General features: G+C 38.4%; 2 protein-coding genes across 3 annotated transcripts in view; both read left to right on the forward strand.

The window, feature by feature from the left end:
- vimr2 (vimentin-related 2) overlaps positions 1 to 11 on the forward strand; it is a 90,941-nt gene extending 90,930 nt beyond the window's left edge. The window contains exon 10 of the mRNA XM_052150116.1: positions 1 to 11. This exon is cut by the window's left edge and continues 240 nt beyond it. The gene's annotated coding sequence lies outside the window, so the exon portion shown is untranslated.
- A 13,296-nt stretch (positions 12 to 13,307) lies between these two features.
- xpnpep2 (X-prolyl aminopeptidase (aminopeptidase P) 2, membrane-bound) lies at positions 13,308 to 59,204 on the forward strand. Of its 2 annotated transcripts, XM_052150034.1 has the most exons (24): positions 42,094 to 42,132; positions 43,150 to 43,192; positions 43,295 to 43,372; positions 43,451 to 43,608; positions 44,793 to 44,860; positions 45,697 to 45,807; positions 45,894 to 45,957; positions 46,089 to 46,193; positions 46,709 to 46,795; positions 47,615 to 47,758; positions 48,013 to 48,114; positions 48,221 to 48,302; positions 49,448 to 49,649; positions 52,649 to 52,738; positions 54,073 to 54,182; positions 54,459 to 54,536; positions 54,837 to 54,908; positions 55,020 to 55,080; positions 55,192 to 55,261; positions 55,418 to 55,522; positions 56,443 to 56,502; positions 56,591 to 56,667; positions 56,922 to 57,011; positions 57,342 to 59,204. In XM_052150034.1, exons 6-24 carry the CDS (start codon positions 45,754 to 45,756, stop codon positions 57,540 to 57,542), a joined length of 1,854 nt encoding a protein of 617 aa, XP_052005994.1. In that variant the 5' UTR covers positions 42,094 to 42,132; positions 43,150 to 43,192; positions 43,295 to 43,372; positions 43,451 to 43,608; positions 44,793 to 44,860; positions 45,697 to 45,753; the 3' UTR covers positions 57,543 to 59,204. The 2 variants fall into 2 exon arrangements, with proteins under 2 accessions (XP_052005993.1, XP_052005994.1); XM_052150033.1 differs by lacking the exons at positions 43,150 to 43,192; positions 43,295 to 43,372; positions 43,451 to 43,608 and adding an exon at positions 13,308 to 13,448 and having other exon boundaries at positions 42,096 to 42,132.
- Positions 59,205 to 61,670: the final 2,466 nt, after the last annotated feature.

Raw genomic sequence — 61,670 nt, forward strand, 5'->3', positions numbered from 1 at the left:
TATTTCTTAAAGATGCCAAAATTTGAATTGTATTGGTAACACTTTACAATAAAGTTCCATTTGATAACATTAGTTAATGCATTGGGAAACATACAATGAACAATATATATTTTTACAGCATTGATTAATCTTTGTTAAAGTTAGTAAAAATAAAATTGTTCATTGCTTGTTCATGTTATTTCATAGTGCATTAACTAATGTCAACTTATACAACTTTTGTTTTTAAAATGTATTACTTTATGTTGAAATTAACATCAACCAAGATTATTAAATGCTGTAAAAGTATTGTTCGTTGTTCGTTCATTTTAACTAATGTTGTTAATTAATGTTTAGAAATGGAACCTTATTGTACATTGTTACCAGTTTATTCTCTAAAATATGTAAGTCCCACCCCAGCTTCCTTTATCAATAGAAAATAAGTCAACACACGATACATAGCTGTCCTTGTCAAGAGATTTCCAACCTGGTCTCATAAAATCATGTTACCTGTATTTTTGCTAATAAAATATTTTTGCTTTGTTCATACCAAGGCAGTTTCCAGGTGAAATGCACAATAGGGGCACTAAAACCACAATTACTTTTATTTGCCTTCTCACAATAGAGTACAATTATTCGTTTTTTTTTTCTCACAGTTTTGTTGTGTATGTCAGATGCAAAAACAATATTTCAGATTATTTTTGACTGTTCAGCCCTCAATTTAGCCATGTACAACTGATTCATTTTAGAATGCCACTTAAGTTGCTGTTTCAATCCTATTGTTGCTACTTCAACTAAAACAGCAAGACCTACTGTATTTAATTAAGCATGTCATATATTGTGCTGTTCAGGTTAGATGCTGTTGGTCTATTTTAACAACTTTTAACCTCTTTTAACTCTTAACTTTTAACACCTCCACAGGTTCCATTTTTCCCCATTAGGCTATCTAAGCTGAGACATGAGAACACTATTTAACTTTTTAAGACTACAGATCAGAAAATGTGTTAGAGAGAATGTTTTTTCATCACTCTCTTACAACACAAGAGCATGACTGACTTAATCCTACCAGACTCAAACCTTGTTTTTAGTGCAATCTTTCACTGTCAGTAGTGAAAACATGTAGTAGGCAGGTACAAATGGCTGCCTCTGTGAACCCATAACACACCTCTGTCTGGCTGGATGGATTTTGAGTAAGATGTTGCAGTGACTAGCAGTGACATGTTAGCCAAGAGATGGCCAACAATTCATTACCTGCTGTTGGAGAATGTGAGAGTGCTGCAAAAAGTAATCAGGACTTCCTCTTCAAAGAACTCATCAGTCTGAACCTAACCATCAGCCCAGTCCTGCCATACATCTGGTGCAGCTGCAGTCACTGGTCCAGATGTAGCATTCTCTCTCTGGATTAGGAGACCTGGATGTCTGCCAAGCAGGGAATGTGCTTCCTGGTGTCTGTGGCTAGTAGACAGAATAAACACACAGGTACTAGAACTTGAGCCAGAAACTATCAGCACCATCAGAGGCAAGGCCACTCTGATGTGGGTGATCACTTCAAACAGAATCTAAAGTGTAAAACACATGGCAGACAATCACAGACATCTGGGGCCAGGTGCAGAGAGGTGAGCAATATTCCAGCCCAGTGCCAAAACACTGAGTAAACCTATAAAAAATGTCAAAGACCTCAAGCATAATGTATAAGACAGATTTGCAAATCAAAGTCAAGCGCGGTCAAGCTCAAGTTGCCTTTGAATCCACCCCACCCCCCCCCCTTAGAAGAAAATAGCCACATTCCAATGCAATGGTGTATTTACATCACTCAGGTGTAGCTTAAAGTTGCATATGATGAAATTAATAAACAATGTTATGAATAAAAGTGTAACTTATAATAATGGTCTGGATACGACTGTAACCTTTGTTTCCTTGAAAGGAGGGAATGAGATGCTGATGGCATGAGAAACTCATCCGAAGATTGACGATCTCTAAAGTCTTTAAAATCACACTTGATGTTCTGTCCCCGATGCACACATAATCGTGAGCATATAAACTGGTGCACATCAGGATTTTTCATCATGATTTTTCGACTGAAGGGAAGAGAGCACAGTCTCTTAACACCAGTAGAAATCAGTAGTGCAGCAAGCCTTTCTCTTTTCAGGAAACCAAGATTACATTCGTAACCTGTGTCAGTGTAACTGACATTATAGGAATTGTATACCATCACGCCATGCTACTGATTCACATGCACAAATCAATGCCTACTAACCAGTAGGGTAGTTAAAAAGCATTTACAAAGTCACCCTTTCATACTGACAAATAGGAAGGAAAAAAGAGAGAAAACTCAAACCATTCAAGGTAGGTAATTTTACAGTTACACTAGCCATACCGGGTAGTGAAACATTATACAATCATAGCCATCCACATTATGGTGAGGAAAAAGCTCAGAACGGTCAAAGACCAACAAATAAACATAGTTCCACTATCCAACAGGGTAGTAGAACATTAAAACATTGCTCTTTACACTGGAAATACCCAAAAACATGGTCATAAGACCTATACATTGACGCTAGCTAGAAAGGTAGTGATCATTGAGAAATCAACCTTCCTTCGCAGCAAGGATCTGGGAAGAGAGGGAAGAAACATCCAAGTAATAAAACCAAAGGTTTTAGGGGAAGCCCAGCTTGCAGCCAGAGAAATGTCCTCAAAGGAGTCACACTTAGCCCAAGCCCAGGAGGAGACTATGCTCCAGGTAGAGTGAGCCATAACACCCATGAGACACTGCACCCCATGCGAATTGTAAGCAAGCGCAATGGCGTCGACAATCTAGTAAGAAAGTCTATTCTTGGAGAGGGCCAAACCTTTTGAATAATTTCCAAAGCAGACGAAGAGCTACTCAGTCTGCCTAAATTGACTCCTGCGGTCAACGTACATGCATATCACCCTCACAGGTTAGAGCATGTTCAGTCTCTGTGCCTCATATGAATCAAAAGGAGGAGAAGAAAATGAGAAGATAGGAGAGAGGCTTCATGCCTCTGAGCATAAAAGTCCTGTACCGTAGTCAGCATGGGCTAAGCCCAGGCAATAACAGCACTCATACTGAACGGCTGAAGCCACATAATATAGAGTAGAGGAGGCACGCATGGCTAAGCCGACAGCAAATCCTGTCCGGGCGCGTTTCCCACTTCGGAAGCCGCTGAAGGAGTATAGCGGGCGGAGAGAGGAACAGGCTCGGCTTTTAGAATGAAAGCGAGCCGAGAGCAAAGTGTCTTGAGTTTCATGAGTTCGCAGTGAACGCAATCAGTCTCAACAAGCCCTGCTTTTATAAAACAGCACTTGTTACTTGGATATATCGCTGCTTTTATAAAACAGCACTTGTTACTTGGATATATCGCTTGGTTTTTTTTTGTGCTTGTGGAAACATTTGGAAAACGTCATCTTTAAAGACGTTGTTGAGCAAAAGGCTCTTTTACCTTCTTTTCAGTAAAAGAAACACACAACACAATGCACAATATCACGGAAGTGTTAAAAGGATATCCTGTTCATCGGAGCACAAAGCAGGGAGGTAGAAATAATCCACTCACTGTTAAGTTGTGCCGTTTCAATGACAAAGCAAAGATTTGGGCGTCCAGAACACGAGAGATGAAATCGAGACTTTCTGCTTAAATGGGGCTTTGCTCTGATTTATATGCTGTCTATAAAGCACTCATCAAGGGTGGAGCATCAAGTGCTATCTGCCAATAGATTGCTATGAGAGGAGTTTCCTGTAGCATCAGCTACTGATGCAACGTCAAAGTGACCGCCTTGAAAGGGAACTCTTGTTAAGGCTGAGAATGTTTCAGCTGTTTTATATGTGCCAGAGGATAGAGGACAATTATACAACTTAATTAACTTTTCCAGTGCCTAAAAAAATAAGGTTTCAAGTGGTATTTTGCACTGGTATTTTTGAAAGAAAATGTACGCAGACCAATTAAACTGTATAATTAAGTTATTACAATGTAACCAGATTGTAATAACGTTCAAAAAAGCCTGAAGAAATGTGACCAGTAACATTTTGTCCTTACCCTGGCAGACATCACAAAGGAGACAGATGTGATAGCTGTTTCGAAAGATCAATACTGTCTGAAGCCCAAACCTCTGCTTCAGAGCTCCCAAGCTCAACGGGGTGTTCCTCATATGTCTACATGAAAAACCAAGGTTCGCTGGTGAGCGCTGCTCTTTGTGATTCAGTCTTTTAGATTTTCAGATGCCCCATGCCTGGAAATGATCAAATTATTTCCTTACAACCAGATAAGACATGGTAGCAGGGGGTATGGAGCATTCTCACAAGCTAATATTAAAATCATCTCTGGCAAGCTTCTTTGAACAGGAGAACACTGACTTCTAAAAGATTAGCCACTCTCGAATAATCTCAAAAGAACTGATGACATTTCCTGGAAGGTTTTCTTCCTTTTAGGAAAACAAAGATTTGTAAGCTATTTTTGCTCTCTTCTTGGAGACAGAACTTGATAGAACAGATCTTGTTGAGAACAGATCTTTCAGATGTTTCATGATGATTCAATAACTCCTTAGAATTGTATTGGTTTGACAAAGGATTTCTGCTTAAATCTGTTTGAGCATGTGTCCTATTTAATATAACTCAGCAGAGCAAATGGGGTCCCTCTTAGACAACCTGACCTTTGATCCCTCTTAAATGGCTAATTGTCTAAATCTGATTGGTGTGAACATGCTGTGTGTCATTCATCTGAAATCCCCTCATCCTGGCCTGAGAGGATCGGGTGAGGCCTGGTTCAGCCAAGTCTCTTTCACGATATATTTAACGCAAACATTGTTTACATAACCAGATGACAAGCAAAGCCTTGGTTACACATCAAAACAGATGTTGGATAACGAGGCTCAGCTGTCCTGTCAGTTTCTCTAACATACCCCTCATAATCGCATGATGACTCTGAGGCTAATGGAGGTATTTCACTGGAGATACAGGCAGACAGATAGCAGGCACCATTGCAGGCTATCACTAGTCAGCAAAGTTAGTGCTCAGTGTGGGTTACTCTGCATTTGCCTGCCATCTGTCTCTCAGGCAGTCGTCCAGCAGTACGACAAGGTGCCCACCTGGGAAGGTAGTTGCTTGCACCATTGTTCTATATCAGTCTGTAAACTATACACTGCCCCCTAGTTAGACCTTAATGCATTTGGACCATGTATTCTACTAAAATAAGAACTATTCTTGTTTCTCCATATCAAAAAGATTAAAAAATATATATTTTTTAAAGATATAAAAGTGCAGTGTGTAATTTCTGTGCAACTTGCAGCACCAAACAGAAGTGCAACAATAATAATAATGGATTATTAAACAGAAACATGAAAAATAATACAATTTTATTCATGATATAATTATTTTTAATATTATTTACATAACTATTATTTAAATCAAATATAACATTAATTGGTAATACTTTACAATTAGGTGGTATTCGATACCTTTAGATATCGAACTAACAATGAACACTGCAATTGGCTATTTAGGCCTCTGCTGCATTCGGACTGCAATTATATATAATATTGGCATATGCCATAAATGCTTTCTCATGCCTTGCCTCTCTTAGCCAAACATCAGAGGAATGTAATAAGAGCAATGAGGTCCCTTAACTCAGTCTCTTAATACAAGCTCACTAAAGTTCCTCTTGCATTTGTCACCTCGAGGAGTAATAAGGGCATCATAAATCACTTTGTCAGGCATCAGGTTTTTTAGCCTGAGGTCTCCCCACAGCCACCATCATTTTGTACATTGCTACTTGCCTCCTAGAGGCTGCCAGTGTGTTCCTGAATGTGTAGCATGCTCCCTACAGATGATCTTGCATGGGAAGCTGAGTCAAGGCCCGGGCACAAAGCACACTATCAGAAGCCCTCCGTGAACTGGATGGAAATGTCTTCATGCCTGAGCATGAGTCAGGATTTTAGATCTGCTTAAAAGGTTTAGATGCATTATTTACACATTTTAATGTTATTATAGATTTAATGTTAATATAAACCACACTGCAAAAAAGGCATTTTCAATCATGCTTTATGCTGGTTTGACACACTCACACGCCAGTTTCTTTTACTGTGGTTTAGGTTCCATTACATTTCAGCCTAAATAATGTTTGGAAGTGGTATACTGTGAGCACGAATAACTATGCTCATAAGGTTTAAGTCAACATCACTCTGTAGTGCCGTCTCTTGGGGCGGGATGTAAGTCTTTGGTTTGGATCGGATCCCTGTTGGCAAGAGCTCCATTATTGTTGCAAAGAGGCAAATTTACAATACAGTTGCGGCACTTTTGCACATGATATTTCAGTCCAAAAAACTCTAACCACTTACAATGCAGTTCAACCACTGGCTAAATTTACTGAAATAGCACTGCACTTTATTTTAATTAAGTAATTGTCATTCTTTTTTCAGCTATTTTAATTAGGCTTTTTATAGAATGCACTTTGTTTACAAAACTCAGCGCTATTTTCCTGGAGCAGTTAACATTGCACATTTATTGGCCATAAAAAATGAGTCTGTAGACTTGTTTTTTCACAGTGGGTTTTTGGCTGTGTTTGCACTACATCCTGATTTACAAAATTCTTTAATAAATCGGGTGCTAATATAATACAGACAGGGTGTGCAAATAAACCATGCAATCAGTTGGCACAATTTATTCTGAGTGAAGTTACTCCTCAATATTTCTTAGAGTATGTTTGATGGTAAGAAATTCCAGCTGGCCACGACTCTGGGGCTCCTGGCTCATTTTCTCCCTGTAAATTTTTTCATTCAGTTGGTGTTGATTGACAGGTAAAACTCTCTGCCTCTTTTCAGACAGGGTTCAGTGTGATGTCTGGTTAATGAGGTTCACTTCAAGGATTATAATCGGCGTGGGGATATTACTGACCATTTGTGTCAGCGCAGATGAGCGAACCTCCCAGGCTTGTGGTGTCAAAAGGATATTTTGTGCTTTCTCACTGTTTTTATTTACCATAGAACCAAGCAGATCCATGTCACAGCCTCCCAGGGGTGACTTAAAACAGCCTATTACATATAAATTATGCTAAACAGATTATTCATGTTTGCAAAACCTTAGAGGCACAGCATGGCCTCCCAGAGAACCAGGTCATCATATCACAGCTTTCAGCATCAATTGAAAAGCCTAAAAATTTATTTTCATAGGTTTGTAAATGGCTTAACTCAACTAATCATGCCAGTGGAGAGAGAGACACCTTAGATCCACAATGCACAGCCTGTGCTAAAGTTCATAATTTGCACAAAAATTAAACTCTGTCATCATTTACTCACCCTCGCATTGTTCCAAACCTCAATTATTGAACACAGAAGGTGAAGTTTAGCATACAATGAAAGTGAATGGTGACATACTCCAAAAATGGCAAAAAGAAACACTAAAGAAGTCCATTTGATACATGCTCTATATTTCAAGTCTTCTGAAGCCATACAGTTTCTTTGTGAGGGGAAAAAAGCAACCTATTCTCTTAGAATGAACATATCTATAACATTTCTATAACTAAACACAGAGTTTTACGTTTTGATGCAATTCCCTGGTGAAATCAACATTAGAGGCACAACATCTGTGTGTTGTCACTTTCACTGAAATCACGGGTAGTGTGGCTGTTTATGACCTTATAAACACTAGTTTTCCACTCTATTATTCACACACTGCTATGTTTTGATATCTAAACACTTATAATGCTTCATTTGAAAAAACTATACATTTTAACGCTTGTATTACAGACCCACCTACATTTACACACTTATTAACTTTCACGGTAGCTCACTTAATAGATTGTTGGATTTTGGACTTGGAGACCAAGCTTCGAGCCCAGCCAAGGATGCTCGGAATGAAAAGCAGAAGTGCCATAGAAGCGACACAAAAGTCATGGTTGCTTCAGTAAATATGCTTTTAATGTCTAATTTGCTTTTAAAACACTATTTGTTAGGTTTAGGTGTTGTTTTAGAGTTATGATTTCTGTTTTAATCACCTCTCATTTATCTTTTAAGACACTATTCGTTAGGTTTAGGTTAAAGTTTTAGGTTAGTGAGGTACATTTTTCTCATTTAAACATCCATCTGATTTTCTCCCCAAAAACTTTTCTGATTACTACATCTTTTCACTCGTGTTTGCCGCCCACTGCTGGACCTTTGGGAAACTGCACCCAAAAGTGTACATTTGTTGAATGATAATGAGCAGCAAGAACATCCTACTATGCATCTCCTTTTGTGGTCTATAGAACAAAAACTAATTTGCAGGATTGGAACAAAATCAGGGTAAGGTAAATATCCCTTTAAAGGAACTGGCATTCTTTGACTCTGATTCTTTGAATACATCTGTCACTGGGTATACTCATCTATTCTTCATTGAACAAAAGGTTTGATGAGAAAAACAGAGATAAAGATAAGATACAAAAACAGAAACAAGAAAAGGAAAAAATAGAAAAGCCCCCTCTTAAGCGTACTGTGACATATGGAAGCTATCACAGGGCAATGCTCCCATATGTGTGCACAGCTGTGGCTCGTTGGCACCCAAAAGCCACTGCGCAGGATGGGAATAATCTATAGAAGAGGATCCATGGGATTGTGATGGGACTCCAAATTCCTTGGGGACAGGGATTTAACCAGGAAGGGGGGAATGAGTAGATGGATTGTAATGATGTAGAGTGAAGTGCAGGTGTTACATAAAACAGGTGCCCAGGCATTGAGAAAAGTTCAACAAGGTGGCCAATTCTTTAGTTTCATCTATCATGAATCCTCCTCAGCAGGAATTCTGTACTACTTCCTCATCGCTTATGATATTAGTGCCAAGTCTTACATTTGGACATGTTTCAGAAAAAATTATATTGGCACTGTATGATTGTACTTGTGATCTGAACTGTGTAATTGTATTGACTTTGTGACAAAAAAACAAAAGTGAGATTTGTTCTTATTCAATTTATCAACTATGCATCCATGTTAAATAGACCAGTAAATGTTGAAATTAATTGTGAGCCACCACCAATGATAAATTGGTTTTAAATTGAATAATCCCATGACTAAAACCAGAAGCTTAATAATAGTTTGAAATCATAATTCCCTTCTCAGAAATATTTTGTTCCTTTGTTGTTAACAAATGAAAAAGAACCAGAATTTCCTGTTTAATTTATGTACAATTAATTTTTGTGCACTGTATCTAAATGCTACTGAAGGCATCAGTTAAAGGCATAGTTTACCCAAAAATGAAAATTCTGTTAGTAATTACTCACCATGTTGTTCTGTCTTCTATAATACATAAAAAAGGAGATGTTAGGTAGAATTACAGCCTCAGTCACCATTCACTTTCATTGAATGGAATAAAAGATGCAATGAAAGTGAATGGCGACTGAGACTAACATGGTACCTAACATCTTTTTTTGTGTTACATTTTTGAAAGGTGGACTAACATGAAATTTTCATTTTGGAGTAAACTATCCCTTTAAGTATAGTAGTTTATTATAAAGTTCATGTGCGGTTTAACTCTAGTCATCTGGTGCTTTGTATGTCATCAGGATTTCAAATGGCCCCCTGTTTCAACCTCTTTTCCTGTAATGCTTCTCACTTACTGGACCACTTCAAGTTTTCTCGAAGTAAAACATTTATTGCAGGTTGGTAAATTTTTTATGGCTCCATTTCAGTGGACCTCTGATGGCGTGCTGTGTTCTGTATTAATCCAGTCCACGACCAGCCCTTAGCATTCTCACAACCAGACCAATGAGGTTTTCTGACACACACGCATGCCTCCTGAAACGCAACACAGAGTGTGCTCTGTCCTGTCTGATTAATCCCCATGGACTAAACCTCTCTGATTTACTGCATTTGAAGAGTTGGAACCAATGGCCCTACCAGACTAGTGGAAGTTTCTCATTCCATACACACCGCACGCAACAAATGAACTGTAAAAGCAGATTTGTTCTGTATAACAATTCCATCTTAATTATGCAATGAAAATTCAAACATTATCTAAGTCATGGTTACATAACAAGTGAAATGTCTCAGTCTTTGGGCTAAAATTTTAGGTGACCTTCTGTCAGAACCTCTATTTGCTGTTATTCATGATGTGGCAGGGTAAGTGATTTTACCATCCTATTGGCCTGGTTGGAGTATGGTTTTGGCAGCCCAATGAGGTGGGAGCTACCATACTATTTAAGGGCCATTATTTTGACGGGTGTATACATATCCTGGTGAGTCTGGGTTCCTCACTTCCTGGCATTTCCGTTTAGATTCCATTCAGGTATGTTGAGGTGTTGCTCACTGTTTAATGATGTGAACATCTCGAGAGTGTACCATTTTGATTAGAGCGGAGCTGGTGAAATTCACGTTGTGGCGAGTTTGCGGCGGAGGACGCTTTCATTTATGTCTGGTATTTCTTAAATCTCTAGATCACATATTGTGGTGGTATTTATTGTATTATGTTCACAGTAACAGCAGCCTTAGCAGGTGGGTGAATGACTGTCTGTACACTGAGCCGCAGGTCTTGTTGTGAACAATCATACAACTTTGCGTCTGGTGGTTGCTCAACCAAATTGTAAGTACGCCTCTCCCTTTTTCACATCGGGGCTCGGTAGATGTAATTTAACTCTGTCTTTTTGTTAAGATTAGCATGGAGAGTTCTCCTCCCTAGCCTTCAGACCCCCCGTCCAGACCCACTATGAGTCACAGGTGCTCTGTACTGCAGTCGGGCTCCACAGCCTTAGTTCCCTTCTCAGGCAAACTCCCCATGATGTATTTCCCACGGTACGGTCCCCCTGTCAGCGGACCAGCTTTTCACTTGGGCACTTGGGTAACCATGACGATCTGCCAACAACCAAGAAAAACTGTGTCTAGGAGAATCAGTGCTGATTTGAAGGCAAAGGTGGTAACAGCATATATTAATTGATATTTTTTAAGTTTACTGGATTTTGTATGATGTTAATTGATAATTTATTTTTTTATTTTTTTATTTACCTTTATTTTACCAGGAAATAGTCCCATTGAGATTCAGAATCTCTTTTTCAAAGGAGTCCTGGCCAAGACAGCAGAATAATAGTTCCATATTAAAAAGTACATATACAAACAAAACAAACAAAAAAAAAGAATACATTTTGGCAATTTAACATACTCTGAACACAATCACCAGCCGCTCTCAGTAACAGCACATGTGCATCTAGTACTCAAACAGTCCTTTATCCTCAGTTTAAATTGTGTCATTGTCGGTAAACAGTCAAATTTTAGCTGATTTTGCAATTTATACCAGGAAAAGGGTGCAAAAACTTTAAAGGCACTTTCACCGAAGACAGTTTGCGTTCGTGGGATTTCATACATGATTTGCCCATATGATCTAAGATTACATTTCCTGGTAGTGACTTTAATAGTCAAAAGAGAGCATAAGTAAGAAGGCAGTTTACAAAGGATGGCCTTAAAAAGAAAAATATACCAGTGCTCCAGCCTGCGATTGTGCAGAGATGGCCAACCAACACTCTCATACAAGCTACAATGATGAGTACGGAAACTGGAATTAGTTACAAATCTTAGTGCTGCGTGATATACTGAATCCAGCATTTTCAAAGAAGATTTATTTGCATGCATGTATAAAATATCACCATAATCCAGCATTGACATAAATGTTGTTTGTATAAGTGTTTTTCTCGTACTAAAAGAGAAACAACCTTTGTTTCTATAATAGAAACCCAACTTTACTCTTAGTTTTTTGTTAGACCCTCTATATGCTGTTTGAAGGACAAATTTTCTTCTAAAAGGAAACCAAGATATTTATAGGCTGATGCTCTTTCAATTACTTTCTCATCTAGTGTAGCAATTGGACAAGCATCTTCTGTTTTCCTTGATTTAGAAAAGCACATCATTTTAGTTTTATCTGAGTTTAGTACAAGTCTCAATTTCTGCAGATTCATCTGAATAATTTTAAAAGCAGATTGCAGGTCCTCAATAGCAATTGTCAATGCTGGTGCAGAACAATACAAAACAGTATCGTCCGCATAAAAATGACACTTTGCAAGTGACAAAATGAAAACAGTTTGTCATTATTTTTGAAGATCTTTAGTAACATTTTTCACAAGTGCCTAAAATGTATGCACATTACTTTATATACAGTATACACCGATGAGCATTATGACCACCTGCCTAAAATGCTGTTGGTCCTTTACGTGAGATCTGGGGCATTTGGAGGCCAGGGCAACACCATGAACTCTTCATCATGTTCCTCAAACCATTTATTATCCGCATTATCCTGCTGAAAGAGGCCACTTGCATCAGGGAATACCATTGCCGTGAAGGGGTGTACCTGGTCTGTAACTATGTTTAGGTAGATAGCACATATCAAATTGATGTCCACATGAATGGCCGGACCCAGGGTTCCCCAGCAAAGCATTGTTCAGAGCATCACACTCCCTCCACTGGCTTGTCATCTTACCACAGTGCATCCTGGTGCCATCACTTCCCCACGTAAACGGCCCTCACATACACGCTATCGACATGATGTTACAGAAAACAGGACTCATCAGACCAGGCGACCTTCTTCCACTGCTCCAAGGTCCAGTTCTGATGCTCGAATGCCCATTGTAGGTGCTTTCGATGGTGGACAGGGATAATCATGGGCACTCTGTCCAGTCTGCGGCTACACAGACCCATTTTCAGCAGGGTGCAATGCATTGTGTGTTCTGACATATTCCTTCCGTAACCAGCATTACAATTTTCTGTGACTTGTTGCCTCTTGCATTGATGAGCCTTGTGTGACCAGCACCCTGTTGCCGGTTTGTGGTTTGCCACTGTTGGTAGGTCCTCACCACTGCTGACACAAGCCTAGCCATTTCAGAAATGCTCTGACCCAGTCGTCTGGCCATAACTCAAGTCGTTCAGGTCTTTACTCCTGCAATCAACACGTTGACTGCGAGAACTTGACACGTGGCCTTGTTAGGAGATGATCAATGTTATTTGTAAACCTGTGAGTGGTCATAATGTTTTGGCTCATGAGTGTAGATACACCGATCAGCCACAACATTAAAACCACCTGCCTAACATAGTGTAGGTCCCCCTCTTGCGGCCAAAACAATTGTACAGAGCAATTATCTGAGTACTGTTGACTTTGTCAACCCAGCCATCTGGCACCAACAATCATGCCATGGTCCAAATCACTGAGATAAAAAATTTACACATTCTTATGGTTGGTGTGAACATTAACTGAAGCTTCTGACCCATATCTGCATGATTTTATACACTGCACTGCTGCCAAATGATTGACTGATCAGATAAAAGCCCCTGGATGATTGTTGGTGCCAGACGGGCTGGTTTGAGTATTTCTGTAACTGCGGATCTCCTGGGATTTTCACACACAGCTCTCTAGAATTGAGTACAATCGTGGTGAGAAGAATGTCATCTCAGAATGCTATTCTGAGATGCGGGTTGGTGCTGTTTTGGCGGCACGAGGGGGACCTAAACAACATAAGGCAAGTGGTTTTAATGTTGTGGCTGATTAAAATATCTAATTATCTATGTAAAAATGTATAATTTTTCATTTTTATTATTTTTATAATTGTATATTAGTTTATAGAAATATTCTTAATTTTAATATTATTATAAATTAAGACAAAATGGCAGAGTCCACATGTTTCTTTCATGTACACTACTGTACTGTATATACTATGTAAGCATATGCAAACACAATTTATTTATTTTCTTTAGTAAAAAGTAAAGACTTCTGTGTTCTTATTCAAAACATGGTCTAAAACACCAGTGTCTCTTTTAAATATGTCTTGAAACATCCTAGTCAAACATCCAAAGACAAATTATTTAGTTATAAAAAATATTTTTGAAATCAAGCAGTGTAGCATAGAGACTAAACTCCAAAAGTTTCTATTCCTGTTAGAATGTTAGACACCACTATGTTAATCATAACTATGTTATTGTTAATCAGCACTTTGTGGTCCGAAGTCTGATGTTTAAAGTGTGTTGTTTTTGCTGGAGTTTACGTTTGTCTGCCAGCAATACTTTTTCAAAGTCTGTGCCAAACAAACACAGAGGTGCTCTATTAATAATTATTTTCCTGGTTAACATTAGAAAGGACAGTACACATGTGATCTGTACCCCCTGTGGCATATAGCTTTGATTTGAATGACTTTCCCATTCAGCATCAACCCATTCAATACATTTGCAGAAATATGTCATCAATCTGAAATTGCTTTTTTGCTGTTATCACAGCCATTCATGCATGCTGCGGGCTTATTTGTTTGGCCCAGTGTCATATGCCTTCTGAGAGAGCATTCATGCAGAGAAAGAACCAATTATGTGTAATTTCTGCTTTTAAGCCCATCTCCCTTAATCACCATGGTGATATTTTAAATGTGATTAAACATACAGGAGGACTGGAACTGAACTGGAAAAGTCAGATTTAACATGTAGATTTTTTACATTGCTCTCTGAATTAATATTTGGTTCTGATTAGTCAAGTATATGACATTCAGCTGTGAAATATATTTTTGATTATAAAACAGAAGTGACCTTTAGCATGGATGTAGGAGTTATATAAATACAAATTATTATTATTATCATATATAATTAGTTCGGACCCTGAATTCGGATTAGATGAGCCATGTTATAAGCCGTTGTGCCTAAGAATCCCCCTTATCAGTGGTAACATTGCTGTAATGCACGGTTATCGCAAAATCAATTATGACTGCCTGAACACATTATCCCTTACATGTAACCTGTAAATCAACTCCATATTTCCCTCCTTCCCCTCACTTCCATTGTTCTCTCTCTCTTTTGCAATCTACTCAAGGACACCACTGCAAGATCCCTCTTAGACTACTACAGTTATCTGTTTATTTCAAGCAGATGAAAAACTTCCCCCAAATGACTATACACAATGTATTGGCACAGCAGTCAGGATCCAGCACAGAATAACCTATCTTTAAAATCAGAGGCATGTAAGAATGTATCCTCCTGAATTCCAGTGCCTTTGTTTTCAGATGTACGGGAAGAGCAGTAATGGCTCTTCTGTTGACTTGACATCCTTGGAAAGTCTGCTTGGGCCTCACACATGTCCATCCAGACCTGTGGAATCCATGTGCATGGACACAGAGGATGCGAGATCTGGAAAGTATGCAAGTGGCCGAAGACCCTTAAGGCAGCAATGCGTGCGTCGAGGAAATAGCCAGGAATGTCAATGCAATCATGGCTTCCATATCCTCCATTGTAGCCAAGAATGTCGGCATTGTTTGAATGGCCGTGCCGTTAATCATTAATATAAACACCTGTAAACTTCATATAATTCATTGGTCCCTTTGTTGATGGTTTTCCACTTGTTTTGATGGGGCAGTCAATTATGAGGTCTGCTTCTTCCATGATAACCACAGTGTAACACTCATGGGTGGTTTTGGTTTATGTATTAATTCATTGCAGTCAGCCATTAAGACAGCTGACAGTGTGCTGTGAAGGGTAGTGTCACCGGGTGCACTGGCAGCATGACAAGTGCCCCATCTGACAGAGGCCAGCCTGAATGTCCTTGACAGTTGCATAGCACTGCCAGGAGTGCTTCACTGGCAGCAGAATGCATGATTGTTGACACGATGAGCAAGGAGGACACTTGACAGAGGCCCTGGTCTGAAGAGTGAACTGCACACTAGCAGCCTTCACAAAGTCAAAGATGTCTGATCAGCACATGGTTGATTTTTTCTCAGTGCTTTGTTTCTTGGTTCAAATGACAGACATTGTGGTCACTGGAACTGTAGGCCATTAATGTGGAACTCCTTCACTCCAGTCCATCGAAATTAGTAGTTGTTGGGGACATGGTCTCATGCATAAGTTCTTAAATAATTTTTCTTCTCATGAATTCCTGTGAATGTTCTGCACTTTATTAAGTACTTTTTCCGGGTGCATTTATTTTTTGTGTCTGATACGATTATGAGAAAGAAGCTGAATGCAATTCCTGTGAGAAAGAAATGGATGGGTCAATTTGGTACATTTCCAAACTCCATTATCCTTCATAAATACAGCTGAAGGATTAACATGTTATAAACACAGCAGGATCTTTGCTTTAGCAAGAGCCATAGTTAGCTTCAGTGCATGACTATTGTGCAAAGAACTATTGTGTTCATTTTAAGTCTCAAAGATGTCCAATCATCCATGACTTACATTCTTTTTCATATATTGATGTCAGTGGAACATGTTAATGAACATATTTTATAATCTAAGCACTAGACATCTCTCCCAGGCATTTATTCCTTGAAACTTAAGCCAAAAGATCAAAGGGCAATTTAAGAGTAATTTTCCCTCATTTGTTTTGTGTCTGGCTTTATCTCTTTTTGTAAGATGCTCAGATAAAATGGCCAGAATGGTAGATTTGAACCTACAAAAATATCCAAGCTGAATAAAAAGGCAACAACAAAAAACAGCTTAAACTAGTATATAGGTAGTTTTCTGGTCTCCCAGCCTGGTCAGTGTGATTGGATGGTTTTGGCACTTTTTAGTTGGTCAGGATGGGAGACCAGCTGGCTGGCCAGCTAAACACTAGCTTAGCTATGCTGTGATACATTTGGAGCTTACAAAATATTGTATTGTATGGAGCTGAAATATTCTTCTAAAAATATTTGTTTGTGTTCAGCAGAAGAAATAAAGTCACACATCTGTATGGCATAAGGTGAGTAAATTATGAGAGAATTAAAATTTTTGGGTGAACTATCCCTTTAATTAATTTGTAATACTAGAACCAGAGGCAGGTTTGTTTGCAGTCCAGGTCAATGTTCTCATGGTGTGCTCATCCTCTCTTTAGCTCTAACTTTAGTTATGGTCATCGGGTAGTGATTCTTTGTCCCTTGCCAGGCAGCTTTTAAGCCACAGGAGAAGGTGCTGACAAGTTAGATGTACAATCAGGAAATTCTCTTTGATGACCTTGGTTCCCCCAGTGGGTACCTATCTGTATTCCCATGATGGAGCTTTCCTTTTCCTCCTGCACTAACACGACACCCAGCAGTGCAGTCTTGCCCAGAAACCCCATGGCTTAGCCTCAGATTTATGAGAGCTCTCTTTTCTCTTGTTTTGTTTGTTTTTGCAGGTTGAGATATTGAATCAACAAGAAGATATAGAAGGTCAGCCATCAGAGGGACATTTCTGTTGAACAGTCATCTGCTTTGACCATTTGTCTATAGACAAGCGGCATACAGTACATAGAGACATGCAAACTGCTCCCTACTGAGTAACCATGAGGCCCTCAGGATGATGGGGCTGGTCAAAATTTACCTCAGTCTCATACAAACCAATAAACATACTTGTTCTAATTTAAATCTGAAGTGGTGGACCCAGCAAAAGAGTGTGTCTGAGAGTATTGGAGCTCAGACTGAAGGGGTTCAATCATCTTTAATCAGTGTGACTCAGACTCTCCAAGGAACAGTTAGGGCAACGCAGCAATCTCGCCATGGCCCATTTGCACAACAGTTTACTTTAACCTAGCAAGTTCTGAGGAGCCCTTAAGGCCTGAAAACTAATGCAACACTTAAAAGTAAACAGACTGCACAGAATCTGTTTGCCAATCTCCTAGTAACCTCTCCCTATGTGCTATGAAAGTGTTTTTATGGTTTTCATTTTAAACAAATATCAAACATATTTGTGTATGAGATGATTAAAGGGGAAGTGTGTAATTTCACCATAATAATTACTTTTTAAACAGGTTTCTCAAACATTCCCCACGTCTTCCATTGGAACAAAAACAGGCAGCCCAAACTTACTTACCGTAGTTGTCTCTGCATATTAAACTGACAAAGGAGTAAGTAAATAAAAGTCTAGAGAAAGAGGGGCATGTTTAATGAGTCTTTAAATGTTAACTGAGTGAGTGAAAACTGATAGGTGCAGTATATGCATGCCAGGAATATAATGGCCTCAAAATAGAGTTTGTCACCAGATGAGTGGAAAGAAAGTGTGAGATAGGTCAGAACTAAAAGTCTGGCTATGTATTTGATGTGCAGAGGCCGCAAACGTGTGTGTGTGTGTGTGTGTGTGTGTGTGTGTGTGTGTGTGTGTGTGTGTGTGTGTGTGTGTGTGTGTGTGTGTGTGTGTGAGCGTGTATTTATCACTTAGTGGGGACCAAATGTCCCCATATGGATAGTAAAACCCGAAATTTTTGACCTTGTGGGGACATTTTGTCGGTCCCCATGAGGAAAACAGCTTATAAATCATACTAAATTATGTTTTTTGAAAATGTAAAAATGCAGAATGTTTTCTGTGAGGGTTAGGTTTAGGGGTAGGGTTAGGTTTAGGGGATAGAATATAAAGTTTGTACAGTATAAAAACAATTATGTCTATGGAAAGTCCCCATAAAACATGGAAACACAACGTGTGTGTGTGTGTGTGTGTGTGTGTGTGTGTGTGTGTGTGTGTGTGTGTGTGTGTGTGTGTGTGTGTGTGTGCGTGCGCCGTGCGTGCGTGCGTGCGGCTTTGCTTCATTTCTCCACAGGTCAGCAGGGATACTCACTCAGTATTTGACAGCATGTGTCAGGCAGATCCTTCTGCTTTCATGTCCATTTATCTATTGTATTATCTTTGTCTATTTCTTACCTTCTTTCATTCTTTCTTCCCCAGTGGAGAGCAAAATCAATGTGTCCCTGTCTGTCAGTGAGATATTGCCTCATTGGCCTCAATTTTCCAACAAAATGAGTGCAGAGTCAGTGGACGTGTTCTAATATTGACGCACCACCCAATATAAAAGCCAAAACACTGTTTCTCTTGAAGGAAAAAATATTTACTTCAGTAGATCAATCAATGTTTGTTAAATTTTAGTCTGCAAAGAACAAATGGCTTTGTACAAAATTATTTCATAATTAGTTTCTAGCTTTATAAAGATATTGTCATGATCATGTCTCAGAGCAGAAATGATTCTCATTAGTAATATGAGTAAACCACTTTATATATTTTAAAATTATATATATATATATATATATATATATATATATATATATATATATATATATATATATATATATAATAAAATATCTATAAATTCTTTAAACAGGATACATTTACTTGAGAAGCAAAATTGCATAACAAAATTAAATAACATTTATTATTATAAAAATAAATACTATTGGCTTCCGGATTGGGTGTGCATGTGAAAGCAGCGTTGTCTCAGGCTCCCGCAGCGGTAACTTTGAAAACGTACTTTTTCCTCAAACCCCCAACTAACTGAGAGTGCAAGAATTAACATTAGAACTTTGAACACCCTAGAGAACTGTCAAAAGCATCAAAAGTGTCTAAAAAGACTGAAGCAGACGCCTCTCCTACGGGCAGCAGCACAGCGCTAGCTGGCATAGCTAGTATGCTAGAAGACCACAGAGCTAGTATTGCAGCCGACTTCAAAGCAACATTCGCTGCTCTGGAATTGAGACTCAACAAAATGCAGACAACGATAACAGAACATGGTCAGCAAATGGACTCATTGGAATCCCATGCTGAGCTGCAAGCCCAACGAATTTAAGCACTGGAGGAGAGGTGTGTCGCATTAGCAGATAACAACGCTAAGCTACCAGCGGAGACTATCGATCTGGAGAGCCGCAGCCGCAGAAATAATATTAGAATAATCGGCCTCCCAGAATCAATCGAGGGACCCAGGCCCACGAGCTTTTTCGCCGAAATCTTGGCTGAAGTACTGGGCGACCAGATCCTTCAGGGTCCTCCTGAATTGGACCGAGCGCACAGAACGCTCACCGCTAAACCACAACCCGGCTCACGGCCCAGACCGGTTATACTTCGCCTTCATCGCTATCAGACCAAGGAGCTGATCAATCGGGAGGCTCGTAAGAGACGTGGGAAACGTCAGTACCAAGGGAGACCAATCCAGATCTTTGAGGACTACACACCAGAAGTCGCCGGGGAACGAGCTAAATATCGAGCAGTGATGGCCGATCTTTACAACCTCGCTCTTCGGCCAGCGCTTCTCTTCCCGGCCCGTTTACAGATTACTCTGGAGAGCGGAGCGAAGAAGAGATTCTCATCCCCCGAGGAAGCCACCACCTTCGCGGCCCAATATCAACAGGCCCCGATGCCTGACTAGCTTGACTGCTATTTTACCCACGGCTAATGTGGACCATGTTAACCTAGCTGGCTCCCTTACAGGAGGAGCTGTGTTCGTATTGGTAAGTCTTAAAATTAAGACGAGAACCTGCTGAGCCATCATTTTTACAAGGACGATATACTAAGTGAGTTATTGTGTCTATCTCAAAGAGATTTAAGGACTGGTTGGACTCTGTGGGGCCGAAGTTTGATGTTTACCATTTAACTGCTATGCTGGACTAGCCCTGTATCTAGTTCGGAGGGTTCAAAAGCTGGTGTTGTGTGTTACACTTCACTTAATTCTAATTTGAAGTTAAAGAAAATAATAGCTTGTATTATTGTATTTCATATTTAAGTTAGAAGGTTGTCAAGCAAATATATGATTATAAACTATTATTATGATGGAAGGGGTACTAAATCTGCAGTTTACTCGATTTTTAATCCTAAGTGATTAATACCCTGAATTAAATTTTTGCTCTACATTTACCTTTTTAATTAAAAAAAATTATTTATCACTTTGCTACTTCTGAATCACTTTTGGTATTCAGACTACCTTGATATCTACTCACACTATATAAGCGTCATGAAAAATGTGTTTAAGGTTCACGTTCATTACTTTAGGGGTCCCAACTAGCTCTTTAAAGCTGCAGGAGCTGGGACAAATAAAGGAAAGAGGAAAGACGACGCAGAAAGTGAAGTATGACTATTTGGGTTTAGTTTTGATGAATGGGACAGGGGAGAAGGGATGGGGAAGGATATATTCACTTGACTTCGTTTATTTTGAGTTCTGTGCTATATATGTATTCATTTTACATTGGGCTGTTTCTGTACAGAAGATCCCACTTGCTGTTCGCTGCTTACTCCTTGAGACTGACCTGACAATCTTACCACGAGACGCTGAACCATGGCTAGTGTAACCAAAGTGGGTGCCGCTGGCAGATGGGCTGTGAGGATTAGCTCACTAAACACTTGTGGGCTAAACGCTGCAATCAAACGCACAAAAGTTATGACACATATCAAAAACCTAAACGCGGACATAATGTTTCTTCAGGAGGCGCATTTATGCAACTCTGACCATAGAAAATTAAATAGACCTTGGATTGACCAAACTTTTCACTCAAAATTCAATGTAAAAACAAGGGGCACGGCTATATTAATCTGGAAAAATGTCCATTTCACCTCAGATAAAGTAATGACAGATTAAACGGTCACTATGTAATTGTTACCGGTACGTTATATGAAAAGCAGGTAATCCTGGTATCTGTCTATGCTCCTAATTGGGACGACCATAACTTTGTGAGTTCATTGTTTGCTACCATTCCAAATTTAGATTCTCACCTTCTGATAATGGGAGGAGACATGAACTGTGTGATCGATGCAACATTGGACAGGTCTAGTCTAAGATTAACCACGGCCATGAAAATGTCCCAGGCTTTTTCTACGTTTATGAGTCAATATGGATTGGTGGACCCATGGCGTTTTTCACATCCTTCTGTAAGACAATACTCTTTTTTTCTCCCATGCACATCGTTCATTCTCACGCATAGACTATTTCTTGATAGATAAGAAGCTTATTCCAGCGATCGTCTCCACCCAGTACTTACCTATAACAGTGTCGGATCATGCCACGGTGGTCTTGGACCTTCACTTTAGTATGAAGCCAAAGAGATTCAGACATTGGAGGCTAGACCCTCTCTCGCTGGCAGATGCCAACTTTTGCAAACATATTTCTGAATCGATCACTTTCTTCTGTGAAACTAATAAGAATGATGAAACCTCCCCGTCCACATTATGGGACACTCTCAAAGCCTACATAAGGGGTAAAATTATCTCTTTTACGTCACATACAAATAAATTGCGCAGATCTCGGCAGAAGGAGCTGGAGGAAGCTATTGCAGATCTAGATAACTCACTCTCGTCCGCAAATTCACCGGATTTATATAAAGAAAGAATAAGACTCCAAACTGAACTTGATCTCCTTCTCACTTTTGAGGCTGAACAGCTTCTCCTTCGCTCTCGGGGGTTGGTGTACGAACATGGTGACAAAGCTGGATGCCTTTTGGTGCATCAGCTGAAGGCAAAAGCAGCTTCAAATCAAATTACTCAGATAACCGATGAGTCAGACTTAATAACCTCTAACCCGGACAGAATAAATGACACTTTTAGATCATTATTTTCCCAACTATATGCATCAGAGTCCCTCACAGATGAAAACCAACTAAATAACTTTTTTTTAAAATTGGACTTACCTAAAGTGTCACCCAAGGACACTGTGAGACTAGACGCCGCTCTCACTCTCTCAGAAATTAAAGAAGCGTTACAGTCAATGAACAGTGGCAAATCCCCAGGCCCTGACGGATACCCGGTCGAGTTCTATAAAAAAATTCTCAGATCAGTTAGCTCCACTATTACTTGAAATGTTTGACCACTAATTTAATCAAGGCACCCTGCCGCCCACTCTTATGCAAGCTTCCATCTCCCTAATTTATAAGAAGGGTAAGGACCCACTGAGCTGCGCTTCTTATCAACCAATATCACTCCTCCCGGTAGATCATTTCAGAGGACCAGACGGGATTTATAGGGGGAAGACACTCATACTCCAACATACGAAGGCTTCTCGGCGTCATCCTCTCTCCATCTTCCTCTAACGTCCCAGAGGTAATAATATCTCTTGATGCCGAGAAGGCCTTCGACAGGGTGGAGTGGGCCTATCTCCTCTTTTCCCTGAGACAGTTTGGTTTTAGTACTAACTTAATTTCATGGGTCAGTTTGCTCTACTCCTCTCCTTGCACCTCAGTGTGCACAAACAACCAACGTTCTACTCCGTTTCCACTCTTTCGGGGAACACGACAGGGGTGCCCGCTATCCCCGTTATTATTTGCTTTAGCGATTGAACCATTATCAGCTGCTCTAAAAATGGAGGAGGGACTTGGGGGGATTGAAAGATGGGGCATAAAACATCAAGTTTCGTTATATGCAGATGATCTGCTTCTCTACGTAAGTGACCCTTTGACAAGCATCCCACGTATCCTGACTTTGTTGAATTCTTTCGGTCGTCTGTCGGGATATAAGCTAAATATCTCTAAAAGCGAATACTTCCCAATCAACCAATTAGCTGTAGCCGTATCGCCATCAACTATACCCTTTAAAATAACCAACACAGGATTTAAATACCTTGGCATTACAGTTACACGATCCTTGCGAACAATGCGAGAGCAAAATCTTACTTCATTAACAACGACAGTCAAGTCCGATTTACAAAGATGGAATTACCTTCCGTTGTCCTTGACCGGTACGATACAAATTATAAAAATGAATGTGTTACCAAGATACTTGTACGTTTTTCAATGTCTGCCCATCTTCCTTCCCAAGTCCTTTTTCACAGCTATAAATGACATTATTTCATCATTCATCTGGGCCGGTAAACGGCCAAGGGCAAGTCATACACTGCTTTGTAGGGATAGATCGGCTGGGGGACTGGGTCTGCCCAATCTAATGGGCTACTACTGGGCAGCCAACGTGCATAAGATAATATCTTGGTTTACTTCCCCTCAATCCAATTGGTGCCAGAGTGAGTCAGCCTCTTGCTCCTCGTCGCTGCTAGCTTTAACACGTAGCATCTTGCCCTTCTCCCCATCAAACTTTACCTCTAATCCGGTTGTTGTTGGAACTCAAAACATTTGGATGCAAATAAGACGCCACTTCGGATGGCTCACCAACCCCCCCCCCCCAAGCCAACTCCTATTTGCAACAATCACCTGTTCATTCCAGCAAAGACTGACTCACGATTCTCAGTTTTACAAAACAAAGGGCTGCGTAGTTTGGGAGATCTGTACATTGATGGTATATTTGCGAGCTTCAACCAATTAATTTCGACCTTCAGTCTACATAAATCAGACTTTTTCCGGTACTTCCAGTTGCGGGACTTTGTGAAAACACATGCCACGTCATTCCCACAGATACCAACAGCCAGCGGGATGGACCTGGCTCTTAAGGCTAGAACCCTGTCAAAGGGCCACATCTCCTTTTTTTATAATTTATTGTCCTCAGCCAGTGAATCTATTTTACATAAGATCAAGATGAACTGGGAGTCAGAACTCCAATTGAATCTCTCTGAGAACTTCTGGGAGGGAGCCATGGGTGTTGTTAACTCGTCATCCAGCTGCACGAGACTGTCACTAATACAATTTAAAGTCTTCCACAGGTTACACTATAGTAAGGACAAACTATCAAAGCTCTATCCAGACAAATTTGATGAGAATTGTAGTAAATGCACGCAGGCTCCATGCAATCTTACCCACATGTTTTGGGCATGCCCCAAGTTGTCTGAATTCTGGCGACTATTCTTTAAAACAATTTCAGATATATTAGGCATAACTTTAACTCCAACCCCACATATCGCTATTTTCGGCAAGCCCTCGGACGGCCTCCGTAACACAACCATTCAAAATAACGTAATTGCCTTCGCCTCTCTTATTGCTCGCAAGAGAATTGTGTCTCCTCAACCACCATTAATCAAAGTCTGACTGCACGACATTTTAGGTCTTCTGAAACTGTAGAAGATCAAATTCTCACAGGGAATCATCTGGCAGGTTCTATACTCAGTGGAGACCATTACTTAACTATCTAGATAAGCTGCCAGCTCGGGAAGTCTCTTTATAGAGTCCCACTGTATGGTTATATATGTACTATTCCCTCTGATCCGGTCCGCCAGCGGCAGATGCCCCCCCAATGATCTGTTCACCCTAAGACATTCCAACATAACAGATAACAACAGATAACTTGCTTTGGTGACTGAGGAGTGAGCAGCAATTGATTGATATTTACTTTGTACAGTTAATGTCTAGCACCTTACATTGGTATTTTAATTATTACTGTATATAATTGTATGTATGAGTACATATATACAATTATATATATATGTATGAGTACATATATAGATTTTTTTATTTTTAATGTTTAAGTGGATCATGGGAGGGAAGGAGGGGAGAGGGAGGCGGGGGGTTGTTCATTTAAGTTCATAAAAACGAAAAGACATTGTATTCATGTAGGCACTTTATGTCTGTTTTTGTACTTGATAAATAAAAACTATTAAAAAAAAAAAAAAATTTAAAAATAAATACTATTTGCCAATGAGACAAAAAAAAAGTGGTTCAATGAGAAAACAAGTTTATTTTTCTTACCCCATTGACAGAGTTTTTTCTTGTTTTAAGCATAAGCCTAACTAGATTTTGAGTTGAAGATTGAAGCTGCATTATGTAACATTGTGCTCTCTAGCGACATTCGTTTTGAAACTTGAAACTTGAAACTTAAAATTGGAAGCAATTTGCGCTAGAAAACTTTACGTCAGTTGTGTTTCGGCACGGCTCTTTTGGTGGATGAATCTCATGATTTGAGCTTACCTGGACATCGCCTGTGTGTGATCATGACTGGGAGATATTCAGAGCCTGAAGGCCCGGGTATACTTAATTTTTTCACATTCCTGATCAGATCGTTCCCGGCCGACCATGTTGCCTTTCTGAGTACCGTAATTTCCGGACTATAAGCCGCAAATTTTTTCCCACGCTTTGAACCTCGCGGCTTATACAATGACGCGGCTAATATATGGATTTTTCCCGCTTTCAAATTTTATAAAAAAAAAAAAACATTCTGTGACATGCTCAGTTTTTTGCCGGCGTGAAGCTTTCATTAGACCAATGAAATTGCCGAACGGGTTAAGGTCAAAACAACTTTTTTTGTTTACTGTTTAGATTAAATCTAGGGCGCTCAAACTTCCCATCATTCTGATTACGGTAGTCATTTTGTCACCCTCACCATGGCAAAGACATGGAGAAACGCATATGATGCTGCTTTCAAGTTGAAGGCGATTGATCTGGCTGCTGCACGGGAGCTTGGTCTTAATGAGTCGATGATAAGACACTGGAAACAGCAGCGTGAGGAACTGACTCAGTGCAAAAAGACAACTAAATCTGAGGCTATTCAACTCCGACACTGAAGGAGATGACTTCAGTGGTTTCAGTGCACAGGATGAGGAAGATAGTGACCAGTGACTTTCTTGGTAGGCTACTGTTTACTGCAAATGTTTTATTACAAGCCGTGTGGCAGCGGGGGCGTGGTCAAGCGCCTGTCCGGGAGAGAAAAGCTGTAAGGGCGCTTACACCTGCGCTAAATTATGTCTAACACCGGTGTCTAATTTCATTAAGTTTCGTGTTTCGTTAAAGCCTGAGTAAAGTTAATTTGTTTCAATGTACCGGTAGGCACCTGCGGCTTATAGACAGGTGCGGCTTATTTATGTTCAAAATAATATTTTATTTAAAAATCAGTGGGTGCGGCTTATATTCAGGTGCGCTCAATAGTCCGGAAATTACGGTATACTTTTCTGACCGCGTGCAAATAGGAATACGTTCGACGTATACACACAACAACTGCTTTGTGATGCTCTTTTAGTACAGTCAATAGCCAGTGCATGCGCAGACGTGCTGATGATGCACTTTGCGTCACGCATACAGTGCGTGGAGCGATCCGCAAAGTGCCCATGTGAAGTATACTTTGAGTCATAACATGCCATTTTCATGTTGGTATCATGTTATACAATTAAACATTTCAAAATGAAATATTACTTGTTTTGATGAAGATAAAAAAAACACTCCTATTTGCATATTTTGAATGAATTTTACACCTATACTTCTCTGACACTACACTGTTTTTTTGTGCTTTTTCACCGAGAACAAGGGACTCAATCACCTCAATCTCATTAGTATATTTTAGTATGATTTTCAAGTGTTTTATCTACTATTAATGTTTGTATTGCACTACACTTTTCAATTTTAGAGGGGAAACTCATGATATGGCTGAAACGAGTTCAATGGGAGAATATTTTTATATTGCATTGTACAGCCTCAGTCGATAAAGCAAGTGAACCGTAATACTACAATAGTATGTCTATGTAATGCACACAATAACATTGTAAATAACATGTAAAACATAAAACAAGGATTTAATAATGATGGCCATTAGGTCCCCACAATGAAGGCACAACCTAACCCACACACACATTTCTTTGAACTGCTTTCATTCAGTTGCAGTCTCATCTTGACTGGCTAGCCTGGGGTCTTGTACCTCTATTATGTCAGGGCTTTGGCCTGCTGGGACACTATCATGAAATGTCCCCCAGGAGAATTTAAAGAAAAAAAATTCACTTTGTCTTTCAACAGTGGACTTTTTTTTTCTGCTTGTGCCGTCTGTTAGTAGAATTCTCAGGCCATTATTCAAAGCTTACAAAGGTCAATTTAGGCTGCAAGCAAATCCGCCTTCAAGCGAATTATTGTTCACTGAATACGTGGATCAAGCTCTGTGCTGTTGCACACAATGCAGACTATTTATTTTTATTATTTCTAATTGAGAAATATTTTTTGCCGGAAAAATAGCACACATTGTGTGATATGTCTCTCAATGAATGCCAGTTAATTGTGAATTAAAGGGCACCTAAGCCTGATTGATAGTCATGCTAACATGCTTAGTCCCGTGGATATGCAATCACTTATCCAAGATTAGGCTTTGGGGAAAGAAAGAGGAATTAAAAAATATCTTGCCTTAATCAAGCTGTAGGGTCCATTTGGCCAGCTGAGCACCTCCATAAGGTTTATTTCAGTGAGACATGTATGTGTGTGTTCATGCTGGAGCAGTTGTTCTGATTAGGATCACCATGAAACATTGCAAAATTCCCCAGCAGAGAGTACAGCAACATCCTCTGTGATTAAAGTGGAAAATGTCCAATGGGAATTAATTACACGATCATTTAACAAACAGAGATGCAAATATACACAAACATGTACTCAAATGAGCCAAGAGACAGGATGCCAGAGAGAGGGGAAGCTTAAGCCGGTGGAAAGGAAACGAGGACAGTAGCGACCGGAGTGTGGCCCTGTCCCTGAAATCAGCATGCACTCAAAACCGTCCCTTCCGCTCTGTATTTTGTTGTTTACCAACCTGCTCGCTCACTTGTTTGGATGTTTTCCTTTAGTCCCCAGAGTCTATATCTTCCCGTGGCGCGCAGGCACTCACCTGACTTAATCGCAGCTGTCGGCTGCCGGACATCATTAAAAGGCTCAGAATATCAACTCCGGGAAGTCTGATGGAGTCTAGTGTGCAGTGCATTGTTTGGAAATTTCCTCTGATTTGGCCTTTAGCTTTTTTTTACAGTCACATCTTGCTCCATTCCTCCATCCTTGCTTCCTCTGTTGAAAAGACTATCTATGCTGTCCTAAGCTGGCCTTCTCAGCAGGGTCTCTCCACATTCTTGTAAAGGAATTATACAAACAAGGTAATTGTTACGATTCACTGTCGTCTGTCCTGTGTTTTGCCTATGTCACCTGTCACCAGACTAAACCTCCAATAATCCCCTGCTCTGATCATTTCCAGCTGTTCCCCATTGTTTCTTACCTGTGTTTCATTTACCTCGTTATCCTTGTGTATGTATTGCCCTGATGTCTGCTTTACCTTTGTCAGCTGTTAAGTGTTTGTCACCTGTTCATGCTCCGGTTTCCATCCTGTTTGTTTACTTTTGTTTTGCATCCTGTTTTGTATTTTGTTTTATCTTCATTAAAGTATCTGCTCTTAGATCTTGCTCTCGTCATCTCCCTCAATCCGTAACAGTAATGCTGCAAATGTGTCATAAAAATGTAGAGCTAAATGCAACTTGCATGCCAACATTTTTGATCATGCACATTAGTTCTAAGTTTTCATTTGTAAAAGATGCAGCAGACTGCTGTGATCTGACATACTTTACTGAGTATCTATTGATAGTGGTCAATCCACACTGTGAATCAGCTCTTTAAAATGCTGAAAGTGCACTTGACTAAATGGTATCTGGATAAATGCCCAGTTATAGTGATTATCATCATTTGATAATCATTCATTGAATTATTACTTACATGATGAACAAATAAAAAGCGTACAAACACAGCTCTTTAAAAAAAAATTTACAAATAAAAAAAAATCTTTCTGCACAGTGTAATAGAGCATTGTTAATTGCACCAGCCAAATAGTGCTTAGATTTGTGAATAAGACAACATCTTTAATAAGACTAATTTCAATGTTTCATTTGACTACTCGCAGTGCTTTTTCATCACATTTATTATATATTTCAGCTCATTTAGTGACTGGCTAAACTGGATTGAGGATAGTCAATAAGATGCAGGTTTTTCCTTTAAAATATCACACACATACATAGCGTGACCATTTAATTTAAAGTGGCTGTGATTTTCCACCCTTGAGTTGTGATATTAAACAATGCCATTTAAAAGCCCAAAAGCAATTAATTTATATCTGTTTGCAACTGACCTGACCCTTATAACACAATTCTTTCAAATGAATGTTTAATTGAACTGTCAGAAAAAAAGCATGAAATAATAAGTGGAAAGACATTTAATTTCCCAACCTGAATTTGATTTAGTGTATTGAACAATTATGTTGGATGCCACATAGCTGTTGTTCATTCATGGTATGTCCGTTCTTTGTCTGCTTTTTACAGTCTAAGTATCATTCAGATTAGATATTTCCTGAAAATCCTTCCATCTTATCGCCCATGACCTCCTGACCCCTTATGTCTGGACTTCTCTTATGCAGTGTGGTTTGAACCCAATTAAGGTCACAGGTCTCTGGCCAGCAAGGCCATCTGTTAGATGTGATGAGTGCCTTCACATTCAGTATAGTCTGTTGGTTATGGACACTGAAAGTTGCCATCCAGGGATGTGGATAAGTCTGGTAATGCATAGCAGGCTGCACACACTAACAGTGTTCACCCACTAATATGCCCCTCTTGTGGTTAAGGGACTTAAGAATTGTTCTTGAATGTGTGTGACAGTGCATTTATGTCTTAATTTTATCACAGTGTATGTTGACATACAGTTATGCACTATACAGTATGTCCAACTAACCACTCTGACCCCATTTGTAAATATAATGAGTGCAGTTTCCTCCCTCTGGTAAACACTTAAAAACTGTGACAGGTCACCGCCCTGCTCTTATCTCAGAGCATCATAATGTGTCACTCTGGGAGTGGGAATATGAAGAGACTCACATTTCATTTGGCCTAACTTAAGCAACAACTGCAGGGTATTTGAGGGCTCATGTTTAAATGTTTGAGATTAGTTTTATAGACATTTAAATTGTAAATATGTTTTTTTAGAAAGCTAACATTTCAATAATAATAATTATAAAAATAGTAGTTTGTTTGTTTCCCCTTAATGTAAAGGTTGTTTTTGCTCATTTCAAAAGTTTTACACATAAAGGCATGAATAGCATTTTTAAAAAATAGACAGTGGTTGATTTGTAAAAAAAAAATTTAATTTAAAAAAACAATTAAAAAAGGGTTAAAATGAGAAAAGATTTGTTTAAAAAATGTATATACACCGAAATGTAATCTTTGTGTCAAATTTGATTTCATATTTTTTTTTTAAACTTTATAGCAATTTCAACAAAAAAGTTCCACTGTGATGTGTAAAAAGTATAATAATATTTTATTTGCACCTTGAGTAAAAACAACTTCATCCTTAATTTCATAAAAGTTTTCAAACACATTTTTCTAGGAAATATTTTGTTTTTATAATTATTGTGAATTTCTGAGTCAATAATATCAAGAAGTTTTACATCACATGGCTTGAACAAAATGTGCCTTTTCATAAAGATGTCAAAATAAATATCAGATGTTTTTTAAAACTTCATGCTCAGTTTTGAGTCTTGACAGTCTTGTCTAAAGGTGTCCGCTTTATTTAATGGTTTTTATGGGCAACATAAACAAAAAAATGGCTACCATGTTGATTTCAACCAATGACTTTGATTTGGTGGACAAAAGTGTTTTTATATATCAATTATATTTACGAACACAATTGTTTCACTGTTTAATTTTTTTAAGAAATAACAATAAAAGATTATTCTGCACTAGTCATGCCATTTCTTTTTTCAGGATTTTTTTTTACTGTCTCTTGACACCACATGACATTTTTTATTTTAATCCTCAGAAAAGAAAATATTAATATGACTTATAACTCAGAAATTATGCTTATCATAGAAGAGGTGTATTCAAGTAAATGGTTTGTGTGAATTGATGGTCTCAGACGAGGAGGCAACTGGGATTTATCCTCCACACCCAGATTGAGGGGAATTACTACGTGACCACAAGGACTTAAAAGCACATTGGGAATTGGGCATTCCAAATTGGGAGAAAAAGGGGAAAAAAGGAAAAAAAAAGAATCTGGGAATCACTTTCAATCCATCTCTTACTTTTGAAGCCCACATCAGAACCATCACTAAAACAGCTTTCTTCCATCTACTTCACATTGCAAGGCTATGCTACTTCACTCTATTATCTGTTTAATGGATGCAGAATCACAAGTTCATGCTTTCATATCATCACGTCTCGACTACAGTAACTGCCTCTTTACTGGCCTACCAGCTAAAACTATTGCTGATAAAAATACATCCAAAACTCTGCAGCTAGTGTTCTCACTAACACCAAGCATTCTGCACACATTACTCCTATCTTGTTTAGGCTTCACTGGCTGCCTGTCTCATGCCGTATTAAGTTTGAAATAACATACAAAGCTCTCAATGATCTGGAACCTCATTATATATGTGATCTTCTGCATCCATACACACCAGCAAGCACTCTTCGTTCTTCTGATTCTAAATTGCTATCTTTCCCCAGATTTCGTCAATCCAATTTTGGTGGAAGATCCCTCAGTGTAGTTTCACCTAAACTGTGGAATTCTCTACCTCAGAGCCAACATGACATCTCCTCTATTTCTATCTTTAAATCTCAGCATCTTTTCTATTTCCCCCTTTGTAATTGAGATTGTAACTTCTGTTGAAATGTATATTGATGTACTTTGTCCTGTTAAAGGTGTATGCAGTGTAAAATGTCCTTGAGCTTGTAGAAAAGCGCTAAATAAATAAAACTTATTATTATTATTATTACGATTGTTCTAAAATGTGGAATCTAATAATACAAATTAGTTGCTAGTAGTAAAACATATTTCAATACATAGTGAGCTGCCTCAACATAATTTGTGTAGGCACATATTCCAATAGATATTCCAATAATTTGTACATGATGCCTAAAAATGCTGTCTAGGTAGACATTTCATTACTTTTTGAAACGCAGCCATTCAGATGCTCATTTGTTTATTTAAAGTATTGCCATTTTGGTCTGTGGGAAAGAGAAATCAGATGAATCTCATACCAGGCGGATATATGACTGCAATAAAGAGATGAGAGTTTTTCTCATTCTTTGGTCAACCAGCTATTTCTGTTCATCAGCGTAGAGAACAGTGTCTGCTTTTTCCTCCCTTCCGCTTTCACATCACATACTGTAATGATATGATCGTCCAGCTGCTTTTGATTCTGTTGGTATATCGTGAGGACATTCTGAGGGAAAATCTGAGCTTCAGCATAACAAAGGTTTTGTGGTTCTTTGTTTTCTTCATGCTTGTTTTATTGTGCGAGGAACAGAGTGCTTGTGGCAGTCTTTCGGGTAGCCTGTAAGTTTATTCAGAGTCAGTCCGTCATTGTGCTCTCTGGCATCACCCAAAGCGACTCTTGACCCATAAATATTTAACAGAGCGGACTTTAATAGAAACTTCACTTTCACCTCTCCCTCAGCAAAAGACCCTTGACTGGACTTTGTTTTGAGCACCCCTCACCCTCGTTCTCACATAAATATTTATAAGTGAGAGAAGTTTTATTAGGGCATCTGTGATTTAATGTGATGGGCCAATCACAGTAAAATAATAAATTGCACTCCCACTTGAAAGTATATAAAAATACACATAAACCCTAAAATCACCAAAGATAGTGATCTTCATTTGTTTGAACAGAACACAAACACAATGTCCTCCTCCTTTTGTGTAGCACCAAGCGCAGCACTCTCTGTTATTCAAAACTAGAACAATTTCACATTCCTTCATTAATTCTGAGGAGTAGAGCTCTACTCAGTGGTGCACTACTCTTCCTCTGGTGCAAGCAGCATGGGGTGCGTTTGAGGATGTGTGGAGTGTGAGACTGTGTATGTGTGTTAGTACAGCTCTACTCCTGCGCCCCGGAGACCACCCGCTGATTATGTAAAACTCCTCCGCCTCTGAGTGTCTAAGCACAGCCTAAAGGGAAGTTCAGCATCCATCTCTCCTGACCCTGTCTGACCCACATAATCCCGCCATTTCTCAGGTTCTGATTACACAGATCAGGGACCAGCGTCGGCATCGAACACCAACTCCGATCATCAGTCACTCTGACTGGCATCTGACAGCTCCCATGGCCTGCTGGAACCTTCTCCATACCCACCCCACCCCCATCTCTCTCTCCCATCATGTACAATGCCAGATATCCACTTCAAATTCTCACATCTAGACACTCAGGTTATCTAATATATTTGGCCAATGGACTCCCAGGAATATCAGGTAGATTAATGGATGTATTTCATGACAGAATAAATGTAGGTTTTGCTTAACTGATTTTAATATGTGTGTAATCGTGTATATGGGTTGCATGACATGAAAATGAAATTATTCTGTTGTATGGTGTGCTCAGACATACTATTACATGTGTTGTCTTTAAGTTGCTGGCTTCTTTCAGTGCAATCTGGACTGAGTGTGTCGCAGCCCATGCATAATGGTTTAATCCCTTCCCTTTTATAGCTGTGAAAATGTTATATTGCATATTAGAATGTACATTACAAAAATATATGGAGTGAATTTCGGTCGCAGTGATGACATTTTTATTCCCCCAAAAATTTTTGCCATTGGATGTTTTCAGCTGCTGTATGCATAAAATATATGGGTAACACTTTACATTAATGATCTCTTTATTCAAGTTTCATAAAGGGGTTCGTTAATGACTATTAAGTAATTTACAAATGCATTATAAATCATTGTTACAGGGGTATAACAACATGAATAAAAAAGGTGACTTTCAAGCAATAATTGCCAAATAGTGAGCATTTTAATGTTATAAATCCTTAATAAATACACTTTTTCCAAAAACATAAAATGCCTAATTCATGATTTATGTCACGATGCAGCAAAACCGGATTGTTATAGTGAGATTAAAAGGATGGATTGTTATTTAGTTTTTTATATTAATAACCGTAAAGTCTTGGCTCACTTGCATTGTCACTTTCCATTTCATGTTGATGTCAAAAGAATGGTGCTACTCAGAGGGGTTTCCCAACTTACCAAAGTTCTCTGGAAAAAGAATTTTAAGGTATACTTGCTCATTCACGACATACATTAATAAAACCTGATGACCAGTAAAACATACAGAACTTTATATACATATGTTTCTAATGTTGGCATCTCCTTTGTAAATTCTTCATATGAGTCCACATCACATAAAGCTATATTTTCATAGGTTATTAATTTTAAATAAGTATTATAAAAGTGGCAAGTATTGTATGACAGTCATGTTTTTTATTTTTTTATTTATGTTGTTGTAGCTGCATGTCAATGATTTATAAGGCATTTGTAAATATGTCTTTAATAAACCCCTTTATAAACCCTTAACAACGGGAACATTCATGTAAAGTGTTACCAAAAAGTAAAACTAAATGTTTTTTTCTCAGGGGCAGTAAAGTGCAATCAGGGCTGAATTGCATAGTATTACCACACTCAAATATTTAAAAGATAACTTCAAACACACTCCAAACTTTACAAAAATGTCACCTGCTTTAATCTTTCACATTTAGAAAAGTTTGCTGCAATTGCCATTTAAAAAGTACATTTCTGCTTGTTGATGCCAAAAACTCAGAGTAATCGATCATATCTAAAGGGAAATTGCATTCATAGTCTGTGACTTTGGAACCTGAAAATGTTGATGTTGACAGAATGGCTTCTATATTGGAGTAGATTTTGTTTCCTCCACTCAGAGACCCTGCCGAGACTGAAGTTGAGGTATACACTGCATAACTTGACCCAGCACTCAACTTTCTGAGGTTTTATACAGAATGCACCACTCTTCAAGGATTTCCTCTCCACACTTCTCACTTTGAAATTTATTGAGGGTTCTTTCCCTCTGTCTCTCTTTTTCTTCCTTTCTCTTTCTCTCCTTTCTCCATTTGACACCATACAGCAAATTTTTCAATTGGAGTGCTGACATCTATAATTTACATACAGGACCTCCTCCAGGCATTGCCAGTATCTAATGCAGTCACATCAAAGATAATAATTGACTGAACAAGCATTATAGTAAGCAGGTCACGCAAAACAACATTAAGATCAGTCAACAAGATTCAGACGGACCTTGCAGTGAAATAGGAAACAGTTCAGACTTGTTTTTAGCTGTGTGCTTACCAATATAAAAACAAATGCCCCCAGTGACCAAAGTGGGAAGTGTTATTGGGTGTATGGCAGAGGTGGATAGTAATACACTACATTTACTTCGTTACATTTACTTGAGTAACCTTTTTGGGGAAATAATATATGAGTATATTTACTGATTTTAATTTAATAAGTGTAAATTAATGCCTAATTTATTGAGAGATTTTTGAAAGGGACTTTTAAGACAGTGGAACGTTACAGCTGCGCTCTGTCACTGGTAGGGCTGTTCGATTTCAGAAATTTGGGATCGATTCTGATTCCTGGTTTTGGAATCAATGGAATCATTCCCAAGAGTCGATTCCAGACAAATTTTTTCAATTCCAAAAATAAAAACGGGCGGTAAAGTTAAATCTCATTATAAATAGCTCACTACAAAGTGTTCTTTGCACTATATATAATAGTATGAACAAAATTTACAATGAATTGGTCCATTAAAAAATTTAATCAGAGCCTATATACACATACCAAAGCATGATGCTTCAATACCATGAGATAAATATGAAAGAAGTTTGAGTAGATGTGCCTGCATTTTGAAGAACTACCACAAATCATTTAAAAGCACCATTACATTGAAATTGTCTGTTATCAATCTTTACCAAGTTCTTGTTTAGAAAGAGGTTTAAATTATAATGTACAGTAATTGTCTACTACATTTTGTATATTTTATAACGTGTATTTAAAACTAAACTCTGTCATCTCCGTGTTGCACACTTGTGTTGTAATATCGGGGAAGTTGTTATTGTATGCCAATTTACTGTCACAAATTTGGCATGTTAATTGATTATAAGTTTACTTCGAAGTGAAATACTGGCAGACCACACTGGAAAGCAGATGTGTTGAAGCGCTTGTGTGATTGCTTCATAGAGATAAACAAACAGAGTGGATTTACAGATGCTGACGGACTACAGAAGACTCAAGATGCAGTCATTTCATTAGACTTTTGTAAATTGTATTAGTGCTGTTAGGCTTCTGAAATGTGTAGTAGTTCAGTGGTCGAGGAAATAAACAGTCCAAAAATATCAACCGGTTTCCCCGTAAGGAATCAACTCAGGCCTTGGAGTCGATTCCAATGTTCCGAGTCGATTCTCGACTCCCAACGCCTTAGAATCGAGGAGTTGATTCTTGTTGGAATTTAATCCCAGTCCTAGTTTCTGGAGTCGAGTCCACCACTGCAGCAGCAGCAAGCATGCCAAATAAACACTTTCTTCGCTCCACACCATGAAAAGGAGCAGATTTGTCATGCAGTGCTTTCGTTTTACACCAAGACAAGCAGATATTTCAAGATTAAAATTGCAGCACATTAAGATTATGATAATGTGGGCTTGGGTGATCCTGTAACTATGGGCTCTTATGACCTCAGTTTATAAGTATACATTTTTATGTCAGTGATGCAATATATCAGTTCCTAATTCTATGTAAAAATCTGCTTTAAGTGTAAATGTCTTATGCTTTGCGGATCACGTGCTTGACTTCTGGAGCACATGCTGACAGAAGCATTTCTGCGTTTGACAGATGCGGTGTGTTTTTCTCATGGACAACAAAAAAACAAGTTCTAAACTTAATCCAACACGCTTCCAGATAATGGAGGGAACGAGACGTTGTGTCGGAGAAGCGACACTAGGGGTCTCTCTTGAGCGCCGATATGTACCTCTGTTCTATGAAAAAAGGCCAATGAGAAGTTGGCAGACGGTATTTGTATATCCCGCCCCCGGACATACGGGCATTTAAGCGTGGCGAATACGGGAGTTCATTCAGGATATTTCTGAGAAGCCGGAAATGGTCCGGCCACAACAGTGGCTCGGCTCAGCCACGTGGCGGGGAAGACACAATGTCTCATTCCCTCCATCGGGGAACGGAGGTTACATACGTAACCTAGACGTTCCCCTTCTGTCGCACCCTCCACGTTGTGTCGGAGAAGCGACACTAGAGGTCCCACTTTAATCATGCCATGCGCTGAGCCGTGTACATGAACTGCTGATACAGGAGCGGGCAGGTATTCTTCCGTGCAAAGGTGACCAGCTGTATCAGGCTGCATGTACCCTTCCCCAATGCCCCATTAAAGTCATCAGAATCCTTCTGGTTACCCTAGTGAGAGGAACAAGATGATGCTTGCCAACCTGGGAACGGGCCAAGCCTGGCTGGGCCTCTTTTCTCTCTATGTTTCTTTCATAGAGCAACTACGGCCGGGGCCCTTACATGCATTAAGGGAAGGGGGTCTTACCCCGTTTCCTATTCTTTCAGGGGGAGAAGACCCTGCAGAGACCACACCTACCCTGCAGGGGAGGCAAAGAGTGGCGAATACATCACATGGCCGCTTAGGTCCTATGTGGGAAATTTGGCGCGGTGGTAGATCCAGCCTCGTGGAGGGGGGAAGCTACAGCACGGCGACTGAGGCAGCTGGAACTGCCTAAGGGAGACACGGGAGTCCGCTCGTGAGGGGACAGTACCACGGAATTACACACAGGGGGAGTCCGAACAGGAGGCCTAATGCTACGTTCACACCGGACGCGAATAGCGCGTCAAATTCGCGCCTACCGCGTCTAGTTATACGCTTGACCACTTTGAATCCATTCGCGCGTCAAGAGCGAAATTGACGCGCATAAAAAACTAAAGTTTGAAGCGAAATTTACGCGCGTGGCGCGCGTCGGAGGCGAAATCCGATGACGGCCATCTTTTTACAAGATGGCTGATGTTGATCGAGCATTCGTGGAGAGAGTCAGCGCTCTTTATTTGCTCTGGAGAGCAGAACAGCAGCGTATGGGTCGTCGTCGCCGTACTTGGGTCCACCAGCGAGGGGCACGGGACATGCTAGAGAGGAGCCACTGCCAGGTCTGGGTCGGGTTGCGGCCAACAACTCCTCCAGAGAGGCACTCCGGGTGAGGGATGTCTTCATGGCACACTTCTCGGCGGAGGGAGCAGTACCATGGCAGCCGACAGAGTAGCGTTTGAAGTCCTCCTCATGACTTCCCCACAACGGCTCTTTTAAGAGCCACCCACAAACATATAAAGAGCTAAACTATCTAAAAATAGTCCATTATTATTATATTTTGTATTTTTTTTCCCAGGTTGTCAGCCCGAGTTCCAGGATGTCAGGTCCACAACATGCACATTTATTAAGTTGAGACTTTTTTAAAATGTCAGGTTTTCCATGGTAGTATATCAGGTTAAATTATTTATTTATTTTTGTTTTGATGATAAATGGAGCCAGCCTCCAAAAGTAATTAACCTCTCCTGTGTTTTTTTCCTTATTCAACACTGTCCAGACACTAATGTTGGTTGTCTTTACATTACAATAATAATGAAAGTTTACGTCACTTTACCTCCTGAGTGACAGCAGGCAGCTAGGCTCCTGATTGGTTAACGTGGCGCGAATTGGCCAGACGCTCAATTCGCGCCATTCGCGCGAACTTGACGCGCGAATGAGGCGTATTCGCGTCTACCGCGCCGCGCTCTACGCCTCATTCGCGCCGCAGGAATTTTTTACGCGCGTAACGCGTCTTTGCATTGACTTAACATTGAAATCACTCGCGCCTGACGCGCTATTCGCGTCCGGTGTGAACGCAGCATTAAACTGTGGAGCACCTATTCCAGTACAGGGTAGATTGAGTACCCGTAGTGGCTTGGGTCGGCGAGCTCCTCCGCTGAACTGCAGACCCAAAAGGGCTAGGGAGGAATCAACCAGGGATGGAAAAAATTATACACATAAATTATGCGATCCAAAGTGCATTTGAACAGCAATGAAACACTTTCTTATAGTGTGTTACATTCATAAATAAGAGGAAGTTTAGAGTTTAGGGTTGAGGGTTTGGATTAGGGTGTAGAGTAAGTACATTTACATTTACAATATGCATTCACATTGACTGCATTACATTAAAATACAACTCGCTTTTGGTGCCACTCTGCAGATATTTCACCTGGAAACTAAGAAGTGTATAGCTGCAGGCATTGCTCAAAAAGGGGCATGAGCTTCAAATCGCCATTAAAGATATAGGGAGCCCCTAACCTTATCCTTTCCCTAGCCTTAACCTTGAGTGGAAGTGAATCCTCTTTTGGAGTTGGTGCAACCCCCTTTTGGAGTTACCCGGAAACTTTTGGAGTAACCCCACAATATTTTGGAGATTCCATACTCATTTGTAGATCTCCAGTCTGCAGCTATACATACATGTGGAAACTGGTGCTCACGTGTGCCCATATGTTCAACAAAACTTCCAGCTTTGGCCACTGGGGGCACTAATTTTGCCCAAAATTTGTTTCTAAAATTAATATGGTAGTTTTTTTTTATTATTATGAAGGGGCAATATTTGCCCCCTGGCAGTGGCATTTTTACCTTTACGGGGGCATATTTTTGTAACAATCAAAAAGCACACAGCCCATTTATTGCATATACTTACTTTTTTTATTAAATAATTTAATTGAATTATGGTCACTCTGCTAGAATACGTATTGAATGAATGGTCCTTATATTACATTATGTAAATCTACTGCCTACCCGAAATTGTAGATTTTTATGTCTGTTTCAGGTTTTGGGATTATTAGGAGTGTTTTCAGACAGATTTAACAAAAAAACACTTCATCAAGAGAGTTAATTCAGATATTTGAGCTACAAGTTGTTATGAAGTCTGCATTGGCCCTAGACCCATTACTAGATAGGCCTAGAGTTTTTTATTTTTTTTAATCACTATAGGCCAAAGTTTTCTAAAGAAAATTCAATATCTTGGGCACATTTAGTGTAATTATTGCCCTGAGCCCATGTAAATTTATTCTCCCCAATTTGGAATGCCCAATTCCCAATGTGCTCTAGGTCTTTGTGGTGGCGTAGTGAATCGCCTCAATCTGGGTGGCGGCGGACAAATCTCAGTTGCCTCCGTGTCTGAGACTGTAAATCCATGCATCTTATCACATGGCTTGTTGAGCGTGTTACCGCAGAAACGTAGTGTGTGTGGAGGCTTCACGCTATTCTCTGTGGCATCCATGCCCAACTAACCACACGCACCACCGAGAGCGTGAACCACATTATAGCGACCACGAGGATGTTAACCCAATGTGACTCTACCCACCCTAGCAACCAGGCCAATTTGTTGCTTAGGAAGCCTGACTAGAGTCACTCAGCACACCCTGGATTTGAATTTGCAACTCCAGGTTTGATAATTAGTGTCTTTACTTGCTGAGCTACCCAGGCCTCCCTGCCCATGTTAATTTCTGATTATACAATATATCCTTTATTTGTGAGGCAAGAGGACCATTTCATCTAAAACTAGCCCCACAGCCTGTTTTATACATCATATACCAGGTGTATTGCTAAACTGTATTACCTGAGTCACCTATTACTGTGCATTCAATGGAAATGCTGTGTATGACTCAGATCTAAGATCAGTGCTCCATGTATGAGAGTGAGAGTCTGTGCTGGACTCTGCTGCTCTGTGTCAGTGCAGGTATTGCTTGTGGCTCCCATTGCTGCTCCACATTACCAGGGAATGGTTGCCAGGGCTACCATTTATTAATATCTATCTATAACTTTGAGCACTGTGCTCATTTGAGCAAATAATGAAGACAGCCACTGGTTCCAGCAGAGGGTTCACTGGCAAATCTGCATACTTAATGTACATAGGACATTAATGAGTTTTTCTATGTGTCTACAATTAATAAATATGGGTACAATTGCTTTTAAAATGCACAAAGTATGTGCCATTAAATATGATTACATCCATGTACAACTTAGCAGCATTTTTAAATTGCCAACCAGGCAAATAAAACCAACAGAAAATATTTTGTAGCTGTAATGAAAGCGCTTTGTAAGTATATTTGCTTCCATTGGCCCTACATCTTTTCTATTGTACAGTTCCTCTGTTTTTTCTTAACTTTTACTGCTTGGATTAATTTTAGATTTATATTTATGCAACTTGGCGGAATCGTGGGAATTGAACCCATGACCTTGGCATTAAAGGCACCAAGCACTTTCATCTTAGCTACATTCCCAGTTGTATTGCATTCTAAAACAGGAATTATGGTTTGATATCATTTTAAATAACATTGGCAAACGATATTTGCCTCTAAATCACAATTTCAAGTTTGGGTTACCAAAACTGTGAAAAATTCATGTAACAAATCTGCCCCCTGCTGGTACATGAGTAACACGTAAGTATGTTGATTTAGCTCAATAGTGTTCAGTCTTTCATATTATGTGAATTTATTCACTCTTGGTGTTAATTTGTAACTACTTTTTTGTTTTTGGTTACAAAATGTGGAAGTGTCATTTGTTTCTATGTTGGTGTCAATCAAGCTCACTCAATCAGCTCCTGCCTCTTTGTGATTCTCTGTCTTAAAAGAATAGTTTCCCCAAAAGTGAAAAGTGTTACTGTTTAATCACCCACCTGTAATTTCAAACTAGTATGCTCTTATTTTTTCTGTGGACCAATTACTTTCTTTGTATGGAGAAAACAAAAAGCTGGAAGTACAGTGAATTGTGGTGACCAAGGGCATAGATTTGTCTTGAACATTGGTGAGGATGCAGTGTGAAGAATTTGCATGTTTCCACTGATCATTGTATAAATATTGGAGGGGGTTGTACTTGCTTGTTTTGATTATTGCGGGCGGGGGGGGGTTACCTCCACACATCCCCCCTGAATCTACGCCCCTGATGGTGACTAAGGTAAACATTCTGTTTAACATTTGATTTGTGTTTTACAGAAGAAAGAAAGTCATACAGGTTTGAAACAACATACAGGTGAGTAAATGATGAGATAAATTTATATTTGGGTTAAGAATGCCTTTATATTTCTGTCTGTTCCTCACACAAATCTATCATATTGCTTCAGATGATGTATTGACTACTTTTATGATACTTTTATAGAGTATGCTTTTTGTACTTTTTTGGAGCTTGACAGCCCCTGGACCACAAACTTTTGTTGTATGAAAAGAACTGCAAAACGAGTCTTCAAAATTATCTACTTTTGTGTTTGGACATGGTTAGTAAATAATGACCATTTTCATTTTTGATGAGCTATTCCTTTATTCATCATGTGGAGGAACATTATGTAGAAAGTAATGTACAGATTTTGGATTAGTAGTATGATACAGAATTAACTTAAGACTACTTTATCTCAGCAATGAGGCATTTCTCCTATTCTGCACATGACACTGTTGCTATGCAGTAATGAGTCTGGTGGCAGAGGAACAGCCAGGCGTGCATCTCAGCTGTTCAGTAGAAGTGGGTCTGACTGTGGCACAGTAATCATCTCTGTCTAGACATTCATTGCCTTTTGATCATCAAGTGGAATGGAGTATCATTTCATTCATCTGAGTTCTGCATATCATATTAGAGATGAAAACAAAGATATTTTCTTCACCGTTGGGTGTGTAAAATCAAAAAGGGATGACTTAGGGTCACAATGGGCCTGAGAGCACACATTAGACCTGATATTATTTACTTGTGCTCATGTCAGCGCAAAACCATATGACTTTATTTCTTCCTTGTAACACAACAGGAGATGTTAAGCAGAACGTCCACTCTGCTCTTTTATATACAATGAAAGTGAATGGTGATAGATGCTGTCAAGCTCCAAGAATGACAAATAAAGCCCTATTAAAGTATTAAAGTACCATGTGCACTATATTACAAATCTTATAAAACCATACGATAAAAATGTGAATTGACAAAAAACAAAAGAAGAAGAATGTAAAAGTTAAAGTGGAGATTCATGGTAAAAAAAAAAAAAAGACTTAATATTGATCTATTTCTCAGCCACACCTATTGCTTCTGAAGTCATGGATTTAACCTCTTGAGGGTGAGTAAATGATGAGAGAATTTTCATTTTTGGGTGAACTATCATTTTAAGGGTTCAGATGTGTCCAGCATTCTGCCTAACATCTCCTTTTGTGTTCCACAGAAGAAAGTCAAACATGTTTGAAATTACATGAGAGTGAGTAAAGGATGATATCATTTTTGGGGTGAACTTTCTCTTTAAGTGAGTACACAATAGTGTGTGGTACATGTATACAAGGGCCTTTGGATATTCTTGAAAAACTTCCTGATCTCATTGCAGAACCTAGTCCAGCATTGGAAGGTGGAGTGAGCCTCATTTTGTGAGCTCAGAATGAGTTAGCAGAAGAGGGCAGTGTTGCAGAGTTCAGTCTATATAATATTACAGGAGACGTTGGCTATAATTTACTGTGTGACCTGCAGTTGCTTTGCCATGCCTGGGTAAGTGCACTGTAAATTCAAACAAGCACATAGAAAAAGACGGGGGAGAGAGAGAGACACCATGATTTTATTGCAGGAGTAAAGATTGAAGTAAAGAGTCGCAGCTAAAGTTCCTCCCCCTCTTTTTTTGAACATGATTCTGCTCAGCACTCTTCTGAGTCAAGATAATGCATGTAATTTTAGATAGGGTATACACACCCTCATATACACACACATACAAAACAGAGACACCCGTACCCCGCTGTCACACTCAGTGTGTGGATGTGCTTGGAGCAGATGGTCTAAAATGAGCTTCTTAGGCTGGAGACTGGCTGTGTGTCTTGTGGTTCTTAGAGGTAAAACATATATATATATATATATATATATATATATATATATATATATATATATATATACATATATATGTATATATATATATATATATACTGTATATATAGGTCTTTATCTGTGTGATGGCAATGTTATCTTGATGGTGTAACTATGAAAGTGAATGAGAGTGTCATGCACTGTCTGAGGAAGGCTTTCATTAAGGCAGTTTTAATTCACCATCTGTTGTGTCATGCATGTTGGTTTATTCAAGGAAATATATTTGCATGCCATTAGCCTGAAGATGAATTCAGCAGCAAAATGTAATTTGTTTGCTGTTTTGCTATTCATTTAATATGTAATGCGAAAATAATTTTCTTAATAATTATTTTGTCTTGTTGTCCAGTACAAATACAGTCTCTAAACATCCTTAAAACAAGATAACTTTACTTGAGAAGCACAATAGCTTAAGATATTAAAACTGACATAACCTAAATTTCCTCAATTTAAACATAGTAAATGTATGCTTTTTTAAGGATGTTTATAATAAAACAACTGTGTACTGACGATTATTTAAAAGACCATGTTTAAAAATGTTCATTTATTCAGAGTATGATTATATACACTGTGTGAACTGTATTTGGCTTGTTCATGTATTTTTTTTGTATAATGTTATGCATGTTTGTTATTATGCAGCTGTTAGTGTAGTTCCACTTGGAAAGTTTCAATCCCATTGACATATGACAGCAGTCATCTTGGCTTGAGTGAGAGTATTATTTAGCCAAGAGTGTTCACATTTGATATCCAAATGTGCTGATAGTGAATGAGAACAGTTACAGTTTTGTCATTTGTGTGTTTCTTCTCACATTTCACTGCAGGCAGCAGACATGCAGTTCGGGCTGAAGAAGGGCCGGGCAGCGAGAGGAACTGTTCTGCAATTCCTCCGGTACTCTTATCCCAATGTATTCTCACTACTGTATGTTCTTTCTCTCTGTCTTTGTTTCTTGAGCCAGCGCACTGCTAGGTTCCATCTTTAGCAGTCAGGAAACAGAACACAAAGAAAATAATCAGGCCTCTTAACGAAGAGATTCTCTCCTCTGATAAGAGCACAGTTTTTAGGTCATGCATGCATACATCAAAATCTGATTCCAGTGTAGTGTGTGTTTTCCCTGTGGATATTCTTTCTTATTCTGCTGCACAGAGAACACATTTAATAATAGTTTTCCCTTGCTTGTAAATATATTTTTTATCTTGACTAATTAAATGAAGTAAACTTCAGTTTGAGTAAAATGTGTATCCTGAAGGAGTCCATAATCTCCTAGAGAATCTCTATGAACTACCAGTCAAAAGTTTGGATAAACTTCACTAAATAAGTGTTTCTCATGATCTTAAAAACATTTTAATCTAAAGGCGTATAATTCAATGTTTAAAATTAGTTTTGTTTACAAGTATACAAAGCATCTCAGGTGGCACCTCATGAAGTTGGTTAATAGAATTCATGCGGAGTGTGCAGAGCTTAAATCTAGGCAAAAAGGGCTGCTTTATAGAAGCTAAACTGAAAAATAGTTTTGAATATGTTTAACATTTTGGTCACTGCATAATTGATAATGAAAAAATTATTAAAAAAGAACGATTAGGTGTGTCCAATCTTTTGACTGATGTGAATGGGTTAAAGTATTCACTGAATATGTTGAATATAATTGAAAATTCCTTTTTACTTTTCCTATTTACATTTAGTGTTCAGTAGTGGTTAAATTAAATGGTTAATGTCTATTTTTGCAGTATCTGCCACCAACAGCTGTAAACACAACACTAAGGCTTTGTGATCTCAGGACAGCCATGAGTCTGTTGAGTATCTCTGCCTACATCATACCTGCGACAGATGCTCATCTGGTACAAAAAAAATCTCTTTTCTGTCAATCTTCTCCATCCTCAGACATTACCTTTGTCGCACTAACTCATTGTGACTTTATTGGCAGAGTGAGTATATCGCCCCTAGAGATGCGAGGTTGAGCTGGATGTCTGGTTTCACTGGCTCTGCAGGTGTGGTTCATTGCCAACTGACCATAATATAACTGTATCAGTATGCACATTATGTTTGTCACTTCTTTGGTCCTTTACAAATGAATCACTCCTGTCATCTATTGTAACTAACAATAGTCTGTCTCTTCTAGGCACAGCAGTTATTACTCAAAGCAAAGCAGTTTTGTGGACTGACAGCCGCTACTGGATTCAGGCAGAGAGACAAATGGACTGTAACTGGGAGCTAAAGCGAGATGGTGAGGAGCAAATTATGAGATCAAACAGTTATGGAGATCCAGTATATGTTGTGTTTTGGATGCTGGTATGCTGTTGTCCCATTTCTTAATAAGCTTAACCAGCAAATCTTCCTTTGTCAGCCAGCTTCTCCAAAAAAACTGTATTGGTTGGCCAGCTTCACCGTCTACAATTTGTTGGTGCACTGTCTGTCCACCAGAAAGACCAGCACTAAGCAGCATAAACCAGCCTAAATCAGCATGGGAATTTATGCAGATCTTTTCAGGATCAGTGATGATCAGTGATTTTGACAAATATGTAGTTCATATTAATCAAAATAAAGTAAAACAAGAAAGTGCAAAGATCTTGAAACATGTCTTCCAAGAATATTGAAAAAAAGTTATTCCATTGATGTAAAAAAAAAATAAAAAAAAAAATTATGATATTTTCTTCTGTTCTTTTTTTTCTAAACTGACATCCACATTAACTGTTATCAGATTCTTTAACAATTTTCTGGTCTAACTCTACTGGATCATAGTCTCAATTCACAGCATAACCAACTGGCTAATCAAAGAGATCCCTGAGGGAGATCAGGTGGGCTTCGACCCATTCCTCTTCTCTGTAGGTAAGCAAGCACCGCCAATGAAACACTATCTTTCATAAAATGTTGTAAAGGTAAAGTGTGTCATTTTTTAGATGCTGTCTTCTATCCCAGTTAACTTTGTAGACTGTACAGCGCTATGGAATACTCTATTCTGTTTGGTCATTCATAGCATTCAGTAGTCAAATGTTTTTGTATAATGACCTAAATTCAGTATGCAATATAAATTATTCAGTATAAATCAATATGCTAGTTCCATGTCTTGTTGCACTCTCTTGTCTCTTTCTTTTCACAAAATCCAATAATTTCAACTAAATTTAATATTTCATTTGCAATTATTTATTAATTTTGTAAATAGGCGTGTAATAAACAGAATAATATACAGCCAGTTGTTATCGGATATCAGCCAGATATTATCAGACACTGGACTTTACGATAATGCCCGACTGACAGTACATTAAATCTTATGTAAGCCATTCATAGGTTTATTTCCCTGAAAATGTAAACGGAGTGGCTCTGTGGCGCTATCAAAACATTGCTTTGTTTGTGTAAGCAGCCCAACCAGTTTAACATGGCATCGTTGGTTGAACTGATGGCATGGATTTAGTGTGGGTGTTTAGTGTTTGTCCAACCAATGGAAAATGGTTTAGTGTTTTTTGAAAACAGTCATTATTTTTACCATTCTTTTTTGGTGATGCTAGTGGTACAGAAATGACATGCTTCACCTTTAAGTAAGGTTTTTTATTATTATTTCTTGAAAAGCATGGCATAAGATGCAAGATCTGTGAAATAAATTGATCTAAAAGTCTCAAAGACTTAGGTCACTATTGTTTGTTGCTGCAGACACATTTGGCATCTACAACACCAACCTGGCTCCAGCGGGCCGGATCCTGAAGTCAATCCCTGATAACCTGGTTGATAAAATATGGATAGATCGACATCCTCTGCCTCCTGACAACCCCACATGCTTACCTGAGAGTATCATCGGTGTGTGCATGTCTTATCACTGTCACTTGACTGATAAGTGCAAGCAAGCAGGACAGAGTACTATAATATAATGACAGATAGAGCAATAATGCTCTTATTTAATCTTTAATGACAAGATATAACTTATATTAATGACCATGATGGCAGCAGGCAGAGGGGATATTCTAATCTGATGTAAGTTAATGGAGCCTTGCTAAGGTACTGAAGTCATGGAAGATAACTGTGTGCATGTTTGTGTTTGTTCGGCTGTTCAGAGAGGACCTGGCAGATGAAGGTTGACCAGATACGGGCCCAAATAAATGATAATCCATACAAGCCCACCGCTGTGCTGCTTTCAGCTTTGGATGAGACAGCATGTAAGCGTCCCACATTACAAAACAACGTCACCTCACGCAGGCTGTCTATCAATGTCCTGAGGAGATTCTTGGATCAAAACATTTAAACATGTGCCTCTATTTTCAGGGCTGTTTAATCTACGAGGCAACGACATCCCTTTCAATCCATTCTTCTATTCTTACACTCTGCTAACAATGGATGAAATATGGCAAGTTCACAATTTCCTCTATACTTTAGACACTTAAGGCATTAAAGCTGTATACGTGTCTCTGCATAACAAAACACCAAAATATCAAACCAAGTGGCATTTATAAAAAAAGAAAAAGATAGCAGAACATTTCTATAAAAATTGTTTAGTCTCAAATAAATCAATAGATGTATTGTTCAAAATTAAAGGGACAGTTCACCAAAAATGTCAATTCTGTTATCATTTACTCACTTTCCATCTCAGATGTGTATGACTTTCTTCTGATGAACACAAGCAAAGATTTTTAGAACAATATTTCAGCTCTGTTGGTACTTTCAATGCAAGTGAATGGTGACAAGACCTTTGAAGCTCCAAAAATCACATAAAGGCAGCATAAACTTAATCCATAGGACATTTTTTTAAATATATGTTTTCTAAAGTGATGCAATCACTTTAGGCGAGATACAGATCAATATTTCAATCCTTTTTTTTTTTTTACTATCTGTACTTTCACTTATGTAATTTATTAGAATTTATACTAAAAAATTACTTAAATATTGATCTGTTTCTCACCAACACCTATCATATCACTTCTGAAAACACGGATTTAACCACTGGAGTTGTATGGATTACATTTTTACTGCCTTCATGTGATTTTTTTTTTTTTTTAGCTTTTTTAAAGGTCTGGCCACCATTCACTTTCTTTGTATGGACCTACAGAGCTTAAATATTCTTCTAAAAATCTTTGTGTTTTGCAGAAGAAAGAAAGTCATACACACCTGGGATGGCATGAGGGTGAGAAAATGATAAAAGAATTATCATTTTTGGGTGAATTATCCCTTTAAGTATTTTGGATGTCAAAGTTAGTGGAACAGGTCCATAGTTAATGTGATAAACTACTCCTGTGGTTAAGCACCTAGGACACCCATGTGATCTTGAGGAGAACACTTTGGGACAAGCTGGTGAAACTTTTAATTGCTAAAATGGCTCAGAAGGTTAAGTGAGTTCTGGAAAAAGCTCTAGCATCATTAACTTGCAGATACCCCATGGTTTGATACTTTGTATCTAATGCAATCACATTTTTGTTTTTGTGACTTAAGAGTCCCAAAGTGCCCAAATGCTTCATTGAAGTTGGTTTAGAGTTATTAACTATTCTCCTTCCCCAGGATCTTTGTGCACACTGAGCGAATAACAGATGAGTTGAAGGAGTATCTGAATGTGTCGTGCTACCATGCCTACTGCGTGCAGCTGTTTGAGTACAGCTCTGTGCGCACATACCTGCAGACCTATCTACTTAAACCCAACGTGAGGGTGTGGGTGGGCACAGAGTACACCAACCAGGCCCTGTATGAGCTCATTACTCCTGAGGTATGACTGGAATCCAAATTATAGGGTGCTTGTACAGTGTGGGCCAAAAGTCTTAGACCACTAGTAAAAATGCTATTTTGCTTTTTTGTAATGCTATCTGATTTCTTGCCAATTATGTTATCAGCATAACAATTTAAAAAGTAAGTGAAAAGCTTACATACATTCCACAGTTTCTTAGGATCCATGTTATCCCAGCATGATTTGAGAATGTTCCAAACAGAAAGAGCATTTTGTGTGTTTTAATGGAAGCAAAGCAATCTGACCTTTCATATAAACAAGTTAAGATCAGTGTCACAAATTTGCTTATTTGATTAGTTACCTTGAAATTTTGCAAAATCATAATTTATTCTATGTTTTACATTTTTTAATAACCTATGGTTTGCTGTGTATTTCACGGTTTTAAATTAGATTTGTAAGCCTAGATTTTAAATTAGGTCTCATAGGCTACTTTTGGACCCCCAGGGTTTATCCACGTTAGCTTGGATACTCTACGGAGCCCCCGAAGTGACCTGTGCAAAAAAAAAATCTAAGAGACTTTCTCGTGCGCACGAGAAACTATCGCGTGCGCACGCGTTACAGTTTCCGGTGTGTGTATAGCTCTTTTCCGATTGCGTCATTGCCATCATTCATTTACTCAAAGATACTGAGAGCATGGATGCGCATGAATTTATAGAGATATATTTTAAACTTGGCCTTCAATACAAAGACATTACTGTCTATGACATTTGTAATACTGTCATGGCTTAGACACGCTTTGATCTTCCAAAGGACACTAATCAAGCAATAGACTTGTTTGCATTTAACACTAGAACTACCGGAAGTCTATAACTACTAGAATGGCCATAGCGGTCATTCTGACCGTTCATACTAGACTGTACCAAATGTCATGTCATATTTACATTCGAAACTTCTATTGAGGTTTTAGAATGAAGCTTCTAATGTCTGTCGTCATATTTTATGGCGTCATCACCCTAAAAATGTATTGAATAAAATAGAATAATATGGATCAAATGGAGCGCCAAGCGAACGCAGATAGACCTACATAATACGATCTTTTTTTTGTAATATGTAATAGTGCTAGACTATACAAATACATATGCCTATATATATTATATATTAGCTGCTAGACTGCCCCAGAAGGTGCGTGCCTCGCTTTGTGTCCAGCAAGTTTTTTCACTGGAATCAAAATCCACGAATAAATGAATCTGTTATATTAATAATAAACACCAGGACACGAAATTTTAATTCTAACGAATGTGAAAATGTATTAGTTCATCGACAACCACAGATCTTGCTATTGTAGCTAATTACAGATACAAATTTTATTATTTATATAAAATTATTCTCCTAAAAGGGGGCCCCTTTTTTTGTTCAAGTGAGACCCCTTTTAGGAGAATTCGTTCATAATGGTTTTACAGCATACTATTTTCATTATAGATTTACAGCATGATATTTTTGCTCACAGTAAAACAAATATTGCTTTCCAAATCAGTTTTCCCACAGTTTATCGAATTCTTTATTAACCGCTTTGGCTATTTTGGGTTAGGCCTATGTGTTTCATACATGTCTAAGGTTTTTACTATGCATTGAAATACACATTGGTGATGTTTTTATAAGCTATTGTATTGATTTGTTTTTATTTTACAAAGAGAATAATTATATAAAAAATCAAATTTGTATCTGTAATTAGCTACAATAGCAAGTTCTGTGGTTGTCGATGAACTAATACATTTTCACATTCGTTAGAATTAAAATTTTGTGTCCTGGTGTTTATTATTAATATAACAGATTCATTTATTCGTGGATTTTGATTCCAGTGGTGGCTGCATAGGATTGTTTCCAATTTCCAATAAATTCAGAGTGTTGTAAAGTCCAAAAGTCAACATGTTTTGAAAAAGGATAGATGTAGCCTAATAATTTCCAAAATTCACAACATGTTTTTATCTAATGAAATATTCCGCCTCAATCCATGTTTGTTGACGTTTAGACTTTCAAAACCATTTTCACTGGTGAAAAAACTTGCTGGACACAAAGCGAGGCACGCACCTTCCGGGGCAGTCTAGCAGCTAATATATAATATATATAGGCATATGTATTTGTATAGTCTACCACTATTATATATTACAAAAAAAAGATCGTATTATGTAGGACTATCTGCGTTCGCTTGGCGCTCCATTTGATCCATATTATTCTATTTTATTCAATACATTTTTAGGGTGATGACGCCATAAAATATGACAACAGACATTAGAAGCTTCATTCTAAAACCTCAATAGAAGTTTCGAATGTAAATATGACATGACATTTGGTACAGTCTAGAATGAACGGTCAGAATGACCGCTATGGCCATTCTAGTAGTTATAGACTTCCGGTAGTTCTAGTGTTAAATGCAAACAAGTCTATTGCTTGATTAGTGTCCTTTGGAAGATCAAAGCGTGTCTCAGCCATGACAGTATTACAAATGTCATAGACAGTAATGTCTTTGTATTGAAGGCCAAGTTTAAAATATATCTCTATAAATTCATGCGCATCCATGCTCTCAGTATCTTTGAGTAAATGAATGATGGCAATGACGCTAATCGGAAAAGAGCTATACACACACCGAAACTGTATCGCGTGCGACGCGAAAGTATCTCGTGCGCGACGCGATAGTTTCTCGTGCGCACGCGATAATATCTCGTGCGCACGCGATAGTTTCTCGTGCGCACGAGAAACAAAGTCTCTTAGATTTGTTTTTTTGCACAGGTCACTTCGGGGGCTCCGTAATACGCATACAGCATATGAACAGATATATTTGGGTAGGCTAATGACTCAGATTGTAACATAGATGTTAGTTGACATGGCTCTGCTGACCCAATGCAACTGTTCTGCATACAATTAAATCCCATTTTTTATTATTAAAGTTTTTACATCTAAACTTTGTCAGTCCACCAAACTTAGACTATGAACAGATTAATTGTGCATAATTTTGGACCATTTAACTTTTTTATCTCTTTAAGGAGAAACTACTGACTAGCACTTACTCTCCAGTGCTGACCGCAAAAGCAGTGAAAGATGCAACAGAGCAGCGTATTCTCAAAGAGGCTCATGTAAGAGGACACATACACAATAGTCTCCACAAATGACTTTTGTGAGGTGGTCATAAACCTAATGGCTTCCGATACCAATCTTTTATCATTGTAATTTCTAGATTGAATTGCACTTTAACACACCATAAATCCACACCAGACAGACTCCATTTACTGCAGCTGGATGCAGCTGAATCTTTCCTTATCACAGAACTTCCATCAAACATATTGGGATCTTTTTTTATTGACAGTGTTATGGGGATATTGCTTGTATATAGTAGCATTATATTGCTATTTTTCAGAAGGAGTTTTTTTATTTTTTCTTCATCTAAAAATCGTGCTGGGACCAGGTTTAGTAAAGGTTTTCAATTCGTCATTTCATGACGAATTTTTACTGTACGAATTTTTACTGCTCGTTTTTACTGTATGACTGATATCTTTAGTTTAGTTTCAGTTTTTCAGTATATTTAGTTTAATTTGTTGTATTTTTAGAGCTGTCAAAGTTAATGTGTTAAATTATATAATTTAAATATGTTTAATGCCTTTACATTTCTTGTAAATGTCTAGCATTATCACTATCTAGTGAAATATCTATATCTAGTTTTCATGTTTAGTGAAGGTGGGTTGTAATATTAAAAAAAATATGAATATACTATGCATCAAAAACTCAAATTAATTTGTGATTATTTTAAATTAAAGGAATATACCGGGTTCAATACAAGGTCAAAAATTATTTCGACCTGTCTCGTCCCTTTTTTCTTAAAAAAAAATAAAACAAACATAGAGGTTAAAGGGAGGCACTTACAATGGAATTGAATGGGGACAATTTTTGGAGGATTTAAAGTAATAAATGTGAAGCTTATAATTTTATAAAAGCACTTACATTAATTCTTCTGTTAAAGCTCGTGTGCTGTATTATTTGAGCTGTAAAATTGTTTAAATTGTCATTTTACAGTAATTTTAGGGTTTGTTGGCATAACATTCTTATGGCAACGAAGTTGTAAAATTGTCTATAACTTGAAAAATAAAAAGGTTAGTAAGCAATTTTATCACACTAAAATCATGTTAACGTGCATATTGTTTACATCTTGAGGCTATACATTTGAATTAGTGAGTATTTAATATTTACGGATTGGCCCCATTCACTTCCATTCTGAGTGCATCACTGTAAGCCAGATTTTTGCTTTTTTAAAGAAAAGGAGGGACAAGTCAAAATGTATTTTTGTGGCAATCAATATATGTCCACAAATGCTGTCGATTGAGCTTAACTTGTATTGAACCCAGAATTGTCCTTTAATTTAAGTTTTTGTTCCTATCAGTTGCGATGAGTGAACATCCTCTCTGGCTCTCCGCAGGTGAGGGACGCAGTCGCAGTCATGCAGCTTCTGCTGTGGCTTGAGAAGAAAGTCCCAGAGGGAAAAGAGACAGAGCTTACAGCAGCACATTTCATTGATCAGTGTCGCAGGTACAGAACAGCTGAGCTAAACTGTACATCATTGATGATACCACTCAAACAGAAAAACTTTTTGTTCTGTCAATATTAGTCGTCTTGCTAAGCTTGTGTTGCAGGCCAAACATCGTTTGCAGGAGTAGAACATGCTCCTGGAACAACAAAGGATGTTGATTCAAGAACATATTCTACTTGTGTAAATCACTTTGTGCTATATTACAGAACTTTTAGTCAGTTAAACTTTTTATCTATTTTTGACACACACACACACCCTTTACTGTGTATTGGCAGTAAGCAAAAGAACAGCAGAGGACCGAGTTTTGAGACCATTTCTGCAAGTGGACCTAATGCTGCTCTTGCCCACTATAGGTATTAAATTTTTTTTTGTCTTCTCCCATCCTCCTGATAATGTTTTACTTTGCCAATATTTCCTTGTTCATTCAAATAGTATGGGTAGGAATCAGCAGGGACCTGGTAATGTTGCACTATATAAGATATCCTACAAATAAAACAATAAAAAAAAATAAGTTTTAGACATTTAGACATAGAGTTCTCACAAAAAAAAATTTTGCAATTTTTTTTCCCCCACCTTTATTAAATTGGTCATGCTACTACATACTGTAGTCATGCATTAAGTGCTCTTTATGTCTTTTTTTTTATGTATTACAGTCCATCTAATGAAACTGCAAGAAAGCTTATGGTGGATGAGATGTATCTTGTTGACTCTGGAGGACAGTATCTGTGAGTATCGTGGTATTATTGTTTTTGTGCAAAACATGATACAGATGAATCACATGCAAGCATTCTCTCTGATCTATGTTAAATGAATAAGAAATTAATTTTGCCTTACAGGGATGGTACTACGGATATCACACGTACTGTACACTGGGGTGTACCCACTGACTTTCAAAAGGTACTGAACAGCAGGCATAAGGAGATATTGATTATGCAGAGCATATTATTAGGCTTACATTTAGAACACTATGAAGAACACTGTTTTGTTGTCCCTGTCTTACTCTTAAAGGAGGCCTACACAAGGGTGCTCATGGGAAATATTGAAATTTCAAGAACCATCTTTCCTGCTGGAACTAGAGGTAAGGATCTTATACATCTCAATCACAATCTCCATTCAGGAACACACAACCATGTTATAATTCTTCCACAAGAGGGCCCCCTATCTGCAGCAGATTTTCCACCAAAGAACCTGTGGTGTGCTGGCCACTCATTTGTGTTTTTAAACCCCATCCTAGGTGTGAATGTGGAGATGCTGGGACGAAGGGCATTGTGGGAAATCGGTTTAAATTATGGCCATGGCACAGGTCATGGTGTGGGCAACTACTTTGGAGTCCATGAATGTAAGACTGATTCTGTAACATTATCTTTTTGTCCCAGTAATATTGCTATCTTGATGGATTTGAGTTGATCTAAAAGTAAAAACAAGTAAAGTCTGGAACTATCGACTGGTCATTCTTTAATTCCGTCACTGATGCAATAGTCCCGAACTTCTACATCTAATGTGACTGCACTGAAACTAACTTCTTAAAAGTGAAGTGTCTCGTTTTTTTTGTGTCAAAATACCTTCTCATATCTCTGCTTAAATGCAGAGACAACAATATGTGAGCCATTAGTAGGTTGATTCCCCCATAAAGTGTAGAAACTGTGGCTGTGTGGCAATTTTAATACATTGCTCTGTTTGTTACACTGTCCTGACCAGTCGTGTATAGCAACATTGGCTTAACCAGTGGCATGAGTTTGGGGTGGGACCTTTTGTTTGAACAACCAATGGGAGACGGGGAAGTGTTCAAGAAACCTGTTTAAAAATAGGCTCTGAAATTGCACACTTCACCTTAAAGTCTTCAAATGACCACTATTGTTCTTTATTATTTCTCTTGATGCCAACATACCGTTATTCTACAGACATGGTTACCCCTAAACCCAGACCAAAATGATCAATTGTAACTCCACCTAGAACTTTCAAGCTACATCCTCCAAAATTAGCACAGACAAGCTCGTGTTACAATGTCTCTTCTAACTGAATCGGACTTACCGTTTTCACACAGCAGACAGATCTAAGTATATATCTGGCTGATGGTTTCTCTGACTATCTGTTTGGCTCTCTGTCTGAAGGTCTGTCTGACTATTTCTCTAGCAAACTAGCTAGCTGCTTGTCTCACTGCAATGTCTGTATAACCATCAAACTAGTTTAAACTTTCAGTTGTCAAAATTTGTCTTGACAAATTTACCTATCTAGTTTATTCGTTGTTTTCTCTCATAGGGCCTGTGGGATTTCAGTCCAATAATATTCCATTTCAAGAGGGAATGTTTACATCAATTGGTGAGGTATCATTAGGCAGCTCATTATGATTGTCTTTTTATGATAATATATCTCTTTGAAAGTCTTACACTGAAAAACTCTCCTGTAGAACCTGGTTATTACAAGGAGAATGACTTTGGTATACGGATAGAGGACATCACTGTTACTATTCCAGCTACAACAAAGGTATATCGAACTATTTAGAGTCCAACTCTGTAAATTATGATATTAAATGCAGCTAGCCAATTACAGTTCTTAATTAAATATTAAAGCGATTGTTCACCCCAAAAAAATTATTCTGGCATCATTTTGTCACTCATGTTGTTCCAAAGCTTTATGACTGTCTTTCTTCTGTGGAACACAAAAGGAGATGTTATGAAATGATGCTTAAATTCACCAGTTTCCCTGGATGTTATAAACCCTTTTTCATCTTTTTCCAGCATGGCAACAATTACTTGACTTTTGAAACAGTTTCACTGGTGCCTTATGACAGAAACCTAATAGACACATCTCTCCTTAGCCCTGAGCAGGTAATACAACTACATCATTTTCATCTCTACTGATATCTTTGTGCAAAGCATTGAATTGCATAGCAAACATATGTGCTGGTGTTGATTTCCTTTCATTTAAAAAGTCCCCACAGATACATTTCAATGGAACTACACCTTGAATTGAGTGGGGGGTTGTGGGTTAGCAAATGTCTACACATACAGCTGCTTAATTTTTTTTTTTTAATTGTCCAATACATGGCAATGATAAATATATATATATATATTAAAACAGAGGTATGAGCAAGGGATGCTGATGCTGATGCAGAACATCTCTGCAGACCATGGTTAATTTGTTGTGTTGTCTTGTAGCTCCACTGGTTGAACACATACTATGAGACCATTCGCAGTGTGGTGGGTCCCGAGCTGGAAAAGCAGGGGCTGAAGGAGGAGCATGCCTGGATGATGAAGCACACATCACCCTTCATTAGAGCTCAATCCTCAGCTGTCATATTCTCAGTTACACTTTTAGTAACAGCTCTGCCATCAGCCTTACTGTATCTTTTGCTTTAAAAGACATGAGACGGAAGAATTTAAAACACTCCACTGTGCTCAATCCTATTGCCTCTGCTGCTAATACACTCACCTAAAGGATTATTAGGAACACCTGTTCAATCTCTCATTAATGCAATTATCTAATCAACCAATCACATGGCAGTTGCTTCAATGCATTTAGGGGTGTGGTCCTGGTCAAGACAATCTCCTGAACTCCAAACTGAATGTCAGAATGGGAAAGAAAGGTGATTTAAGCAAATTTGAGCGTGGCATGGTTGTTGGTGCCAGACGGGCCGGTCTGAGTATTTCACAATCTGCTCAGTTACTGGGATTTTCATGCACAACCAATTCTAGGGTTTACAAAGAATGGTGTGAAAAGGGAAAAACATCCAGTATGCGGCAGTCCTGTGGGCGAAAATACCTTGTTGATGCTAGAGGTCAGAGGAGAATGGGCCGACTGATTCAAGCTGATAGAAGAGCAACTTTGCCTGAAATAACCACTCGTTACAACCAAGGTATGCAGCAAAGCATTTGTGAAGCCACAACACGCACAACCTTGAGGCGGATGGGCTACAACAGCAGAAGACCCCACCAGGTACCACTCATCTCCACTACAAATAGGAAAAAGAGGCTACAATTTGCAAGAGCTCACCAAAATTGGACAGTTGAAGACTGGAAAAAAGTTGCCTGGTCTGATGAGTCTCGATTTCTGTTGAGACATTCAGATGGTAGAGTCAGAATTTGACGTAAACAGAATGAGAACATGGATCCATCATGCCTTGTTACCACTGTGCAGGCTGGTGGTGGTGGTGGTGGTGTAATGGTGTGGGTGATGTTTTCTTGGCACACTTTAGGCCCCTTAGTGCCAATTGGGCATCGTTTAAATGCCACGGCCTACCTGAGCATTGTTTCTGACCATGTCCTTCACTTTATGGCCACCATGTACCCATCCTCTGATGGCTACTTCCAGCAGGATAATGCACCATGTCACAAAGCTCGAATCATTTCAAATTGGTTTCTTGAACATGACAATGAGTTCACTGTACTAAAATGGCCCCCACAGTCACCAGATCTCAACCCAATAGAGCATCTTTGGGATGTGGTGGAACGGGAGCTTCGTGCCCTGGATGTGCATCCCACAAATCTCCAACAACTGCAAGATGCAATCCTATCAATATGGGCCAACATTTCTAAAGAATGCTTTCAGCACCTTGTTGAATCAATGCCACGTAGAATTAAGGCAGTTCTGAAGGCGAAAGGGGGTCAAACACAGTATTAGTATGGTGTTCCTAATAATCCTTTAGGTGAGTGTATGTGCTGGTAGGCCAGGTATGAATAGAAAAGCTCCACTGCTGAATACACGGCCTATCCTATACTGTATACTCTATCTCTCTCTCTGTCTTTCTCTCTCTCTACACCATTACTTTTCTTTGACTGGTTTTCTAGACCATTTTAACTTACAGATTGACCAGCCCAGATTGGATTTTTTAATTATGCAAATGACTAGAAAAGTTGACATATCACAATCACAGCTTTTTGTGACCTAAGTTTGAATTTTTGTTAAGATTGTATAGTATGTTTATAGCATAGAATTGTTGCTCATATCAAATTAACAAAGATAATATTAAGAAATTAATAAATTGCATGTGTTTGTATGCTGTAAATACAGTACGATCAATTTACCAGAGACAATCATTGTTTATTTATAATTTATTAAAATAAGATTACTTCAGAACTACTTTATCCCTTCTAACTTTGATTTACGTGTATGATTGATTTATAATAAGGTTGTTTTCTTAAACATTAGTTAGCTTCATTTGTTAACATCAACTAACAATGAACAACATTTGTTAAGTGAGGGATAATCCACGACTAGATGTGAGTTAATCAATTTTAAATGCACTTTCCGCTTATATCATGGTCACTTGCCAAAATTTATTAGTTACAGCTGTCATATTTTTTTTTTTTTTAAGGTAAGAATAAAAAATAATGGTTAATTTTATCTAAGGGCCATTAGATCTACAGCTCCGCCTGTTCTAAATCAGACACAGAGAAAAAGTAGTGCGACCACAGACTTGGTCATCTGTGAATTTAAATGCGTAGAGGGGTTGGCACTCAAGAGAAAAAATTGTATTTCTTTTTTTTATTCATTGTCATTTTCACATAAATGTGGAAAAACAACAACTCAAACATAGCAGTTACAGTATAAGTAGCACTTACTGTATGATAAGGAGAAACCCATTTAAAGCACACTCTGGAACCTGCAGATTTGGACCTCTGAGATATTGGTATGGTATCTATCAAGGTTGTACGATTGACTGCATTAATGAAATCGCAATTTGTCCTTGCACCATAGCACTTCACTGCAAATAAACAGTGCTACTCCTTCAATGTTTGAGTCAGAGAAGTGTGAGCATGGGGGGCATGGGGGGGTATAGGCTGCACTTCAGCACATAAAATTCACATTGCTGTTTAAATCACCTTGCATCGCCTTGCTGGACAGCAAAAGATGCATTTAATTTAATGATTTCAATCTCTCAGCCTCCGTGAAAAACAATCTGAATTCCATTCATTCGAATGGTGAAAACTGATCGGAACTTCCTGTGTATTCAACTGTTTGAATAATTATTATTATTTATTAATCTTGGTTAATGTTATTTTCAACATATATTAAATATTTATTTTAAATAAAAGTTGCATGTGCTAGTATTAGTTAAAGCATTATGAACTAATGATAAAAAATAAAAAATAAATTATAAATTGAATACATAAATGCTGGTAAAAGTTTTGTTCATTGTTAGTTCGTGATAACTTATGCATTTACTACTGTTAACAAATATAACTTTTTATATAACACAATTATTACCACATTTTTATAGGTGCCAAATGCACAGTAGGTTTCCTTCTCCACTTAGAGAGAATAGTAACCAGACACCAACATTACCTTACCTGACACGTATTCTTACTGGTACATTATTCTTTTTGCCACTTTTTGACTTAGTTTTGATACTTTTCAGGTTTGACTGACTGCTGATATTCACATATTACATCACAACATCTGGTTAGCAAACATATTTTTGCCTTGTCATATCTGTCTGCTTGCAATTACAAGACAGCACATGCATTTTATTACTGGTTGTCAACCAATAATATAAATATTCCATAGGCCTGCTCTATTCATCTGAAACTATCACCTATTTGTGTAAGCACAAACACATCTTCAGCACATAAAATTATCACCTATTTGTGTAAGCACAAACACATCTTCAGCACATCTTCAGCTTTTCCAAAACACAGGCAGGTAATGCATGATGTGTTTGTGTAAGCACAAACACATCATTCATTACCTGCCTGTGTTTTGGAAAAGGCTAATAAAATGTATTGACTGCAAGATTGTATGGTAAGGTAACAACTAAAGTAATTAATATAATATGTACAATTAAAGTGTCCCAGTGATAGTGGTTATAATGTGTGAAGTACATGTGGCTATGGGATTGTATCCAAATTAATTGATACTTGTAATCATCACTCACTTGTAGTCATCAATCATTTAATCCACCAGAAGATTTTAGGTTTTTCTAGCATAATTTATAGTATTAAACTAATTACAGCCTTTTTCTCTCTTCTGTCGACACTTTTATTGGCTTTCAGTAGCTATTCTTAATGAAGTCAAAACCATAAATCACAGTCACTTTATTACCACTCATGTTTGCTGTAAGGCCACCTGTCATCCTTTTTTAACTAATAAAAAAATTGCCAAATGTAACTTTTAACGCCATTGATACTATGTCAGACACAACAATTAATTTTTTTTTTATTAATTTAAATTATAAGGTCAGCAATTAATTAAAAACATTAATCTTGCTTTCAAGAGCAAACTGAAGGACAGTGTTCAATGGGAAATTGCTTGTGACCTCTCCTATCTAAAAGAGTCATGGCCCGTTTGTTTATTTATTTATTTAATTTGTGTGTGTTGGATTTAAAGATGCAGATAACAGTTTCAACACCACCCACCTAATACCCTAAGCAGGGCTCCAGATAAAGAGTAAGTGTTCCATGTGTATTTCAGGCTTTTTTTATAATTAAAAGTCCTGTATTTTGTACCACTTTTTTTTCTCCTGATAATTATTGATTGGGATTGGAGTA

The sequence above is a fragment of the Xyrauchen texanus genome, chromosome 19 (assembly GCF_025860055.1).
Source record: "Xyrauchen texanus isolate HMW12.3.18 chromosome 19, RBS_HiC_50CHRs, whole genome shotgun sequence".
In the NCBI taxonomy this organism is placed as follows: domain Eukaryota; kingdom Metazoa; phylum Chordata; class Actinopteri; order Cypriniformes; family Catostomidae; genus Xyrauchen; species Xyrauchen texanus.

Coding starts and splice junctions, on each gene's coding strand:
- xpnpep2 (XM_052150033.1), top strand. CDS start 13,398: ATGCGGGTTGGTGCTGTTTTGGCGGCACGAGGGGGACCTAAACAACAT. Junction 47,759..48,012: donor CTTACCTGAGAGTATCATCG/GTGTGTGCATGT, acceptor TCGGCTGTTCAG/AGAGGACCTGGCAGATGAAG. Junction 55,523..56,442: donor CTACTTTGGAGTCCATGAAT/GTAAGACTGATT, acceptor TTTCTCTCATAG/GGCCTGTGGGATTTCAGTCC.